We start from the raw sequence: 63,037 nt of genomic DNA, 5'->3' as shown, positions 1-63,037 counted from the left end.
AGAGCTAGTTCCAGGACAGGCTCCAAAACCACAGAGAAACCCTGTCTCGAAAAACAAAAAACAAACAAACAAAAAAAGAACAAATGAATTTGATTGGCTGGATTGAAAAACTTGCATTGTCTGTCAGCTGACCATGATGAAACACTTAAGGAAAGCCTCTAATCTTTGAATTCTGATTGGTGTAAAATTGTAACTGAAGGTTGACACTAATGTTTGTGACTTTTTGTGCTTAAATACTTGCTTCAACTGGCATTTGGGGTCATAGTTCAGCTCCTGAGTCTGTTTTGTGCCCCTGATTGATTAGTTTTCTTGTTTTGTTTTGCACTGCCCTGTATTAAATCTTTTCACTGTTGTTGTTTTGTTTTTCGAGAGAGGGTTTCTCTGTAGCTTTGGGGCCTGTCCCGGAACTAGCTCTTGTAGTCCAGGCTAGCCTCAAACTCAGAGATCTGCCTGCCTCTGTCTCCAGAGTGCTGGGATTAAAGGAGTGCGCCACCACTGCACCTGTATTAAATCTTGCCTTGAAGAAACCTTATGTGCCTACTTGTGTTAATTTGGAGCCTTGGGCCCACAACACATTATAAACTTTTATGAAAATATCTTCATGTACCCAGGCGGTGGTGGCGCACACCTTTAATCCCAGCACGAGGAGGCAGAGGCAGGCAGATCTCTGTGAGATTTAGGCCAGCCTGGTCTACAAGAGCTAGTTCCCAGACAGGCTCCAAAGCTACAGAGAAACTCTGTCTCAAAAAAACCAAAAAAAAAAAATATCTTCATGTAACCTCATCTCTTCTATAATGAATATGCAACAATGGAAATGAAATGATTTATTTGCAAGCTTTGTATCTTTTTAAATAAAATTTATTTCCAGATATTATAAATCTTTTTGCATTTTCACTCTTAATTGTGTATTATTATTATTTTAAATTAATTTATTTTTATTTCCTGTGTACTCATTTGCCTGCTTGTATATCTGAGTGAAGGTGTCAGATCATCTGAAACTGGAGTTTCAGATAAACAGTTATGAGCTGCCTTACGGGTGCTGGGAATTCAACCCAGATCCTCTTAACTGCTAAGCCATCTCTCTATTCCCAATTGTTTATTATTACATTTTGTGGCAGGGTCTCTCTGTGGTCCTGGCTGTCCTGAAACTCCCTAAGTAGTCCAAACTAGTCTCAAACTCACAGAGGTTTGCCTGCCTCTTCATAGTCCTGCTATGTTAATTTTTATCAGTTTTTTCCTTTAGAGTTGGTATTTGTGTTCCGCCATGAACTACTTTTGCTTTCTATGGCCAAGTTAGTTCGCTATTAGAGTTGTGCTTTTTTGTTTGTTTTCAAAGAGTTGTACTTTTTACATTTAGGTGTGCACTTTGTCGAGAATTCTTTTTCATGAGGTAAGAGTCAAAGTCGCTGTTCTTGATAGGTGTGATGATGTGAACCTTGTGACCCCTGCAATTAGGAGGTTGAGGCAGAAGGGTTGAGGAGGATCAGGACTGTCTGAACTACATACATATTAAAACCCTATCTAAAAAGAAAGTTCCCAACCAAAATTTAAAAAAAACCAAAAAACAAAAAACCTAAACTAAATAAACAAAAAAAACAAAACCAAATTCCATCTCCAGTCCCTAAGTCCCCAGTTGATAGACTTAGCACTATTGGTAAAATTGTAGGTTCCTAGTTGTGTTAACTGTGGTTACTAGTTGGTAGGCAGAGTAACTAGCTGTGTAGGTGTCTCTCTCTCTCTCTCTTTTTTAAATTATTTATTTATTATACATACAATATTCTGTCTGTGTGTATATCGGCAGGCCAGAAGAGGGCACCAGACCTCATTACAGATGGTTGTGAGCCACCATGTGGTTGTCGGGAATTGAACTCAGGACCTTTGGAAGAGCAGGCAATGCTCTTAAACACTGAGCCATCTCTGCAGCCCCACTTTTTCTTTTTCTTTCTTTCTTTCTTTTTTTTTTTAAAAAAAACAAACTGATAACTGCTCCCCATCATTCTCATCCTCCCTCCCTCCCTTCCTCCCTCCCTCCCTCCCTCCCTCCCTCCCTCTCTCTCTCTCTGTGTGTGTTTGAGGTTTGAGACAGGGTTTCTCTGTAGCTTTGGAGCCTGTCCTGGAAGTACATTTTGCAGACCATGCTGGCCTCGAACTCACAGAGATCCGCCTGCCTCTGCCTCTCGAGTACTGGAATTATATCAACATCACATCGCTCTTTATGATACTCTTGACAGCTGCAGCATTTATTTTTGTTTTTCGAGAAAGTGTCAAGTAGGCTACTCGAAGGTGACCTTGAATTCCTGAGCTTCCTCCCTCCACCTCCCAAGTGCTGGGATAACAGGAATATGCCAGGACACCCAGCTTTGCCGCGTAAATTAAGTTCTTCTGAAAACCAATGGAACCCAAGTCACTACTCAGAATTTCCCTCCGGAAGACTTAAGGTAAAGGACTTAAGCAGGAAGATTTCACTCAGACCTCAAAGGTTAAATTACCCTACGCCGCGGCGAATCTCCAAAGCGCATGTGCTCCCCAAGCGTTGTGATTGGGCGGAGCCAGATGCATTACGTCAATTCCGAGGCGGGAGGATGAAGTTGATTAACCATGATCTCTCCGTTCACTAGGTAAAGGCTGGGGATGTAGGAGTTCCTTGGTGAGAATGAATGAGGGCAGTGTCTCGTCTATAGCTGAGGCGCGCGGTGCATCCGTTTCGAGTGACTCTTAGTCCGGGCGAGGTGGAGCAAGCTGCGGGAGGCCGTGGGCCCCGATGGCTTCCGGTTTCCCGCGGCGCCCCACTTTGAAGGAAGCTGGGTTCTGGCGCGAGGACTGGAATGCTGGCCCCGTGTGCTCATCCCGGAGGTCGCTGGGTCTGCATGTGTGCGTGTCGGGGTCAACGAAGGGCACCTGCGCCTGAAACGTGCCTAGGTCGCGTGCGCACAGCTACTGCGGCGTGTGTGGATGCGTGACCCCGGGCTGGAGCGCTCGAGCTCGTGGCTCCCCAGCCCAGGAAGGGTTAGCATTAGCGAAGAAGATCTGGGTTTTCGGAAGGACGGACAAGATACTGACCCTGGAACATCCACGGGAATGACTTTCTTAGATTCGACACTCTTTCAGCCTTAGGTCTGCCGTTTAGCGGGTGCAACTTTGGGCAGATGTCTTAAACATTCAGCTACCGTTTCTTCAGTTAAAACTTTAGGAATAGAAGTGTAAATGGGATTTCTCTTGCAAGGGCTTAGCTAGTCGCTGCGCGTAGTAGGTAGTCAACACATGGTACACATCCACTTCTCTTCAAATCATAAACCTTCAGTATAATGATTTGAAGTTGATACACATTCCTTTCCACACGAACACGACCTTGCACTATCTCTCAGGTGGGTATCTAATTTTGTTAGTTTTGTCTTTGTGCAATATTTTATTAAATGACTTTACAGGACGACTTCTAGCCTCTAGGTGCAGCTGCCAAGACCCTGTAGGCACTGGCTGGGACATGGCAGGTGGCTCTGGCTTCCCACTCTTTTGTTCTGAGATGGGGGTGGGGTGGGGTGTGCAGGATCTCATCTTTAGGTTCTAGGATGATCAGGCAGAGGCTTCTCTGGTTGATCTTACCTCTTGGGTCCCAGGGCAGCATTATCTTTTACTTCGATGTCCCGCACAACCTGTCTGAGCAACACTTGGCGCAGGCGGTATCAGTATAGTAGTTAATAGGGTGGATCTCCACTGTGGATCTCCACAAGCTTCATGGCCTTGGCCCTCTCCCTCAGAGCTTCCCAGACACTACACACAACCTGGAAGCCCTTGGCCCCACTCTCCGTAATGAAGCCTAGCCCACCATAGCAGCCCCTTGGATCAACCAGTCTTCCCAGAAGATTCCAGGTGGGTGTCTTTGTGCCCCAAATGTACATGTCCTTGCTACTTTTGATGGAAATGCCTATAAGGTCTTTTCTGTCTTTTAACTCTGGAGGGGTGGAGGAAAACTCTAGAGAAGTAGCAGATGGGAAGGGGATCCCTTAATGATACAGTTGGAGTTGGCCATCAAGGGGAGGGGACCCTACTGGAGTGTCCGACCCGTTCATCGTGGCGGCTGTTATAGATAGATGCCTATGGTCCTCATTGAAACAGTCAAGTCAGTGGTATTGCTTTGTTTCAGAAGACATAGAAGCTAAGCTGCAGCACGCTAGTGAGGGAGGCAGGCTCTTAGACACATGCCTCTAGGCGAAAGCTGTGCCCATTCAGGGAAGAAGATGGTCTTTGGGTTGGTGATTGTAAATGAGATTGAAAGATTGTTTTTTTTTTTTTTTTTTGGTTTTTTGAGACAGGGTTTCTCTGTGGTTTTGGAGCCTGTCCTGGAACTAGCTCTTGTAGACCAGGCTGGTCTCGAACTCACAGAGATCCGCCTGCCTCTGCCTCCCGAGTGCTGGGATTAAAGGTGTGCGCCACCACCGCCCAGCGAGATTGAAAGATTGTTACAAGTGTGTATCTCAGTGCTGTGCACTGACTTAATATGGAGGCCAGATTCCTCCTCATACCCAGTGCCAGGCACGTGGGGATGCCTGACATTCCAGTTCCTCCGAGGCAGGAGATCACAAGGCCAGGACTGGAGGCCAGACCCTGGTGGAGTTACTCTTTCTGGAGACACAAAATTGGCTCTTCCCCCCCCCCCCGAAAAAAAAATGGCTCTTCATTCCAGATAGAGAGCAATGACAGACTAAGAGAATGATCCCATCCACGTCAGGCCTGGGAAACCGGTGAGCCCATGAGGGTGACTTACAGGAGCCTGGGGACCAGGAACACAAACAGTTCAAAGGCAGCATCATTACTGAAATGCCCGTCCCAGAATGGCAGGTACATTTTTGGCTTCTGTTCAGCTCGCAGGCAGCTGCACCGCTGAGCAGTCTCCTCTTCTCCCAATTGTTTGCTCAGCGCTTTCAGGACAGGCGTTGCTGAGTCCTGAAAGTTTCATGAACATTCAGACTTAGAAGTTTTTGTTTCATGAGCTGGGCAGCCCCTCTTTGCTTGCTTAGTGTTTCCTTTCCAACATTTAGAGTGTTTGGGATCATTTATTTTTATTCTAGTACTTTGATTAGGATAGGTAGGAATTTCTTTTTATTAGAGAACAGGCTCTGGAAAACTACTCGCTATATTGGAAAGGCTCTTTACGCACATTTTTTTTCTGAGTTACAGGTTGACTGGGGATTTGGTAAGAGCAGAGAAACAAAAGTTCGTGTATGCTAATAATACATCCTCTGCTTATCTAAGAGGAAAACAGCTTAGTTCCTTTTTTCCCCTCATTTGACAGTCTCATTATGGAACAACCGGATTTCTGAGAAATCCCTCTCCCTTCCTCTTTCTCTGTTCTGCCCCAGGCTTTCTACCCTCTGTTGTCCGTAGTTGTGTAAATTCTCGATGAAGCTCTGGTTTCTCATCCTTGATTAACTGGAAGAAGGAAAGAAATATGAGGCGCCTCATGTTTTGAATGGACAGAATGTAACTGGGAAAAGTATGGATCCAATTTTTATCTTTCAGCTGTCAGTGCAGGAAACACAGTGGGAATAAGAGAGAGTTTATTCTGGAGCCAGATACGATCCAGCGTGGTAACAGTTGCATGGTTTTACAGTAACAACAAAGGAAACCATAATTCCAGTGGCTTTGCAAATCCATTGGTGGAAACATCTGGTAGTTGGGTTCTATAAACGTGGGGAAATCTCAGTTCCAAGCCACAGATGCTATCTGAAGCATTCTTAGCCTTGTAGTTGGTGGAAGCTAGGAGTTTGTACATTCCAAAGCATTTATCTCATGTTCACAAAGACGTTAGGTTCTATGCCGAGATGGGGAATAAATGATTACTATGACCCAAGATAATTTAGGCTCTGGACTTGGAACATTCCAACCTTTCCACATCATTGAAGTTCTCACAGTCGGTCAGCCTTTCCAGCCACAGCTTTGTTTCAGGGAGTCTGGACTTGTAGACACTTCCTTTAGGCTTTTCAGCAAATATCACTTCCTATTCCTCTGCTGGCTTTATATTTGCCCTTAGCTGCTCAGCGTGTTATATGTGTGAATGATACATTTTATTTATCTTTTCCATCTCTCCTACTGTTGTGACATTTCTATGAGGACAGTTTGTTTCGTTCTGACACCAGGCAGCACTCGGTAGTTCTTGATGAGTATTGAATGAAGGTCAACTCTAGCAGCCTTGTCTGGGACAGATGTCCAGCAGACATCTTAGAGTTGATTTGCTTTATTTATATCCATTTCTGAAACTGATGTCTGTGTGCAGTTCCTGTCTGGATGCCTGGCCTAATTCCTAATTAAAATGTCTGTCTGTCATATTGCTTTTTTGTTTGTTTGTTTTTGTTTTTTTGATTTTTGGAGGTAGAGTTTCTCTGTGTGACAGTCCTGGCTGTCCTGGAACTCACTCTGTAGAGCAGGCTGTCCTTGAACTCTCAGAGATCCTCCTGCCTTTGCCTTCCTGAGTGCTGGGATCAGGGTGTGCACCACTACTGCCTGGCTTGTGTCGTTCTTTTAAAAGTAACTAGCCTCCAGGGGTCACAAAGCCCGGTGGCTCTGGGTCAGGCGCGTTAGTCGTTGCGACTGAGCAGTTCTGGCAGTCTGCGTCTTTGTGAGCCCGCTCCCAGTGGTTTTACACGTGGCTTCTTTAGGCCCACCCTTCATGGGTGATGACTTCTGAAACTGCATCCGAGGAGGCTGCAGGCAGCTGGACACTCAGGACATCTTTCTTTTCACAGTTTGACTAGTCAGAGTCTCGACCACAGCAATTGTCTGTGTTGGTACTGCTTGGTAGGGAGTAGCCTTCGAGAGTCATCCAAGTTTCTGTACTCTTCCTAATGCTCCCGAGTCTCCCTTTCCTTTCTGGCGGAGGAGGGAATGTTTTATTTAAAGGGAGTGTGGTAATTTCTATGTGCCATATAACACATTGAGATATCAGCTTTCACCTATGTCGAAGTGTGTAGTAGGTATAGTTTGCCCTGGATTAAAGGTGACCGACTAGCTAAGAGTTTGGACTGTAATGAATGGTCAGACTCCACGTGGCGCTCGGCCACGATGTGGCGCTCTTTCTCCTTGTGCTCTGCCTTCGCGTGGCACTGCCTACTGATCGCTGCTTGATGGCGCCTCCCAGTGGCCACATTGCAGCGGCTGGCGCCGAACCCTCTTTGGACCCTGTTTGCGGGGTTGCTGAGGGTATGTGCTTCCTGGAGAGCAGAGATGCTCAGTGTACTTGCTTTCCAGGACTGGCAAAGTACCCTCTAGCCGTGCTTCTCATGTTTGCTGTTACTGATGCGGGTCTGCATTCCTCAGATGTGGGGCCATCAGGCTGACAGCCCTAAATACAATACACTGTAGTTTGTTCCAGCGAAGTCCTGCTGACCTGAAGGTGTTCCCTGCTCCCCGATCGTAAGCACTGGCACTGGCGTGAGGAGAAGAGATGTCTTGCTGGGTACTGCTTCTCAGACATGAGCTAGGAAAGAGTGGGTGCCTTTATTCCATTTAAAAAAAAAAAGATTATACTTTGGGGGGGTGGGCCAGAGAGAGGGCTCTTCTGAGTTCAGTTTTAGCACCTTCATTGGCAGCTCACAACTGCCTTAACTGTAGCTCTGGGGATCCAGTGTTTAGTTTTTAAGCTCTTTGTATATTCTAGGCACTAATCTTCTGTCAGATGGATAGATGGCAAAGATATTCTCCCATTCTGTAGGCTGCCTCTTCACACAGTGAACAATTTCCTTTGTAGAGCAGATTTTCCATTACGTCTCGCTTGCTGCTTGTTGGCCTATTGCCTGAGTGTCTAGAATCCAAATAAGAAAGTCCTGTGTGGGGCTGGAGAGATGGCTCAGTGGTTAAGAGCATTGTCTGCTCTTCCAAAGGTCCTGAGTTCAATTCCCAGCAACCACATGGTGGCTCATAATCATCTGTAATGAGGTCTGGTGCCGTCTTCTGACCTGCAGACATACACACAGAATATTGTATCCATAATGAATAAATAAATATTTAAAAAAAAAAGAAAGTCCTGTGTGTGCCTGCCTATATCTTTAAGTGTACACACAACTTTAAATTGAGGTCTTTGATCCATTTGGAATTGATTTTTGTGCAAGGTAAGAGGTGAAGATCAAGTTTCATTTGTCTAAATGTAAACATACAATTTTTCCAGCACCATTTGTTGAAAATGCTTTCTTTTTTGGGGGGGTGGGGTGGGATAGGGTTTGAGACATGTTTTCTCTGTATAGCCGTGTGTGTCCTGGAACTTGCTTTGTAGACCAGGCTGGCCTTGAACTCAGATCTGCCTGCCTTTGCCTCCTGAGTACTAGGATTAAAGGAATGCTCTGTCACCCAGTGATGTACAGTTTTTTTTAAAAAGTATTTTATGTGTATATGTGTTGAAGAATATTATTTTAAGGTGTGTTACTTTTGTTTATGCTGCATTTGATTAACTGTTAAGCTGTGATTCTTTGCCTGTCTAAAACACCTGATGGTCCTAATAAAGAGCTGAATGACCAATAGCGAGGCCTATGGGGGGACCACAGACAGCGTCACTCTTCTGGCTCCCTGTCTGCAACATACTCCTCTCTCTCGGGCTGGTTCCCTTTCTGCTTTAGTGGGGGTGTTGGCAGGGTTCAGGAAAGGCTATTGTAGAGGCTGAGGTGATGCAAGGCACCAGGCTCTCTCCCCAGTGGTGGTCCAGCAGTAACCCATCATGAAAGTGGAGTACCAGTTGTCTATGAAACAGTCGTTCTCTCCCTTAGCGTTCTCTTAAAGAGACACCAGCAGTGTAGTATGTTTGTTGTGGTGGTTATGAGTAGAGAAAAAGAAAATAGAAATCACAGTGAGATCAGTGATCAGTATCAGGTTGCCATGTAGAGGAGGGGGCATATTCACAGGAGGAATGGTAGATGAAAAGAAAAAAGATGGGGTGGAGATGCAGGAGTTTTGGTTAAAAGGAGACTAAGAAGAGAAGGTTAAAGAAGTGCATGAAAGCAACTGGGCAGCATTTTCTCTCTGGAGCTGGAGTCACAGAGACGCTAGGGCAGCCGGGATGCTAGGATATAGAAAGAAAAGAAAGAACACTAACGCCTTTAATTCTAGTACTGGGGAAGCAGAGATAAGCGGATCTCTGAGTTCGAGGCCAGCCTAGTCTACAAAGAGAGTTCCAGGACAGCCAGGGCTGTTACACAGAGAAACCCTGTCTCAGAAACAAAACAAAACAAAAGAATATTAAGAAAAGAGGAAGAAAACCAATATCGAGGGACTATGATGGCCTGCTATATTGGCTGGGTGTATTTTATAAACAAAAAAAGAGCTGTAGAAGGAAACAAGAGTTGGGAGGAGCCTGGGTGTGGGGCCAGATACTCTACTGACTCCCTGACCTAGTAGGAGACTTGGGGTTCGGGCCAAAGTCTCAGTGTGTTCAACGCCAAAGGTGCCTGGGAGCAGAGAGCAGGCGGGCTCGCTAGCTTCAGACGGTGATGCAGGACAGGTGGGCTCTCTAATTGCCAGCGGTTCACAGAGCTGGGGCTGAAGACTGGGCAGGCTGTCGTGGTGTCTCTCCCTCCCCACTCCTCTTCTCCGCCTCAAGTCCTGTCGGCTCTGCTCTGCTCTAAGCTGGTGGCTGATCCTCCTGCTTTTGCCGTGAGCGCAGGAACTACAAGTGTGCGCCATTAACCTGCCACGGTTCAGACTTTCGGAAAATAGGTAGGAAGTTTCAATTTCTTTAGATAAATTCTTGTCTTCCGTTTGGAGCCCTGTCTGCCCTTTGGCCCTGTTTGCTTGTGATGTGGCACAGTATTGCATGGTTCCCTTCTTACAGACCTGGACCGATTCCCTCCTAAGCTCTGGAGAGTTCGTAGGTCCTGTCTTGTTTTCAGACTTACGCATTTAATTTCTGTGCGTAGTTTCTGATACAGTTGCCCGTTTTGACTGATGATTTGATGAGAGAATAAAAGGAGTCTTCCGGACAGACTCTATCCCTGACATAAAATGGTGAACTTTGGCCCAAGTGATTGAAAGTAACAATATCATCACGGGTGACATGTTTTATATCTGAGTTGGTGTTCTAGAAGCCATTGCCAAAATACCTTTTGGCAGAAGAGAAAGAGAGCAGCTGACTGTGAGAGCTGGCCCGAGGAAGACCGTAAAAGGCACGCTTACCCAGGTCATCTTGTACAAGCAGGTGGCCTTAGCCTGTGAGCCCCTTGGCTCTGTCACTTCCTTGTGCCAGTGTATGTGGCTCCTTAGTGCCTCCTGGCGGGTCAGAGTGGCGGTGACTGGAGTGCGCTCTGCCTGGTGGCCTGCACATCCTTCGGGGTGGTCTGTGTGCGGTGCTTTCTGTGGAGGAAGCCTTCCTCTTCTGATGTCTCTCCCTCTCCCTGTTTCCTGCTATGGTCAAATAGTCCTGGGAAGACTTGATCCTTTTTTCTGCCAGTTTTTATCTGGAAAACTTCAACAAAGTTGTCCCCCACAGCCTTTTGGTTTGTTTTTCTTTCTTTTTTTTTAATTAATTAATTTATTTTACGTATATGAGTGCTCTGTCTGTACGCATACCAGCACACAGAAGAGGGCATCTGATGTCACTACAAATGGTTGTGAGCCACAATGTGGTTTGCTGGGAATTGAACTCAGGACCTCTGGAAGAGCAGCCAGTGCTCTTAACCTCTGAGCTATCTCTCTAGCCCTTGTTTTTCTTTTTGATTTTTTGAAACAGGGTTTCTTTGTGTAGCCCTGGCTGTCCTGGAGCTTACTCTGTAGACCAGGCTGGCCACAAACTCATAGAGCTCCACCTGCCCCTGCGTCCCAATTGCTAGGGTTAAGGTGTACACCACCCCTGCCTGGCAGGTTTTTGTTTTGTTTTTTTCTTTGAGCAGGGTTTCATAATGTAGACTAGACTGGCCTCAAACTCACTGCCTCTGCTTCCTACTGAGATCCCACTCCTTTTTTGTTTGTTTGTATTTTGTTTTGTTTTGTTTTTTGGTTTTTTGAGATAGGTCTTTCTGTGTAGCTTTGAAACCTGTCCTGGTACTTGCTCTGTAGGCCAGACTGACCTCAAACTCACAGCGACCTGCCTGCCTCTGCCTCCCAAATGCAGGAATTAAAGGTGTGCACCACCACCCACTTCTTTTTATACTGTCACCCTTGCCTTCCTGGTTCATGATTTGGCTACATCTTGAACTAGAAGCTAATAAGCATTTGGATGTAAAATGTTCATTTTATAAATGAACTACTCGTGAGCCACTTTGAAAGGAAACAGCCTTGGTTTTGACCTTGCATTATAGAGAAGATTTATTTCTTAATCTGGAAATATGACTGCCCAAGACAAAAATTCCCTTCTACTTTTTTCAGCGAGGTTTCCCATACTCTGGGCCATCTTCGTCTAGCTATTTCAGAAAGGCCAGGTAGGCCCAAGCAGCCTGGGGACTCATCGGTGTGGTTACGTGCACTGAAGTGTAGAATAGGCTGATGGCTACTTAAATATTTGAAAAATGATCGTGTCTTAGGGTTATCATCACTGTGATGAAACACCGTGACCAAAGCCAAGTTGGGGAGGAAAAGGGTTTATTTGGCTTACCCCTCTACATCATGAAGGAAGTCAGGATGCATGTGTTTAGATGTGGGATGCAAACTTTTTTGTGTATGTGACAGATTTTGTTCTCTTTGTTCATTTATGATTTATGCAGGCAAAAAAGTTAAACTTCATTGAACCCTATTTAGTGAGTTTCTTTGATTTGGAAAGAGCGAGCGTTTCCCAGGTCTCTTTGAGACTCTGCTGTGAAGCGACTTTCTGAGGTCTGAGATTGCTCTGCCTGAGGCTGCCACCTCTCCGGGCAGCTGCACCCCATGAACGTGCAGCGGCACCATGCATGCACAAAGGTAGTTCATCACACCCTCACCACACGCGTTAACAGACCCGAGCTACAGTGGGATTGTACCCGCCGGGCTAGGTGGAAGATGGGTCTTCAGGGCCCTGTGCTGCTGTGGCTGTACCACATTTAGTGTCTGTAAGTTGCTGGAGCCTCTAGGTAATTCTTGTTGCTTTGCCCTTGTGGCTTTTGGTGTAGCTGTGGTTCAGTCCATGTTGTGGGTCTGGAATGGGGCTGAAACTCTGCTGGTTGTGGGCGTGAGGGGCCCATGAGAGGGTGTGCAGCGTGGTCTGCAGCTAACAAGCCTAGCAAGGCTCTGGTCCTTGTCCCAGAGGCTCAGCTCTGCTCTTCTTCCCTGAGTAGGGGTTCCCACTCACCCATCTTCCTGCTATCTGGGTAGTGACCAGCTCCTGGGCCATTTTGGACCAGGCAGGGCCATTCTACACTTGCTTGGTACAAGGAGCTGAGATTGTAGTGAGAAAAAAATTTCTGCGAGTTCTCAACTCCGCTGGGTTGAGCCTCGGTCTCCTCCCACCCTCGTCTATTACATGGAAAGGCTGAAGTGGGGGCTGCATAGCTTTAACTAATCCCTGGTTCTCCTGTGTTGCCCCTGATTTGGTTTGGTTTGGTTCTTCCAGGAAGAGCATGCTGAAGGAGAGGGTCATGGACTTGGTCACCCAGACGGCCATCCTGCCTCTGCTGTTTGGCTGCCTGGGGATTTTCAGCCTCTTCCGGGTGCTACAGCGGATCCGCTCAAGGGCTCACCTGAGGGATGCTGTGGTGGTGGTTACAGGTGCCACGTCAGGGCTCGGCAGAGGTAAGCCATGGACCTGTGATGCCAGGAGTGGGATCGGCAGGCTTCCTGGGCATCACAGGACGTGCGGAAGGGATCCCCCCTCTGTGGTTCAATTGGAAAAGAAGGGCAGTGGTGGTGGCGCACGCCTTTAATCCCAGCATTCTGGAGGCAGAGACAGGCGGATCTCTGTGAGTTTGAGGCCAGCCTGGTCTTCAGAGCAAGTTCCACGACAGCTAGGCCTGTTACACAGAGAAACCTTGTCTCGAAAAACAAAAAACAAAACAAAACAAAAAATTATGTCACGCCTCTGGCTGGAAGCCTCCACTGGGCCTTACCTCCAAGCTCCACACTGGTCGGCACGTACGTGTCAGTGTGTGAGAAGCAGTCCTTGTGCAGCGCTGGGTGACTGAGCTGCCTGGAGGGAAATGACACTAGATAATTTCAGCTGTCTTTCTTTTCCCTTAGAATGTGCCAGAGTCTTCCATGCTGCGGGGGCAAAGCTGGTGCTCTGTGGTCGAAACGTGGAAGCCCTTGAAGCCCTCACCAGTGAACTTGCTGGTTCTCGTACCTCCCAGGTGAGCCTATAGCAAGGGTTCTGTGGGGAAGGAAGTTTGAGACCCAACCACATTTTACACCCGACATCGCCATCCATGCCAGCCACCACTGCCTAGTCCCCTGCATACTCATCTAGTAGGGTGTTGACTAGAGAGGTGATAATTTTTTTTTCTTTTAATTATCTATGTGTTGGAGAGATGGATCAGAGGTTTAAGAGCACTGGCTGCTCTTCCAGAGGTCCCGAGTTCAATTCCTAGCAACCACATGTTAACCAAGCTGGCATCAAACTCACAAATACCTGTATGTCTCTGTCTTCCAAGTGCTGGGTTTGGAGGCCATGTGCCGCCACCACTCAGCAGTGCTGATCATTTTTAACATAATGGGTTTTATTCTTCGAGAAATTCACACATGCATACAATGTATTTCAGTCTTATTTGCCACCTACTCTCTTCCAGCTCCTCCCAAATGCCCCTACTCCATCCCTCTCCTTTTAAAAATAACCCACCAAGACGGGCGGTGGTGGCGCACGCCTTTAATACCCAGCACTCAGGAGGCAGAGTCAGGCAGATCTCAGTGAGTTCGAGGCCAGCCTGGTCTACAGAGTGATTTCCAGGACAGCCAGGACTGTTACACAGAAAAACCCTGTCTCACAAAAAAACAAATAAATAAATAAACAAATAAAACAATAACCCACCAAGTCCATTTTATGCTTCTCTTTCCTATCAACTGCATGAAGACCCCTTAGGGCTGTCCCCTGTATTCCTTGCAGGGCAAGGCTCATGGACCTGAGAATGCCTTCATCCCCCTTTCACTTTTGAAGAGCTGTTATGCTATATGCTGACTTAGTGTTTTGTTATAATTTAGATCTAGCAGCCTGCTTTCGTTAGCCTTCAGGGTTTTTGGTGAACATGGGCCGTGCTCTGTGAAAGACTTTCATGTGAGGAGTAGCTTCTGTTATTCTCAAGACTCCCTCTTGACATTTAATGACCTTTGTCCCATTGTGGATCACTGGTTCATCTGGTTGGTGGGGAACATCTTAGGTGGCGTTGAGTCATGTCTTTGGTGGGCCATTTCGTGTTTAAATACTTCTCAGAGCGCCACATTTCCTACGTTGGCTTGCTTGATAGAATACTATAGATTTCTTAGGCTCTATCTCGCTTTTTTTTTTGTTTAGATTTATTAATTTAAATGGTAATGTTTTGAGTTCATATATTTCTTCTTTGCTCGCCCGCTTTTAGATGCTAGTGTATTCACCTCTTCACTTATTGTACTTAAGCTCTAGATTTTTTTTTAATTTTTTTATTTTATTTATTTATTTTTTAATTGCTCAATGTTTTATTTGAAGTTCTACTTCAAAACCAAGAATTTTTAGATGTTTCCAAACTTGGGACTTGGTGCTAAAGCATTTTTCTGTTCCAAATTAAACACACACACACACACACGACATGGTTTCTCTCTGTAGTCCTGGCCATCCTCAAACTCACTCTGTAGACCAGGTTGTCCTCAAACTTAGAGATCTGCCTGCCTCTGCCTCCTCAGTGCTGGGATTAAAGGTGTGCACCACCACTGTGTGACTAGAATTTCTTTTTGTAATTTCCCCTTTATTGAAATATTTTTTTATTCATCTATATCCTGCTGCTGCCAGTGTCTTCCTTCATTCTTCCAGCATTGCAGAGATAGTTGTTTTAATGCCTTTGTTATTAAATCTAGCATCTCAGCCTCCCAGGGATTCTTTTTTGGAGATTTATTTATAATTTTGATGTTCCAAAGCAGTCTGCTAGCAGCTGTTTTCAGTGGTGGCTGTTGAAACAGAGCCCTCTGCACCTCAGGCACGAGCAGTAGGTCAGCTGTGAGTGGAGGCTAAGTTCCTTCTTGCCCACTCTGGGTGCCCCAAGCTGCACCAGAAATACAGTCTGCCACAGTCTCCTGCCAGGTTTTGGTGGCAAGAGCTACCTGGTGATTGCAATCTGCCCCTGGTAGCTGTGACTTGCCAGCCAGCATTCCCTTGGTAGTTACATCCAGGTAACCTGGAGCTTCAGGTCACTTCACAGGGTTTCCGCTAGGACAGCTGTCCAGAGGCAATGGGTTCCCCGAGCTTTCGCTCTTGCTGAGCTGTGCAAAACCGTGCTGAGCCCGATCCTCTAGCACCTGGGACTTACTTTGCAGCAGTTTTGTGACTGTAGAGGTGAACTGCCCTCCCCTTCAAACTGGGTCAGCAGCCATGTCTGGCCCTCTTTCTGTGTCCCAGGGCCTTCCAGGAACACATGGATAACATGTCATAAACAGATGAGTAGATATGACAGCCAGGGATGGACGGCACCTGTGACTGTTGAGTGTCATAATGTACAGTGTGGAGCAGCAGAGGCAGTTCCTGTTAATAACCCATGCGGTAACATACACACCATACATGATCCTTACCTGTGGCTCTCAGTTTGGCTGATGAAGGTAAGAGGGGCCCTTGGTCACATCTTGTAGAGCATAGCAGTCAGCTTCAATCTAGGAGAAATTTGCCTAGACAGACGTGAACACCCCAGGCTGGAACTGCATAGGCCACGTCTTTGGAAGAGGGTTGCCACAACTTTATAGCATTGTTCCAACTGGACCAGTCCCAAAACTGAAAAGCAGGAACATGGCTGCCACTCATAAAGTACATTTTGTGTTTTTTATTTGGCAGGGACAGATGTACAAACCTTACATAGTGACGTTCGACCTCGCAGATCCTGGGGCTATTGCTGCAGCAGCAACTAAGATCCTCCAGTGCTTTGGCTATGTGGACATCCTCATCAACAATGCTGGGATCAGCTACCGCGGTGCCATCAGTGACACCATAGTGGACGTGGACAGGAAGGTGATGGAGATAAACTACTTTGGCCCTGTTGCACTAACAAAAGGTAGGGGCATCTTGGGGTAGGATGTGTGAGCACCAAGTCATTAGAATGCCTGTTAATCTTGCTTGGTTTCTTTTTAACGAGACACTGTCCCTGTCCATTCTGCCCCTTGCAGTGGGTGTGGTCATTAGAGTCTGGGTTTCTATTTGCGTTGTGTTTGTTTCGCGCCCTCATGTAAGTGTTGGTCTCATTGATGCTGCTTTGCATTTCTGCTCCACGGTCCCTGCAAACCACAATGTTTTGATGTACAGATACAGACTTCAGGTCAGAGGTTAAGCTCCCAGTAGGACAGGGAACTGTGATGTTTGTATGGTTCTCTGAGAACTCTAGCGTCTCCTCCAGCAGCACCAGGCACAGTGATTAGGAGACACTGTTGAACTTTCCACCCTGTCCCCGCAGCACTCCTGCCTTCCATGGTCAAGAGGAAGCAAGGCCACATCGTCGCCATCAGCAGCGTCCAGGGCAAGATCAGCATTCCTTTTCGATCAGCGTGTAAGTGCTTTGGCCTTCCTTTCCCAGAGCATTTTATTTTAGTTTTTTCTGATTATAAAAATGATGTGTTCATTAGCTAGGCTCATACACTGTAGAAATACCCTACAACATGAGTAACTTCATCAGAATATTCTTTCTGGGTTTTTGTTTTGTTTTGGGACACAGTTTTTCTACTTAGCCTGGGCTGCCTGGTCAGGCTGTCCTTGAACTCAGAAATTTGCCTGCCTCAGCCTCCAGGGCAGTAGGACCAAAGGTATGCGCTACCACACCCACCAATGACCAGAATGTTTCAGCAGTCCAGCGAGCCAGTCTAAGTCAAAGCCTATTCCTTATCCTTTAGGTGACCTTGGGCAGGTGTCCCTCCCTAAGCTCACCCTTACTCACAGTTGGAGACAGTTCTGCCAGAAGGCTGTTAAGACCTGTAGTGGCCCTGGACTGAAACCCTCCCAGTAATTTGGGGCATATGGCTCCAATTTTTTTTCTACTTAAACTGAAACATCCAAAATGGGATCACGTTTTATATAGTATTTCTGATTTGTTCAGTCCACTAGATAAGCATATAGGTTCTTTTAAGTAGATATAATTCAGTAATGGCTATGACATTAATTAATTTAGCCATTTTTATAGACACTGGGGAATCCCCCATCCCCACCTCAGACTTTGGCCCTTAGTAGTGATTTATGACAGAATATTCTTGACTATTAATATCTCTAGTAGCTCACAGAGAGATTAAGCCCTAAGAAGTAGAAACATCAGGTAACATCCCAGCATTCAAAGCACCCAGATGGCTTAGTTCACCAGCTGACTTCTTCCTTCGAGAGTGACGTGCTCCAGTCTCGGGCATTGTTTCATTTGTCTGTCCTCTGTCACACATGCAGACAGACACACAGAATGTAGTTTCTAGTTTGGGCGGGGACGGGCTGCTTAAAAGATTTGAAAGGTAATCTCACAAACTCTGTAGTTATCTTTTCCCATGTGGCACCAACACTGACTTGGTGCCAGCCTTTGTCCGTCCACCTCCAAGGACCGGTACGATCTGGCTAGCCTGGCGAAGAAGGGGCTGGGCTGTCTCAGCACTTGGAAAGGGCGGTGACAATACTAAGTTCAATAGAGGGTAGCTGACCATGAAAAGCATTTTCTTCCTCCCAGGTCCTGGACCTCAGTTCTGCCTTTTGGCTCTCCATGTGTGTCCTCGGACCTTCACTAACTTCCGACCCTAAGCTTCCTACGCCACTCACGGTTGTCCTCGCATACACACCTCCCAGGCTGGCTCAGGGATACAGTGAGATGTGCTCTGTAATTGAAGACTGTGCAGCCGTATGTTTCTATGAGGATTTCTCTGTTGTCTCGTCTTTGTTTTAATCCTGACAGCATTGGACAGTTACCTAAGGCTGCTCAGATGACTCTGCAGAAAGCCAAAACCAAAACGCCATAATCAGGAATGACTAAGCAACTAAGGCCCAGTGTTACAATGGGTAAATTGGAGTAGCGGTTTAGAGAGTATGTAATGAGTTGTTATACTCCACGTTTTACTTTGACTTATTTCCACTAGCTTTCTCTGTTTGCCCACTGACTGCAGCAGGTATACACAGAGGTCTGGATACTATATAGTTAACCAGATTGGGTCTGGCCAGCTTCCTAGGCAAGTAGGGTTAACCCAGTGATGAATAGCCTTTTAGCAGTGGAGTGGGAGAAATGGCCTTATCCCCTTCTGCTGTTAGACTTCTGGGAAGTTCACAGCAGAGTACATACACTGGGGAGTGGCACTTTGTGTGCCACAGGAGGGGCCAGCTTGAACTGGCAGTATTGTGGGCTTGGTGTGCAGAGCATAGCTGAAAGCCCATGGCCTGGGGGCTCTGGAGTGACCCCAGCTGTCAATATGGGCCTCTGCTCAGAGTCCCTGAGCACCTGACCCTGGACTGGGGAGCAGAGGGGCGTGTCTCCTAGGCAGAACAGGATTAGTTCTTCTATTTGGAAGCAGCCTTGAGTCTGCTCAGCCCTCCACGTGGGAGGCTCCCTGGGGCCATCCTCAGCAGTGACAAAGACTGGAAACAGCTTGGAAAGGCTCCTGTGGGGTCCGGTCTGTCACTGGGGGATCCCCTCCCCACACAGGACTAGATAGACCCACTTGGCAGAGCTGAATGTGTGTGTACACAGAATAAAAAGTATATATATACACACACATACACACGCATATGGTGTGCGTATACACACATGCCTATACATACACCATATATATATATATATATATACATATACATATACATACATAATTTTTTATGAGCCATTTGAGGACGCTGAAGGGATGGTAGCACTTTATTCCAGGACAAAGTGGACTTGTCAGAATCAGGACATGAACATGGCTGTAGTGTTGTAATCACCAGCACCCTTTCTGCCTCTGTCCACACCTACAGATGCAGCCTCCAAGCATGCCACCCAGGCATTCTTTGACTGTCTGCGTGCTGAGATGGAGCAGGATGGTATCAAGGTGACTGTGATAAGCCCTGGCTACATCTATACCAATCTCTCTGTAAATGCTGTCACTGCCGATGGCTCCAGATACGGAGGTAGGTCTGTAACACTGCGCTCTGCTGGCCTGAGTGTTGGCTGCAGATGTGGACTGCTGTGGACCTGGCATCTCCCCACCCAGACCCCCTTGGCCTTATCTCAAATTCAGCTTTTAGAACAAGATCCCCCATAGGTAGAGAACTGGGACATAAAATCCCTCACCAAATTTCCACTAACTCATCTGCAGATCCCAAGGCCTAAGGAATATTGTAATTAAGACTAAGTAAATTGAACTCAGCTAGAAGGGGAGGGGGGAGGGTCAGAGGAAGAAAGGGGCACTTGGCATGATCAGCTCCTGCCCGGGGTGTTGGAGAAATGGCTAGGGAGAGTGTTCAGGTGAGGCTGGATGAGGTGGGGCAGTATCAGTCTCTAACCTACCCAGCCAGAAGCTGTGCTGAGCTGACCTCAGGTGCTGCCCATGGGTTGAACAGCCTGACCCCTGCTTATACATACAGGAGCAGACAAAGAACAGTTGCCTTCCATCTTGGGTCAACTATTAGAGCCAGCCTTACCTTCCCGAGCTTGGAGCAGGCCTGTTATCTGTCTGTCTAGCAGACTAACACTAAACCCTGCCACTAGGCTGTGGTCTGTGTTCTGTGGTCTACACTGCTGTTGTCCAGGGCCTGAGGGTCTCGCACCCATCTGAGCAGGCCTGAATCAAGACCACCCCAATCCGGTTGGCTACTTTGCCACACACAGCAGTCTCCTCATAGAAAGCCACAGTGGTAGGAGCCAGACAGCTGCAAACCTGTTCTCAATTTCCCATTCTCCTGTGGTGAGCACACAGGAGGACAGATCCCCGTGGGAGCTCGGGTTCTGGGTGGCGTGTGCTAATGGCCTCTTCTGTGTCTGTCAACGGTTCTGCTCTGCTAGTAAGATGGATGAGTCACCAGCAAAGAAGGAACATTAGATGCTGTTACCCTACACCCGCCTAACTGTCCCAGCTGTTCCTCCTCCAGCCCTTGCATGCCACTGGGAACTGGGACAGCTGTTTATTCCCGTCTCAGTGCACAGGGGTGCACATGGGGTCAGATGGGCTCTACCATCTATCTCCTCTCCTGCTGACAGCCTTGTGCACCAGCCACAGCAGAGCAGATAATATACCGTCCCCTAGTCACTGCTTTTGCCCAAATGCAGAATATCCAAGGTCAAGAAAGCTCTCAGGCCATTAAATGGCTCATGGGTAACACTGCCACCAAGCCTGATCTCTCTCTCTCTCTCTCTCTCTCTCCCTCTCTCCCTCTCTCCCTCTCTCCCTCTCTCTCTGTTTTTGTATTTATATGTATACGAATGCTCTGTCTTCATGCAGGCCAGGAATCAGATCCTGTTATAGATGTTGTGAGCCACTATGTGGTTGCTGGGAATTGAACTCAGGACCTCTGGAAGAGCAACCAGTGCTCTTAGTTGCCGAGCCATCTTTTCAGTCCTGGCTATCTTGAGATGTGGGGTGGGGTCCACTCTGAGTCCTATCTATGCTGGCTTTTGGCATCTGTCACAGACCACCAAGCAAGCACACTCTCTAGTTAGTCGGTACCACACACTAACTGGTATACCATCTGCCATCCTGTCTGTATCTCTGCAGCCCCCATTTACCTGCTTTGAACCATAAACAGTTCATTTTCTCAGTGTAATCGTCTACTTCCAGGAGGGGCTCTGGGAAGCTGGCCTCATGACTCTTACTTATCCTCATGTTCTTTCCTTCTGTTTGCTGCAGCTCTAGACAAGAACACAGCCCAGGGCAGAAGCCCTGTAGAGGTGGCCCAGGATGTCCTTGCTGCCGTGGGGAAGAAGAAAAAGGATGTGATCTTGACTGACTTACTGCCATTCTTGGCCGTCTATCTGAGAACTCTGGCTCCTGGGATTTTCTTCAGAATCATGGCCTCTAGGGCCAGAAAAGAGCGGAAATCCAAGAACTCGTGATGTTGGTCAGAGCTGCTAGCCTGGATCAGCCTGAGTACCACCCCTTCCTGGGCTGGGATTGTTCTGCAAGGGATTCATGGCTGAGACCTGAGGGGCTGTCTTGCACTCTAAGATGGACAGAAGCACTTCTGTTCTCTCTGGGGGTGGGTTAGCCTGTTAGAACTAAAATGTGGAGTTGGGCTGGGACCCTACAGATGTAAAATAAATGAACAGTAGGTCAGAGTTCTCAGTAGAAGAGCCGCATGACCTCTGAGGCCCGAACCTGCCAGATTCCAGAAGTTCTTGTGGAGGTTTGGGAACTAGGTCTCCTCACTGCACCAACTCCATATCTGTTTTTTTGGTTTGTTGTTGTTTTCTGAGACAGGATTTCTCTTGTGTAGCCCTGGCTGTCCTGGAACTCCCTCTGTAGGCAAGGCTGGCCTCAAACTCGGAGAACAGCCTGCTTCTGCCTCCAAAGTGCTGGGATTAAAGGCGTGTGCCATCACCGTCCAGCCACCTCTGACTTACTGAAAATGGATTCACTGAGCAGGTCAACTTCATTTCCAAGTTTAGAAAGAGATTTTTTCCTGTTACAGAAACTGACAGCTGAAATCATAGGAAGTCCATTGGCCATTTCCCCAAATCAAAGTAAATCTCCCACATAAAGCTGTCGTCTTCACTCAGCTCTGGGCCTGCCAAACTGCCTTTTAAGATCACTTAATAGATACAGGTCTGCCCTTAGCTCACTCCCGCTCTTACCCGCCAGCCACCTTAGGCCCCCATCCCTTTCACTTCTATTTTAATGCATATCATTTTAAGTGGCCGTATGAAATTTAGGAACCACAAACTAGGAAACATGCGATACTTATTTTCTGAGACTGGTTAATTCATGATATTGGGTCAGTTTTCCACAAATGTACAAGACTTCATTCTTTATGGCTGAAGAAAGCCTTATCTGTTTCGTGTCTGATGCTGGAGACCTAGGCTGGTGGTATAGCTTAGCTGTTGTGAACAGTGCTTCAGTGCACACTGCTGACGGGTGTCACAGTCTGACTACGTCCTTGAGGTGAACATCAAGGGGTGGTATAGTATAACAGATCTAGAGTGAGACCAGGTTTCTCTGTAGCTTTGGAGCCTATCCTGGAACTAGCTCTTCCATGCTGGCCCCAAACTCACAGAGATCCACCTGCCTCCACCTGTGCTGGAACTAAAGGCATGCACCACCACTACCTGGCCAGATCTATGTATGGTGTTATGAGAAACTTCCATACTGGTTTCTGTGAGGTCACAGTAGTTTAGATTCTATTCAGCAGTGCATGAGGGTTCCCTTTTATCTACATCCAAGTCAGCATTTGCTGGTTTTTTTCCTGGCCTTTTGAGACGGGGTCTCTATATAGCCCCTGGCTGTTCTGGAACTCCCTCTATAGACCAAGTTGGCCTTGAACCCAGAGATCCACCTGCCTCTGCCTCCTGAGTGCTGGGATTAAAGGTGTGTGCCACCACTGCCCAGTGCATTTGCTGTTCTGTCCCCCCCTCCCCTTTTCTTAACAGTTTGAGTTTCGCATCTTACATGGAAGTATCTCATTTGGAATTGACTTGTGCAGGGTGAGATGAAAATCTAGTTTCATTCTTGATCATGTGGATGCTCAGGCCTCAAAGCACCATTTTTGACTTCTTCGTAAAAAATGGTTTTTAATCTGTCTTTTATTTTGTTCCATTAATCTGTGTCTGTGTTCAATACCAATACTGTGCCATTTTTGTTACTATGACTCTAGTATAACTTGAAGTTGGGGGCCGGAGAGATGGCTCAGAGGTTAAGAGCACTGGCTGTTCTTCCAGAGGTCTTGAGTTCAATTTTCAGCAACCACATGGTGGCTCACAACCATCTGTAATGAGATCTGGCGCCCTCTTCTAGCGTGCAGGTAGAACACTATACTGAAGTCATTTATGGTGTTAACTGCCCACATTTACTTTTTTTAAAATAATTTTTAAACTTCATTTTATGTACATTGGTGTGAAGGTGTCAGATCTTGTGGAACTGAATTTTCCACAAGTTCCACTGGAAGAGCAGTCAGTGCTCTTAACTGCTGAGCCATCTCTCCAGCCCCCCACATTTACTTTTTTAAAGATTACGTTGGCTATCTGGGTTCTCTCTCTCTCTCTGTGCTTCCAAGGTTAGTTTTTCTAGTTTTTATTTTAGTGCAGTTGCATTGACTCTGTAGCTATCGTTTGATATGGTGGCCAGTTTTCTTCCTTCCCTCCCAGACTGTATCTCAGTCTGGCCTCAAACTCACTGTCTCACTGTGGTAAGGATGGCTTTTAACTCCCCCCTTTTCAGGACAAGGTTTCTCTGTAGTCTTAGACCCTGTCCTGAAACTAGCTGTTGTAGACCAGGCTGGCCTTGAACTCACAGAGATCCGCCTGCCTCTGCCTCCCAAGTGCTGGGATTAAAGGCTCACCACTGCCTGGTGGCTTTTAACTCCCAATCCTCCCACCCTTCCTTCTCTAGTTTCTATGCATGTGTCACTATGCCAATTTGGGAATGGTTAAGATCAGACCTAGGGCCTCATGCATGCTAGGCAGTCACTTACAAACTGAATTACATCCATAACCCCAAACAGTCTTTTTTTTTGTTTTGTTTTGTTTTTCGAGTCAGGGTTTCTCTGTGGTTTTGGAGCCTGTCCTGGAACTAGCTCTTGTAGTCCAGGCTGGTCTCGAACTCACAGAGATCCGCCTGCCTCTGCCTCCCGAGTGCTGGGATTAAAGGCGTGTGCCACCACCGCCCGGCCCAAACAGTCATTTTTACAACATTAATTCTCCCAGCCCATTAAGAATGGAGATCCTAGCTGGGCGGTGGTGGTGCGCACCTTTAATCCCAGCACCTGGGAGGCAGAGGCAGGCCTCGATCTCTGTGAGTTCGAGGCCAGCCTGGACTACAAGAGCTAGTGCCAGGACAGGCACCAAAACTAGAGAAACCTTGTCTTGAAAAAACAAAAACAAAAAATAAATAAAAATGGACGTCCTTTCCTCGTTTACTGTCTTCACTTTTTTTTTCAAGACAGACTGTGGGAACAGTCGATTTGTAGATCAGGTGGCCTTGGACTCTCAAAGATCCACTTGCCTCTACCTCTTTAGTGCTAGGATTAAAGGTGTTCACCACCACCCCAGTCAGTTTCTTTCTCGAATATTTTAATGTTCTTTGTAGAGGTTTTTAACCTCTCATACCGAGGATGCTTTTCAGTTACTTTTCTGGTGGTGTCTTTAGAGTCACATAGAAGCCGAATTTACAAACAAGGATACTTTCCTCCTTTCCTGTTTAATTTGCCTCTTATTGTTGAGCTGTATGGGTGTTTTGTCTGCATGTATATCTATGTACCATGTGCAATGCCTGCTGCCTGTGGCAGCCAGAGATGGTACATCAGATTTTCTGGGACTGGAGTTACTGCCGGGTTTTAAGCTGCCATGTGGTGCTAGGAATGGAATGGCTCCTCTGGAAGAACAGCCCGTACCCTTAGCTTCTCAGCCGTCTCCAGTGCCTCGTGCTGCTCTCTCACCCTGACAGGTGATTAAAGCGGCTGCAGATGGCTAGGGTCAGTGTTGGAGGCTTTCAAATTCCCCGGGAGGAGGAAGTTGAGTGGGTGATTAGATCTGTGGCTTATTTACCCTGGCTCACACATTGTCCTGAATGGCCCAAGAACTATGGGTGAAACATGGATACAGATCATAGGTGGCCTCCTATCTTCCACAGGTGCCATCCACCCTCCTGCCAGGGAGGATGCCAGCAGCCAGCTGTACCAGGGCTGCAGCCTAGTGGTTCTCTTGCCCTCAGGCCCAGGGCTTAGATCATCATCTTGCATGAGAAACAAAGGACATGGCTATTGTCCATGAATGTGCAGGTTACTCGGATCCTTGTGCCCTCACTTGTGAGGTAGCATGAAGCTACAAAGCACCCTGCATATTCCTAGTCAACTGCAGCAAGGACACGCCCCGGCATAGAAATAACACTTTCTCTGACACTTGTTGGCTGGCACTTTGAGAAGGGTCACGTCCAGCTACCATTCTTTCCATTAAATAAAGTGGTAAGCCATAGCAACAGCACACTCGGTCATCAGAGGATGGAACATCAACCTGGTTGAGGGAGGTCAGTTTAGGAGACACTGGTAGGCAGCTTAAAACCACTGAGTCCTCACAAGTGAGGGCACAAGGATCCGAGTAACCTGCACATTCATGGACAATAGTCATGTCCTTTGTTTCTCATGCAAGATGATGATCTAAGCCCTGGGCCTGAGCGCAAGAGAACCACCAGCAGCAAGGTTATGTAATACATGACTATTTCCGCCAAGCTGAGTCCCCTCTTCCTACTTGCTGTCACCCAGGAAACTGGACACTCAGAAGCCATAGCCCACCTTCAACTCGTGCTCTCTTGGACGAACTTTATTCCTGACATTCCCGCCCAGTAGCTTAATGTGAGAGCAGCTGCCACCCACGGTTGCAATGCTGCAGCTGTCCTGACTTCCTGTGCTCTGGAAAAGTGTCCCCTATCCTGAAATTCCTTAAGGTATCCTGGTAGTCAAGGTTCAGCCTTGCTCTTTAAAACTTGTGGTGTCCGGTCACTGGTGCTTCTCGACCCAGCTGCTGACCACCCTACAGGGTAAGCAACAGGGTAAGCTCATGCCTCATAGGCTCAAGGGCAGTCACTGAACCAGAGGTGTAACCAGGGTGAGATCCAGTGGAAGGAGCGCCCCACGATCTGCCGCTCCATGTTTCCTGTTAACTGCTCCTTTACAGAGCTTTTTGCTCCTGAAAGTGGATTAAGTGGGTAGACAGTTAAGACCAGACTGGTTTGTTAGATTCATTCCATGACCCATGCCTTAAAAGGGCCACACAGAACTGCACCTGGTGGGTTTCCAACAGGGTCTAAGTTGTGCAGTTTTTCTTTCTTCTCAACAGAGAAAGCTACTGCGAAAACATTGTGGCTATCACCAGAAATGAGGTTCACAGGCTGCCTCTCTCAGAGCCCAGCCCAGGCACACCCAACCCTACCCTGCTAGCTAGGGGCCAAACCAAGATGGCATTTCAGAATCTGGGTTAGTCCACTCAACAAGAGTCACTTTGTTCAGTGTAGCTTGGGAAATAGGAAGGAGCTGTTTGTACCTGGTTTCTATTTTGGGCAAGGGCATCTGCTCAGCTGAAATGAGGTCCCCAGCCCACAATCACCCCCCCACACCCCATGCAATCTGATGTGCAGAAAGAACACAGCCAGACAGGTGATGCTTGTTACAAAAAACCCCTCCCAGGCTGTGCTTGCCCAGCAGGCTCAGAGCCACCCTTCAGGCACTCGGGGCTCTCAGAGGCCCCAGAAACAGCTGGGATTGCTTGTGGCTAAGGCAGCAGCTCCCTCTTCATCCTGATCCACCACACTGCCACACAACAATACTCTGTGTAGATAACATCATCTCATCACTGAGTACTCACTGAGCCAGCAGTATTTCTACAGTACTTGGAATGAAGTCAAAGTTTTTTGTACTTCTGTGGGCTTTGGAAAATAATGCCCAAACTCTGGATCTCTTCTATCACAAATGTCCCAATCGCCCCTGGAAGTTCTCTAAAACCTCGTTTCCCTTACCTCCAGGTTAGGACCCCTTCCTGATGCTGGCTGTCAGAACTTCCTGTGGAGAAGCTAGCTTGGCTGTTTACTAAAGACCACAGAAGCGCTATGCCTCAGCCTTTGTGCGGGGTGTGTGTGTGTGTGGGGGGGGGTGTGGAATCATTTTCCACTTACTGAAAGCCTTAGGAAAAAGACACAAAGCTGGGCGTGGTGGCACATGCTTTAATTCCAGCACCCAGGAGGCAGACAAAAGATCTGAGTTCCAGGCCCAGCTGGTCTACACAGCAAGAAAGACTGCCTCAGAAAAACCAAAACCAACTAACCAAACACTGTAAGACTCACTGCTCTCAACAGAGGCATCTCCCACAGCCTGGGGCACTGGGGTGAACTCAGGAACAGCAGAGGTTTGTGCTTTCTGTGTTTTCCTAAGTCAGTCTTTGGAGAAGGGCTTTTGGGCTTGGCATCCCCAGGTGAACCAAAGGAAGACCAAGGCCATCTTATCCTACTATGTCTGACAAACAGCCAACTGAGGCCATGACTAGACCAGCAGGCCAGAAGCCATGGTAGCTAGTCCTACTATGTTGTGCATTCTTTTTGGCAGGATGTCAGCTCTAGTGCCACTGTGCTGCAACAAGTTGCAGCAGCAGGGTGTCTGCAGCATGTGCCTGTCCCATATACAGCAGCAGCTGCAGGCACAAGGCATATAAAGAGAGAACAGAAGTTGAAATTCTCATAATTTTAATGGTCAATAGCTTCCGGTTGGCTTCTGAATGGTATAGTTAAACAATATACTTAAGACACCCCCACAGCAAGTTGCGTTGGCTCCATCCATATTCCACTGCCCAGTCAGACTTCCACAGTCTGGGACCCACTCCTGGGTTATGGAAATAGACATCTTATTGTAATGAGCTGAATAAACCCTTGGCATACCCATGATCTGTTATTTTTGTTTAAAAATAACAAGTATTAAACCAAACACTTTCCCAGGTGCTGTTGCCTCGCGGAGAAAACCCAAGGTGTTGCTGAAGGGATTTGAGTCCTGTGGGCCCTGTGGTTCTGCTTCGCGTCCCACTCTCCTGCAGTCATACAGCGTAGAGCTCATAAATCTTCTTTACACAGTACACCAAGGCAGCCAGTGCTATTGTGTTGTGCAATCTCTTTCTGTGCAGGTCGTCCTTCCGAACCAGCACCACTGGTGTGGAGGAGGTGAGCGTATGCAGAGGCAGGCGGGACAGTTTATAGGCATCATACTCCACCTGGTACTTGCAGCAAGGGTCAAACTGCCAGGAGATCCCATAGAGGGTACAGCAGGTCAGGCTCAGCACACCAGCGGGCAGGGAGATGTAGTGGGAGTAATCCAGGGGCAGTGCCAATGGGGTGAAGAGGCAGGCAGTGCCAGCCAACACGGCCGTCTTGTGTAGGCAATTGCCCACAGTGATCCAACGTGCTGTCTCATCTCCAATTCGAGTGGGCTCTATCACAATGTACTTGTACTGGGCTTCCAGCGCCTGCTCCAGCTCATACTCAAACTGGTCCTGGGCATTCTCCCCACTGTAGATTTCATGCACTATGTAGCAGTCTGTGGCTGACAGGCTAACCCTTTAGTGGAGGGAAAAAGACAAGGAGGTTAGGTTCAACAGTCTAGCTTATTTGGACAAGTGTTTGCCTCAGCCTCAAGGATAGCCCACTTACGGGTTCATTTGCCTCAGAACCCAACCCACAAGACAGCAATTTTCTCCCCTTGAAAGAAATAGTGAAACAAAAAGGTCACAAAGGTGGCCTGGCGTGGTTTTTTGATCCCAATACTTGTGAGGCAGAGGTAGGCAGATGTGAGTTCAAAGCCAGTCTGGTCAACACAATGAGTTCCACACAGCCAAAACTACACAATTACAAGACTTTGTCTCAAAAATACCTCCCCCCTCAGACTGTACTCCCTGTACCGGGTGAGGGAACCCCATACCCAGACCAGCACCCCTTAATAAAAAGAGCACTGGCTTGGATTCAGGCAATACAAATGCTTTACCCCAAAACAGTGACTGTAATTAAACTGGGCTCAGGTAAGGATTAATTAAATCATATGCCCCTAGTCAGCTGAGCCCAGGGAGAAAGCTATTCTCTGGGGTGGAACTAGAAGTCTCAGCATGGGGAATGGAGATGGCTCAGAGGCAGAGCTTGCCTAGTCTTCACAGGGCCCCTGGCCTCACCTATCACCACAGCATGGGACATGGCCAAAGCAGCCCGTCCCTTGGCATGCTATGCTGCGTGCTGCCTGATACCTCCCAGGGTGCTGAAGATCCCAACTGGAGAGCAGTTATTTCCCCATTAAGGTCTTCTGTGGGATGTCTCCATTTAGAGCACATTCCAAGGGGAGGAAGGTGAGCAGGATGCCTGCAGTTTGTTCACAACAAGACACACTTATTTTCAGACACTTTTAGCCAATAAGCAAGCTTGAGGAAGAGGTCAAAGAATCGAGACCAAACAAGGTGGCACAAGCTTGCAAAACCAACACTCAGGAGCCTGAGTCAGGAGGATAAGAGGTCTAGGTCATCTTGAGCTGCACAGGGAAACCCTGCCTCAAAAACAACAACAGGTAGGGTTTTTTTGTTTTGTTTTTTTTTTAAATACAGGGTTTCTCTGTGTAACAACTGTAGCTATCTTGGAACTAGTTCCTTTTTTTGTTTTGTTTTTCGAGACAGGGTTTCTCTGTGGCTTTGGAGCCTGTCCTGGAACTAGCTCTGTAGACCAGGCTGGTCTTGAACTCACAGAGATCCGCCTGCCTCTGCCTCCTGAGTGCTGGGATTAAAGGCGTGCGCCACCACCGCCCGGCGGAACTAGTTCTTATAGACCATGCTGGCCTATAAGACAGAGATCTGCCTGCCTCTGCCTCCCTAGTGCTGGGATTTAAAAGTGTGCACCAACATCACCTGTCTGGGTAAGAGATTCTTTAAGCGGGTGCACTCCTGGTCAAGAGATTCCCTTTGTGATCTCATGGCCATAAGCCAATAAAAGTCAAAGTGCCAATTTATATGTCCATCTGTGAAACCATGACTCTAGGCAGAGCTATGTCCAAGTTATCCGCAAGTCCTGCCCGCTTTCAAAGTGGATATAGGGCACATTCCTGTGCACAAAGAATCTGAGGCAGCCCTCTCCCCTGTGGAACACTCAAGGCAAAATGTAGGTTCAAGCTGGGATTGCAGTGCCCTTACAATGCCAGCCAACTTTTAGTTTCATGGCCTTCTCTACCCCGTAGGCATGTGGACAGCCTGAATACAGGGAAACAATTTGTGTCAGTAAAGCACACTCAGCACCTCTGACAGATTGCTTGTCTTAAAAAACGTATCACTAGGCAGATAACACTTCTGACCTCAGCCTGGCCAGTCCCCAGCACCTTCTGCATGACTAGCCAGCACCCAGTCTACCCAGGCCAGGCTGAGAGAGCCCAGTTCTTGCTATTTGTCAAGGCAGATGAATGAGCATGTTCATGATTATAGACAGACATGTCTGGAAACACAAGGCCAGTGGTCCATAATATGGGATGACGCGAAGCAAATGCAGCGAGTGAAGAGCTGAGTCAGTGGATCAAGACTCTCACAGGTCCTCACTGCAGGCAGTTTTGTGAACGTCACAGCTTGCAGCAGTTATAGACATAGCTGTGTCCACCCAATTCTTATGTACTGAGCTGATTCTGTAGACATGTTCACCAATGCCCTTTCCCAGCCACTCTAGACTTGGCCCCACTATACAGCATGAAACAAAAGCAAAGCAAGTCAACAGAGGAAGCAGGAGTACCAGCAGGAGTCTCTGGAGTTACCAGAGACATCAATTCTATAGAACAGTCATTTAAGAAAAGTAGTCCTGGGCATCCCTTGGTATGACAGAATCTTTAGAAACGTTTTTCCAGGAATAAAATGGTGACGCCCAAACCAATCATTCATGAAGTTTCAGGGATCCACTTGCCTCTTCCCTTCCTAGCTGGGGTTATAGGCTGCCACATCTAGTTTTCATCTGGGTGCCCCTCCTGCAAGCAGAGCGAGCACTTTATCCACAGAACCATCTCCTCAACCTCTGTAGGGTGTTATTTTAGTTATCCACCTGTTTACATAAAAGCACCTGAGTATCTAGGAGGCAAGGAGGTCTGAGAATAGGCTATCATTAAGAGGGAACTGGGTGGCCAGGAGAAGGAAAGGGAGTCATTTTTCACTAAATGGCCTTTGATCCTACACCTGGTCCAACTTCTGGAACTTAATTAAGAACACTGGGCCGCCGGGTGGTGGAGGCGCACACCTTTAATCCCAGCACTGGGGAGGCAGAGGCAGGTGGACCTCTGTGAGTTCGAGGCCAGCCTGGTCTACAAGAGCTAGCTAGTTCTAGGGCAGGCTCCAAAGCTACAGCAAAATTTTGTCTCAGAAAGAAAGGGGGTGGGGAAGAACACTGTGCCATGTCACTCTGTCCTGAGCCTTCAGTGGAGCAAGTGGCAACCTTGCTCAGGACCTCAGGTCATGGGTCTGCCTAGGTTAACCAGCGTTGGGAAGGGAGAGGAGTCACTTGGAAATGCTGGCACTGCAGCAAGCTATAAGGAAAACTCTCTGGGATACAGGTGCCCTGAGAATGTCTGGCAGGCTGTGTGGAGGGCTCTGTAATCCCTGTCTCACCCCCACCCAAGGTCAAATCTCAAATGTCAATCTTCCCAAATCTAAAAACACCTGTTCAAGAGCTGGTGCTTGCTAAGTGAGAAAGAACTAACTGGGCTGCCCACTACCCAGGCAGAGGACAGTACAGCACCCTGTAATGGGGGTGAAAGCAGCAGGCTCCTCTCATGCGTCACTTGGTACAAAATTAATAAGCTCTGTCATTCAAGCCTGTCTTCAATTGTCAACCATGAAGAGTAAGAAAATGAGGCTTTATAAGCAAGGAGCAAGGAGGTCTCCAATTGAGGGGCTATGTAGGGCAAGGCAGTTAAGTGGTAAGTACAAGTTTTTTTTGGGGGGGGGTTCTTGTTGCTGCTGCAAACACAGTATCACTGGCTGGCCTTGAACTCACAGAGATCCGCCTGCCCCTGCCTCCCGTGTGCTGGGATTAAAGGCGCGTGCCACCACCGCCCGGTTACAGCTACATTATTAAACAACTAATCTCCATAAGGTGTAAATCCAAAGTCAAACCCACTGAACTAGTCCCTAATACCATGGCCCTGGCGCCTTTTTTTTTTTTGTAGGTTTTTCTTCTTTTGGAGACAAGGTCTCACTTTATAACCCTAGTTGTTCTGGAACTGGTTATATAGACAAGGCTGACCTTGAACTCTGCCTCTTGAATGCTGGGATTACAGGTGTACACCACCAAGTCTGGCTAATACTTCGTTGTTTTGTATAAGTGTACGTGCAGGGAAGTCACAGGGCAACTCACAGATATCGGCTCTCTCCTACCCTTATGTGGTTCTAAGGATAGACCTCTCACCATGCAAATATTTCTACCTGTTGAGCCATCTATTTGCCCACACCATTTTCTGTTTTCAACTTTTTTTAATTTATTTTTATTTTATGTGCACTGGTATTTTGCACGCACACATACACACACAAATGTGAGGGTGTCAGATCTTGGGAACTGAACCCAGGTCCTCTGGAAGAGCAGTCAGTCAGTTAGTGTTCTTAACCATTGAGCCACTTCTGTAGCCCTGTTTTCAATTCTTTTGGAAAAATACCCAGAGTTGCCAAGCACTTGTGGAACTTAAGTAAAATGTGCTGTCTTTTCTGTCAGGAGTGAATGAAACAAAGGAAGTTTCCATATTAGCTGCACCAGCAACTTTTGTGCTGGGCTTGGCTTTGCTCTCCCCCCCCACGGGGACCTGCCTGTGAGCTTACTCTTTCTAGTTCTAGAGCAGTGGGCAGACAAGCCCACACCTAACATTTGACTAAGATCAAAGTATGGGACAGAAATCTCAAGGTCCAAATCAGGAGCAGAAGGAGAGAGAGCATGAGCAAGGAACTCAGGACCGTGAGGGGTGCACCCACACACTGAGACAATGGGGATGTTCTACTGGGAACTCACCAAGGCCAGCTGGCCTGGAGCTGAAAAAGCCTGGGATAAAACCGGACTCGCTGAATATAGTGGACAATGAGGACTACTGAGAACTCAAGAACAATGGCAATGGGTTTTTGATCCTACTGCACGTACTGGCTTTGTGGGAACCTAGGCAGTTTGGATACTCACCTTACTAGACATGGATGGAGGTGGGGTTCCTTGGACTTCCCACAGGGCAGGGAACCCTGATTGCTCTTTGGGCTGATGAGGGAGGGGGGTTTGATTGGGGGAGGGGGAGGGAAATGGGAGGCGGTGGCGGGGAAGAGACAGAAATCTTTAATAAATAAATAAATAAAAAAGTATGTACTCAAAGACTGTGCGCCTCCTGTCCTCAAAAATTACACTTCCCTTATCAACAGTGTTATGTTTACATTACCAGATGCCGTAAGAATGTGAGGTTCTGCTGCCTATGCTGGCCTGCATATCTGGCTCGATATGCAGCTGGACACTTTTTTTTGTTTCACTGTATGGTCAGTTCCCTGAGACCCCAGACCCATTTCTAACACCACCAAAACAGAAGTTTGCAATGTGACTAAGCTGGTTGGCTAACAGGTCTTGAGAATCTACCTATCTCTCTGCTTGCCCCTCCAAATGCTGAGGTAACCAGGTATACACAGTCATGCCCAGTCTCTTATGTGAGTGCAAAGAATCTGAACTCAAGTACTCATGCTTGCAACACAAGCACTCTTACCCACTCAAACTAGCTCCCCAGCCCACGCTTCTTTCATAATAGAAAACAAATTTTTCTTAAAAAGAAAAATCTCAACTGGGCATGGTGGGGACATAATTGTAGTACCAGCTATCCAGAAGGCTAAGGCTAGCAGATCTCTTGAGTTTGAGGGCGGCCTAGTCTACAGAGTGAGTTTCAGGACAGCTAGGGCCACAAGGAGAAACCCTGCTTCAAAACAAAACAAAAAACCAACAAATAAAAAAAAGACGATTATGAGTTCCAAGCCAGTCTGGGATACATAGCAAGACTCCTTTCCCAAGGAAAAACTAAAGTCAAGCTGGGAATGTGGCATGGTGGAGAGAGTACTTGTGGAAGCCCAGGGTAACCTCTGCTACACACCAAGTTCAATGCAAGCCTGGTTACAGGAGACCCTGCCTCACAACAAACCAAATTCAACAATCTGTACCCCTTAGCACAGAGACCAGATACCAATGGGACTCCCACTGCAAAGGCAAGCAACAGTGGCTAACCTCCCACCCTGGTATCTGTTCTGTGCCTAAAACCACAGAAGCAAGCTCCCAGGGTCTCCTAGCTATGTTATACTGGCCTCATCCCACAATCCTGCTAAGAAGAGGACAATTTTGTATCCTGGGGGTGGGATGGGGTGGTGGGTGATATCTCTCTAGACCTAGAACTCAACCTGATGTTCCACTTCCTAGACCCCAGATTCCCAAGCAGTGTTCAAATGGAAAGGTCACACCTGCCGGGCGGTGGTGGCGCATGCCTTTAATCCCAGCACTCGGGAGGCAGAGGCAGGTGGATCTCTGTGAGTTGCAGACCAGCCTGGTCTACAGAGCTAGTTCCAGGACAGGCTCCAAAGCCACAGAGAAACCCTGTCTCAAACCCCCCCCCCAAAAAAAAAACAACACAACAACGAAAGGTCACACCTAGGCTAGCAACTGGTGCTTGTTTCTTTTTTTTTAAACAACTGAAGCCATTCCCATCAAAGCATCCCTATCTAGCTCTGCCTGAACGAAGCAGGTGCCCAAGAAATGTCTGTAATGAGGAACAGGAGAGAAAAACTATTGTGGCAATTACGGTATCTGGAGCCTGAAAACGTATAGCAGAGCCAGCGGTCAAGCTTCCTTTTGTTTGTGTTCAGATCTGGCCTCACTATGTAACAAACACTGGGATGAGGGGTATGTGCCATCACAACTATGACATCACTTTTAACCACTGAGCCAAAACCAAGTTTTAAAAATTATTGTTTATTTGTGTGTATGTGTGCAGTCTGTATATGTGCATGTATCTGAGGTTAGTGCTGTCCCCTGGAGCTGGAGTTACAAACAGTTGTAAGCTGCCTGATGTGGGTGCTAGGAATTGAACTCGGGTCCTCTGTAAGAATACATGTTTTTAAAACACTAAGCCATCTCTCCAGTTTTAAGACCGATTTTTAAAAACACGCATATATAGGAATACATTTTATCTTGTGTGTATGAAAGTTTTGCCTACATATATGTTGGCACATCATGTGTGCAGTAACCTAAGGAGGACAGAAACCATGTGATATGGGATTTCCCTCTGTATGTTGTGATTACCATTAATGAATAAAGAAACTGTCTTGGGGGCTGGAGAGATGGCTCAGTGGTTAAGAGCACTGGCTGCTCTTCCAGAAGTCCTGAGTTCAATTCCCAGCAACTACATGGTGAATCACAACCATCTGCGGTGAGATCTGGTGCCCTCTTCTGGCATGCAGGCATACACGGAGGCAGAACACTATATACATAATAAATAAAATCTAAAAACAAAAAAACCAAACAACAACAAAAAATGAACTGTCTTGGGCCTGCGTGCAGGGAATAGAGGTGGGGGTGGAGAAGGGGGACGGGATACAACGACTAAACTGAATGCTGGGAAAAAGAAGGATGGGGTCAGAGAGAAGCCACATAGCCCTGCCAGAGCCAGACAAAACTTTAGCCAGTAAGCCACAGCCACATGGCAATACACAGATTAATAGAAATGGGTTAAATCAACACGTAAGAGTTAGCCAATAAGAAGCTAGAGCTAATGAGCCAAGCAGTGCCTTAAATAATACAGTTTCTGTGTGATTATTTCAGGGGCTAAGCGACTGGGAACAAACAAGCGGCCTCCGCCAACAAACTGGCACACCAACATGGTGGACTAAAATCTACATAAAACCTGAGAAAGCTTGGAAAGGAATCCTAGACACAAAAGAACAGAGTTCTGTGTGATTATTTTGGGGCTAAGCAGCCATGAACCAACAAGCAGCCTCCCTACAATAACCGTGGATGCTCGGAATTAAACATAGGTCCTCTGAAGAGCAGCCAGTGCTCATAAATTTAGCTGAGCCATCTCTCCCCTTGGCATGTGTATCCCCAACACTGAGGCAGAAGAGCTTCTCAGTCACCAGACCATGGGGAGACCTCTCACAGGAGCAAAGTGTCAGGTTCCCTTTGAAATAGCCTCGTCTGGGTCTCCCTGTCGCCTGCTGCAAAGGGTCAATTGTTTGATCTTTCTGCATTCTTGTGGGGTGTTTTGTTTGTTTGTTTTTGAAAGGCGTGTTTCGGTACATCTGGCTGGCCTTGAAACACCTGCCTGGATTACGGAGGGCTGGGATTAAAGGCGAGCAACCACCAAGGCCTTGCTCTTTCTGCATTCTTTCATTTCCATAAAGTCACGTCTGGTTAGCCAGAAATGGGTTTTTCTGGACCTGGGGGTGGAGGTGGAATGCAATATCATAAGAAACTGCAAAAGTGACCATGTTTTCAGAGCAAAAAGTAGCACAGTTTGGGCTACCTTGAGAGACCCTGTCTCAAAAAAAAAAAAAAAAAAAAAAAAAAAAGCAAAACAAAACAGAAAAGCAACCTGACTACTGACTCTATTTTCAGGTCCTAGATACCTTAAATATCACAAGATTTTCTCTTCCTATCCCTCATTACAAACATTCTTGGGAACCTGTCACTCTCAGAGAGTGTTAGATAGGGATGCCTTGATGAAGAAGACATCCTCAGTTGTTTAGAAAAAAAAAACAAACAAATGAATATCAGTTGCTAGTTTAGATGTGGGTTCCCATCTGAACCCTGCCTGGGAATCTGGGGCCAGATTGCATTCTGGGTCTGGAGAGACTCTCTCCCCACCAAATAGCACAGTGTTTGCGTGAATAAAACAAGGAAACAGAACCATCCTCTTCTCAGCAGGACTGTAGAATGAGGAGACCCTTAACTGTCACAATAGTGCTGCCCTTGCAGAGAACACCAGTTCCCAACACCCACATGAGGTGGCTCAAAACCACCTGCAACTCCAAATTCAAGATCAAATGGTTTCTTATGGATGCCCCAGGCACCCACACACCATTAAAACAAATCTTGCCTGGCAGTGGTGCATGCTTTTAATCCCAGCACTCCGATGGTAAACTTGGTCTACAGAGTGAGTCCCAGGATGGCCAGGGCTACACAGAGAAACCCTGCCTTGAAAAACCAAACAAACAAAAACATCCAAACCAAAACCCCACAAATCTTGTGTTCTTACAAATACTATTATATGAGTATCTCCTGTCCCTCCACCTGCCCCACTTCCCCTAGCCTCCCCCTCTGTTGTCCCTCAAGTTTACTCATTTAAGCCCAAGGGCAAAACACTTTGCTATCCTGAGTCAATTTCCCTGGTCTCCCAAAGCACTGAATGATCTGGCTGGGTGCAAAAATCAAAGAGGGCAGTAGTAAAACACCCACAACTATTTAAATGTAAATTAATTACTCAATAAAGTAAAAACCTCAACTCCTCTGGCACACTTCAAGCACTGACAGGCAACCAGTGTTAACCCCAATGATCAGCAGATGCCAGACTGCACAGATTTCATCTGAAGAACTGTGGGGAAAATCTGTGGGCCACTGCCTTTTCCCAGGAACTCTGTGCCCATCACAGTTGCTGTCGGCACCCCTCTGTGTATGCTGGCTCCTAAATCACACTTCCCACCCCACCCACAGCTCTTCACACACTCAAGAACAAATCATGCCCAACCCAAGCCAGGCAAGCGCGGCCTCAGCCCTTCCTCCTCTTGGACACTATCAACTCTGCCTTTCTCAGAGGTGGGACCCACTGAGATGAGCCTGCAGAACTTGACGTCCACAGAAGCAGAAATCAAGGCAAGTGGAACCCAGACTGCTTGAGTAAAACCCAGGACATCAGAAATACAGCCCAAAGGCTGGAACCATGGCACAGTGGTTGACTTACACATTCCGATCTGTGAGCAGAACATGTGGCTCAACCATAGGTGCTGTCACCTCTCACTAGCCAACAGAGCTAGCAGGGGCTATAGAGCAAGAAACTTTGGCCTGCTTACCTCATCCAGACCAGGAGAAAAGAAAATTGCCATATACTCGAGCCAGCATGGGAACCTCTTAAAATATGAAATGCCTCAAATTCCTGGAGCCCCTAGCTCTAAAAGGGAAGATCAGAACAGGAAGGGGGGGTCTATCACCCCAGAAATGTAAACCAATCTGTTCACATGGCTTTTTAAGTGGAGTAGGCACTAACTCTATATGGCCCCTGGGACCTCACAAATGACATAGTCTTCCAAGAGGAGGAGGGAAGGATGTGGAGGGAACACCGTAATTACTGACTGCCTAACAAATGCACAGAACAGAAGAAAACTTGAATATCTCAGGCAGTCCTGTATCAGACACAGATCAAGTATCTTCATAAGATCAGCAAAAAAAAAAAAAAAAAAAAAAAAAAAGGAATTCAGAGTGCAGGGCTATACTCACATTCCAACAATCATGGAGATCTCAGGGATGAGGGGCCCTGAGAGCAGCACCAAGAAGCCCAAGAAAGGATAGGCAGGGCTGTCTGAGAGCTGGTCCAGGCTGGCACACAGGTGGCAGAATACCTGCTCTGCTTTCCTAGATGGGTAAGTGTGCCTCAAAGAGGCCAGCAGGACAAACGGCAATCTGTTTGCTGTACTCGCTGTCAGTATGCTCAATTTTGGACAAGAATTCAGGTTACAGTTCAGAGTTTGATGTTCTTCATTACAAATACTGTTGTTTCCCTAGATTTAATGGAGTGGAGAGAAAAATCAACACATAAGCAGCTCTCAGTTTGCTCCTTTCCCCCTCCAATTTCAGTCTAGATCAGCACTGTCCCTAGCTACTTACTGAGCTGATGGAAAAGTTTTCTCTATACTTAGCCATTATCCCAAAGTGAGTACCGGGCACCCAAAACATGGCCTGTGATTTAAGAGCTAAATTTTTCATTGTGTTTAATTCTAACGTCAGTGTAACCATCATATATGTGTGGCTAGCAGCTACTCAACTGCTGCAATGGCTGTCACTCAGCTCTAGTACTAGCCTGTGTTTCTGGAATTAAGAAGCAGGCAAAGCAAGAGCCACTGCACACTAAGCTGCCAACCAACATCAAGCAAGGAATTAAATACAACATATGCTCGAGTATGCAGCCACTGGCAAATACGTCTGTTCAAAGCAATGCCCACTCCAGCCCTTGCCACAAACCACACAGCAGCTCCTTCAGTTTCAGCAGAGGGCAGGCGGCAAGGTGTGTACAACTCTGAAGTTCTTTTTGTTTCTCAAGACAGGGTTTCTCTGTAGTTTTGGACCTGTCCTGGAACTAGCTCTTCTAGATCAGGCTGGCCTCGAACTCACAGAGATCTGCCTGCCTCTGCCTCCTGAGTACTGGGATTAAAGGCGTGCGCCACCACCACCGCATGGCTCTGAAGTATTCTTAACATGAAGCTGAAATTTGAGTCCGTCCAAATGCGACATGGAACAAAGTCACTTAGGAGCCATAAACAGTTTACTTGTGTCGTGAGAGCCAATAATACACCCAGTCCTCACAATCTATGGTGCTGAGCATACAATTATTCTGGTCTGTTCCACCCAGTCAGGCCACCAAGTGAGCAGGAATGGAGGTATGCCCAGAAGTCAGCTTGCTAGCCAGGGGAAGTTATGTTTCCATACACTGCTCAGAAAGGGAGGGCCTTAAGGAGATAGGATCCTGAGAATAAGTCCTTTGGCAAGGGCCTTCCCACAAAGGGGTGAGCCTCCAGTCACTACACATCACCTACCAGGAAGACAGATGGTAGTAACTCTCACATCATAAAATCTGATGCCCCATTCCTGGCAGACACACAACATCTGCATGCATGGGTAGAACCCGCAGTTCCTGGCCAAAGGTCACCACCTGTACACCTACAGGACCCATGCAGATAACCTCAATTAGTCAAGTTCTCAGGTGAGGAACTAAACAGAAGTTGTTCCGAAGAGTCAGCTACTATCTAGTTTAACAGTGAAATCTGTCCACATTTGATTTAAATCCCCTTAAAAGCTGTTGAAGCTCAATCAAGGATTGGACTCCTACTATGGGTGGCTGGCCGACAAACTGGTTAAATTAATATTTGCTTCAAGTCAAATTTTAATTGACTTGTATTATAATACTTTCATATATATATTTATAATTATATATACTTATAATTATAAATTATAATACTTTAATTGTATTTATTTTTTTTAGGTAGGCTATACAGCATAAGGCTCTTGTCCCATGCTTGAGGTATCCATTTGTGGCCCTTTCAATCTGTATCCAAGAGTAAGAGTATGGTAGGGTGTGGTGACCCACACCTTTAATCCTGCCCTCGGGAGGCAGAGGCAGATTTAGCTCTGTGAGCTCAAGGCCAACCTTGTCTAAAAAGTGAGTTGCAGGACAGCTAGAACTACACAGAGAGATCTTGACTCTAAAAGTATCTTTATCTGACACTGGGTCTTCTGGGAAGGTTCTTTCCTGTTACTGAGGGGCTGAAATTAAATATCCTGAGTGTTCCTTAGGGCTTAAGGGCATGAAAAACAACAAAAATTGTCACTTTTGATGTTCTTATCTAAGAAATAAATGAAAGTCAGAAAAACCACTCCTTGCCACTGCTTTCCCAAGGAACGGTAAATGCAGACTAGATTCTTTTTCATAAGCAAACTCAAGAATAAAACCAAGGCTATCACTACTGCCAAGCAGGAAGACTCGTGTGGGATGGGAAAGCTCTGTAGGCAACTGCAAGGAACATGGGATGCACCAGTCAAAACGAACAATGCAGATTAGTTGAGACAGAACTTTTATGTTTAACAGTATTCATCGGAAAAGAAAAAGATAGATAGCCAGGTTTACTTTTCAACTGACAATAAAATGCGAAGGCTTTTGCAAAACGAACTGGGCAGTTTAGTAGTTCCACCGATATACAGTACCCTTCTCCCCAAACTTCTAGTGTCTGAACAGTTTCTAGTAACCTATTAGCTAAAAATACTCCCCAGGAGGAAAAACCCACAAGTTCAACATGAAACACGCCAACTGCTCTCATCTTCGGGCAATCACCGGGAAGAAACAAACCCCTAGCGCCCCCAAACGCCTCCGGTAGAAAAGGTCACTTTAAAGGACTTAGGGCAGAACCGCTTGCAGAGAACCCTCAGGAGTGGCGATGACGGCCCGCTCCGAAGGCGTCCAAGCGCAGGCCCTTGGAGGCGCGCCCGGCACGCGGCTGCTCTCAGCAAACGCCCCTAGCAGCACACCGCCCGGCGAACCTCTGCCCTCCTCCCCTTCCAGGAGCCCCTCCACGCCACGTCGGGCGCCCAGGCCCAGACAGCCACGTGCGCGAGCCAGTGGCCCAAAGCCTGCACGCCGTTCCGTAGAACAGCCTAGCGGCCCTGGGAGTCGCTCAACCCCGGTTCACGGACCGCCTATCGCGAGCCGCCACCCCTCCTAGTCGAGCTCCCCGCGCTCCCCGGCCGTGGCGCCGGCCTGCTCCTCCCACACCAGGGCCCCGCGAACTGGGCCCCGAGCGCAGCAGGCACACGATTCGGAGTCGCGCGTAGCACAGAAGCTTCGCCTACTCTAAGGTCGGCGGCCGCCCGCAGTCGCGAGCCCAGCTCACCTCTCTCGGGAGCCACCGCCGCCCGGACCCAGACGCCTCCTTCCCCACGCGGCCATCTTGGAGACTCTCGGCTCGTCGGGGGCTGGCGCCGACGCGGCTCGGGGCGCGCGCAGGCCGAAGGGAAACGTAGTCCGGTGGGCTGCTCGTACGCAGTGGGAGGCTGCGAGAGGACTACAATGCCCACAGTACCGCGCGCCGGAAGTCTGCTGCAAACTGCCGCGCGCAAGAGGGCGAAAGGTGGGCTCTGCCTGAGGAAAGAGTCTCTCGGTCGCCGAGTGCGAGTTGCTGCGCCCACCGCCTGGACGTCCTTGGGTGCCCAGAGCGAGTGACCGAAGGAGAGCGGAAAGAAAGCGCCTACTATTCCCAGAGCGCTTCGCGCGGCGACCCCGCCCTCACGGTCCGAGAGGCCCAACCCTTGGCCCCAGCCTTCTTGCCCTTCACTGTGGCCTCGGGCCGCCGGGGGTCTGGGTTTACCCTATCTCACACTTTACAATGGCTTGAGCAGTTTAACCTCCTCTGTTTCTCTCTTCTTATCTGCAGAGTAGAACTCGTGCGCCCCCAGTTTGAAGGTTTCCCCTGCTTATGCAGTATCAACTGCCCCCCCCTTCCAGTCTGGCAAATTCGGAGATTTTTTTTTTTTTTTTGATTTTTTTCGAGACAGGGTTTCTCTGTAGCTTTTGGTTCCTGTCCTGGAACTAGCTCTTGTAGACCAGGCTGGCCTCGAACTCACAGAGATCCGCCTGCCTCTGCCTCCCGAGTGCTGGGATTAAAGGCGTGCGCCACCACCGCCCGGCCTCGGAGATTTTTTTGAGGATCTGTAGATGTGCTTGACCCAAAATGCCTTTTTCTCCCAGCCAGATTTTATGCTTGGATCTGTGTGGTTTCTAGCAAGTTCCTGGTTTTTAAATTGAATACTGCAACCCTGCCACCAAGTGCCAAACTCTAGCACAGCGCAGGTGTGGCTGAAGAGTAGGGATGTGGAGAGAGAGGAAGAGGGATCAGAATTAGGTATGAGGGCCTGCAGAGATGGCTCAGCGGTTAAAGACACTGCACTTCCAGGGGACTCAGGATCAGTTCCTGGCACATGGCGGCTAACAATGGTCTGCAACTCCAGTAACGCCTGAGGCCCTCTTCTGGCCTCGTGAGCACTGCACACACGTGGTGCACAAAACAGGCAAAGCACCCAGACACATTAGAAAAAGAAAAAAAGAATAAGGCATGAAAAAGCCAGTTGCTAGTTAGTACCTGGAGACCCTTCCCTGCCCGGGCTACTCAACGAACAGCACGTAGGAGAAAAACTTGGCCTAGAGAAGGCAGGTGGTGTGGAAATGGCCTTGAAAGGGTCTTTACTGCTAAAGACTGGAGTTTCTGCGTTTTCCCACTAGTCTATTCCCAACCTCCCGGGTATCTTTGCAATTTTTTTTAATAAATCGCCTCTATTGTTAGCTATGTATCTCTGATACAATTCATTGTCCTGAGAGTCAAGAACCTAGAAATCTAAGCAGGTGGCCCCTGTGACTCACCCAGCAGGTAAAATCTGTGCTATTTCGTATTTCTCCTTTCTCCCTTCCTTATCTACACTACTCTTTCCCTTTCCCAGGAACATTTGGTTTGGTTTGGTTTTTGTGTTTTGAGACAGGGTTTCTCCCTAGCTTTGGAGCCTGTCCTGGAACTAGCTCTGTAGACCAGTCTGGCCTCAAACTCATAGAGCTCCCCCTGCCTCTGCCTTCTGAGTGCTAGGGTTAAAGGCATGCGCCACCCAGTGGGAAAGCTCTCAACTCTCAAGGAATCCTGATAATAGTGCAGGGACATGCTCCTTTTCCAATCACCCTTCGCTTTTCTGTGTTTTTGCCACCTAGAGTGCCCTATACTCATGGTCTAGGGAAGCCTGGACCCTCTTCTCTGCCCTGCTGTGACATGAGCAAAAAAAAAAAAAGTGCATTGACCAGGGACTTCCACACCTACCTTTGAATGGGGAGGCAGTTGGCCAGGAAGGTCTGTATTCCCTGGGATGCCTGTGAGGTTCTAGTGTTCCAGTGCCAAGTCTGAGAAATGGTGGATCCCATTGGGGATTTACGTCCCTGTCTTAGTTTTGTTTCCCATTGCTGTGATAAAAATACCCTGACACAAGCTGCTTAAGGGAGCAAAGGGCTGATTTGGCTCACAGTCTATTCAGGTTACAGTCTGTGGTGGTTTAATGAGAATGGTCCCCATAGGCTCGTATCTTCGAATGTTTGATTCCCAGTTGTACTATTTAGGAAGAATTAGGAGGCGTGGCCCTTATTGTAGGAGATGTGCCACTGGGGGTAGGCGTTGAGGCTTCAGAAGCCCAGGCTAGGCGTGGTCTCTCTGCCTGGTAGTTGTCTCAACTTGTAAGCTCTCAGCTACGGCGGCAGTGCCGTGCCTGCCTGCCTGCCATCATGCTCCCACCATGATGCTCATAGACTCACCCTCTGAAATTATAAACAAGGCTTGGATTAAATGCTTTCTAAGTTGCGTTGGTCATGGTGTCTCTTCACAGCAATAGAACAGTAGCGAAGACACAATCCATCACGACAGGGAAGCCATAGCAGCAGGAGCTTGAGCGTGCCTTGCTCACAGCACATCCAGTCAAGAGCAGAGAACAATGTATTGATGCATGCTATGCCCAGTTCTTTCTCTGCTTGTGTATAGGATCTCTTCCCACCTGTAGTAAATAGGTCTTCCCATCATAGTTAATTAAGACAATGCCCCATAGACATGCCCACTGTCCACCCTAGTCTCTAGACAACCCTTCCCTCAAACCCTCTTTCCAGGTGAGTCCAGCTTACGTAAAGCTGACACCAGAAACTGACAACTCCACCTCCAATAAAGTTGACACATAAACATATCTCTTTTTGTAAACTTTTTAAATTTACTTTTATTTTATGTGCATTGGTGTTTTGCCTACATGTATGCCTGCGTGAGAGTGTCAGACCCTGGAGTCACGGACAGTTGTTAGCTGCCATGTGGTTGCTGGGAATTGAACTCCGGTCCTCTGGAAGAGCAGTCAGGGCTCTTAAATGCCGTGCCATCTCTCTGCCCCCCACAAACACATCTCTTAAACCTTAAGCGTTTACTCCTGCCCAAAGTCTCATATTTTAGCTCATGATATAAAATAACAATTCAGCTTTTAAAATCTCGACACTTTAAAAATCCAAAGCCTTAACTGTGAGCTCCAATAATAGTAATACTAAACCTTCCATCATATACTGGAAGAAAACAAGCATTCCCATTTCAGAATGGAAGGATCAGAGCATAGCAAGGAATGATAAGGCAAAACAAATACCCAGCAGAGGGGGCTGGAGAGATGGCTCAGAGGTTAAGAGCATTGCTTACTCTTCTAAAGGTCCTGAGTTCAATTCCCAGCAACCACATGGTGACTCACAACCATCTGTAATGAGGTCTGGTGCCCTCTTCTGGCCTGCAGGCATACACACAGACAGAATATTGTATACATAATAAATAAATATTAAAAAAAAAAACAAACACCGAATCTTGAGGCTCCATGTCCCATCTGGGACTTGTGAGAAAATTGACTGTGCTTTGAAAAGCTAGGGCAGGCCCCCACTTTTCAAGCCCTACTACTGGTAGCTCACATAGCTTAACTTTCAGGCCAGCTCCACTCCACACCTGCAGATGTCCCTTGGTCCTGGCACTGCCTTTAATTCTAGCACTCCTCGGGAGGCAGAGGCGGGCAGAACTCTGTGAGTTCGAGGCCAGCCTGGTCTACAAGAGCTAGCTCCAGGACAGGCTCCAAATCTACAGAGAAACCCTGTCTCGAGAAACAAAAACCAAAACCAAACAAACAAAAAAAGTTTTGACTTCATAGCTTCACCCAGTGGCCATTTAGGGACACTAACTCTGCCACACAGTATCTGGCTTTGTAGTTCTTCATGACCTCCTCAATCTTTGCTTTCTTTGCTTCAAAACCAGTACTGCATGGGTAGTACTGCCAAACTATGCTGCCAGCTTGAGATACAGCCCAGCCTTCTTGGACCACAGTTGCATCTGCTTCTGTGTGCTGACCCTGAAGAAATAATATTTTGTTTACACAGTGCAGAGTGCCAGGTTTCTCTTCAATGACTCCATTCAGTCTCTCTAACAGTTATGGCTACTTTGTTATCCGCTCTCTTCTCCTCTGAAACTTTAAGCCTGCCTACATACTTTCCTTCTGTCAAGGAAATTAGTCCACCATCTCTAAATTCAGCTTCACTCAGGTTCTTGGGACATGAAGCCAGATGTTTGCCCAAAATATCACAAGAATGGCCCCTAGCATAGGTCCCAGCACAGCCCTTGTTCCCCTTGAAATCTCATGGGATAGGCCTCCTCCATTGTGTTTCAGCATTGCTATAACCCCAGCTCCCACCAAAATGACTCATTAATCTCTTCTTACAGCTTCCAGCGGATTTTCTACCCTAAAGTTCCAACGTCTTCCCATCTCCTCCCCACAAAACAGTTCCAAGGCTGAAAAGCCACATGCTCAGGTTTATCACAGCAGCATCTCCACCTCCGGTACCAATTTCTGTCTTCAGTCCATTCCTTGTTGCTGTGATACCTTGACAGAAGCTCTTCTTTGGTTCACAATCCAGGTTATAATCTATCATGGCAGGGAAGTCACAGCGGAAGGAGCTTGAGAGAACCGTTCGCATGACTCCAGCCAAGAAGCAGACAGCAATGCATGCACACTTCTGCTCAGTCCCCTTTCTGCATTTGTACAGTCCAGGATCCCATGCAGGTGTCACCCGCAGTGGGTAGGCCTTCCCACCTGTGCTGACTAATTTTATGTCAACTTGACACAGGCTGGAAGTCATCTGAAAGGAGAGAATCTCAGTTGAGAAAACTCTTCCTCATGATACCGCTGTGGGGAATTTTCTTAATTAGTGATTCATGGGAGAGGGCCCAGCCCATTGTGGGTGCTACTATCCCTGGGCTGGTGGTCCTAGGGTCTATAAGAAAATAGATTGAGCAAGCCATGGGGAGCAAGCCAGTAAGCAGCACCCCTCCATGACCTCTGCATCAGCTCCTGCCTCCAGGTTCCTGCCCTGACTTCTTCCGGTGATGGACCATGATGTGGAAGTGTAAGCAACAAATCTGTTTATCTTTCCGATTCCAGCCCCCAAACAGGATTTCTCTTTGTTATAGCTCTGGCTGTCCTAGAACTCTCGGCGGATCTGAGTTCTAGGTCAGCCTGATCTACAAAGTGAATATTAGAACAGACCATTTTCAGATGAGTGTAGATTACGTGAAATTGACAATAAAAACTATCATAGCCCTCATTGAGAAATGGGCCGGTGCTGGCACACAACTGACCGCTGACCATATGGGCAATCAGATTGGCATGGCCACAACGGTTCCAGTAACAGCCATGCACACGTGGCAGTTCCAGGCCCTGCCACCCATGACATTCCTCTGATGCAGCCATTTATTTTTGCCCACTTCTATTCTTTATTTCTTCCACCCTTCCTTCTGTCTTCCTAGCTGATGACCCGGGAGTAATGGGAAAGGCAACTCTCGTGCCTTGCAAATGCTGACTGCTTCTTGCATGGTCCAACACCTGTTGGCTTCTCATGCTGACCCAGCCAGACTATTTCTGGCTGACTCTAACACTATGATTTGTTTCTCCTGCTTTATTACACTGTAAGTGCTAACTCCTCCCCGTCTAATTACAGTAGGCAGTGCTGCCCCGTGGGTATGCAGATAATGCCCCAGCTAACAAAACGAAACATCCTTTGAGCATTAGATCCAAAAAAAAAAAAAATCCCACCTATTTGGACTTTTAACCTGAAGAGTGACTTAAAACGAAAAGGTGAATGCTATTCATACAAACATGTCTCTTTTTCTGAATTTAGCAGCTTAATAATTCGATTTATTTACTTATTTATTTTAGGAGAACAATTTCATTCCACTGAGATAAAAGCCAGTCCCACAGCAGGGAACAACATTACAATTTTTGTGACTGAATCCTGTAAGAAGGACAATGTAGGTAATTGGTTTAAAGTCCATTGGGTAAAGAGTAATCCAGAAGCATTTGGGATACAAACTAGAACTTCTGATTTTCCTATGGCTATTCTCAGACATACCAGCAGATACTTAGGGGGCAAGAGACAGGATGGTTGATTCCTGTTTGGGGCTGAAGAGACAACTCTGTGGTTAAAAGCACTTGTTGCCCTTGTAGAAGACTCAGGTTCAGTTTTCAGCACCTACAATATGGAGGATTTGACATTCTTTTCTGACCTCAGAGGGCACCAGGCATATGTGTGGGGCACATATATGTACATGCATGGAAAACACCAATACAAGAAATCTTTAGAAGAAGATAGAGGAGGAGGAGGAGACAATGACAGAATGGAGAACAGCCTTTAAAGACTCAACATGGGCAAGAGAGATGCTCTCTGTACTCAAGAGTCCTTGGTACTTGTCTCTCCACTTAGCACCTTTTGAACTGCACTGCACCTTCAGGAATTGGAGTAATGTTGTTCTTTTAAAATCTTTAACTTTGTTGCCAGGTTGTGATGTTGCATGCCTTTAATCCCAGCACTCGGGAGGCAGAGGCAGGTGGATCTCTGTGAGTTCGAGGCCAGCCTGGTCTACAAGAGCTAGTTCCAGGACAGGAACCAAAAGCTATGGAAAAACATGTCTCAAAAATCCCTCCACCCCCAAAAAAGAAAAAATAAATAAAAAGAAAACAACAACAAAAATAAATACATACATACATATGTACATACATACATAAATACATAAATCAGACCAGGAACCATTTGTCACTTAGACACATGGGCTAGATGTATATAAGCCAAACCTGGGAAATAAGAGACCCAAGGGATGCTTTTCTATTAATTCAGTTACCTAACCTAGCCACACCTCTAATCCAAAGATTCTTAAAGGTGACAAAAGGATTCATATCACAGAAATTAAAGTTTTAGCTAGCCCAGTGGTAATGCACACCTTTAATTCCAGCACTTGGGGGCAGTGACAGGCAGTTCAAGGCTAGCCTGGTCTACAGAGAGAGTATCAGGACAGTATCTACACAGAGAAACCCTGTCTAGAAAAACCAAAAAACAAGAAAGAAAAAAATTATTAAAGATTTAAGACAGACTATAGAGGTTGGAACGGGGTATAAGGAAATGAATACATAGCTGGAGGATCAAAATTCAATCAGTGAACTAAAGAAGAGTGATTGCGATACACGAGTAGCCAGCAGGCCAGAAGCTCAAGTGGTCCTATTCTTACTGCACTGGACCTCAGATGCCTAGGGCATCCTTGTCCCTTCCGTTCCTGGTCACAAAGACAGAGGCAAAGTCCTCCTCAAACTTTTGATCTCTCTTGATCAGAACCAATTACATGGCCTGTTTCAAAAGATGTGGAGATAGTCGGGCAGCGATGGTGCACACCTTTAGTCCCAGCAGTTGGGAGGCAGAGGCAGGCGGATCTCTGTGAGTTTGAGACCAGTCTGATCTACAAAGTGAGTTCTAGGACATCCAGGACTGTTACATAGAGAAAACCTTGTCTCAAAAAAAAAAGTGTTGCAAGGAATTTGAATTCTTGTGCAGTGTGTCTGGATAGAAGAACCTCTGTGCCTTTGAGATGTGACATCACTGTAGCCTGAGCATTGCTATAAAAGATGTCTGGTGGCATTGTGTAGACCATTATTCAAAATCTTTCCAGCCAATTGGAGCAGGACCTGCGCTTTAGTCGACTGGCTCTCCCTTTCATTATTACATCATGAACACAACCAAGGCCAACTTCAATTATCACGTAGATAAAGAGCAAGGGAGCTCCTGACTCCAAGAGGGTCATTTGGTCCCTGTGTTTATATAGAGTCCACCAGAGTGCCCTGCTGAATTGAAGTCAAGGAACCAGATAGCACAGGCCTTAAGTCACCGTGTTGTTACCATATGATGTACCATAAATAAAATGTAGACCAGATAAATTACATACAACCGACACAGTTTTGTGAATTACACCAGGGACGCTATCAAGGGTATAGCAGATCACCAGGATGGCAGCCGTAGAATGGGGGAGGGGGGATGGACTGGTCCAAGACATGATATTACCAGGAAAGGGTGGAGTCAGGTGTGTGATGAGACATGGCCAGCACTTTCATTGTTAATAACATGGCTCGTGGTGGCAGCGTAACAAGGGCTCTTCCAGGACTATTTGTCTAATGAACTAAAAGTTCAGGAATAAATGACCCCTTTTCTAATCTTAAGGAACAGTGGTTTGCAATGCGGTAATGAGCCCAGTCCTGGCCTTCGTTGTTATGGTACTAGGAGTAACAGTTGTAGGATGTCGGATGATACTGTGCATACAAAGTCTAGTTCAACAATCAACTGACATCACTACTTGACAAAATTCCTACATCTTATCATGTATGTTACTGATGAGAACCTCAAAGCAGGAAAGTCTGGCAAAATTAATTAAACTAGAAGAAAAGAATAAAATGATATTGTAAAAAGGGGGGAGATTGTGGGAAATAGAAATGAAATGCTTTATCTTTTCTACCAAAAGGTTATATGAGACCAGGCAGCACCTGACTAAGAGTATGCACCCAAGGCTACATCCTGTTCACCAAAGTTGTCCTTTGGCGCCAGCTATGCCATTTTAAGTTTGCCAACCATATAAGAGTGTAAGGCCAAGAGCTGATCACTCAGACAGAGGCGAAGCAATAAAAATCCCAGTGGGATTCAGAGTGTGGTGACCCACAACTCTAATCCCAGCAGTCAGGAGGCAGAGGCAGGTGGATCTCTGTGAGTTTGAGACCCTGGTCTTCAGAGTGAGTTCCAGTATAGCCAGGGCTATACAATGAAACTCTGTCTCAAGAGAAAGAAAGAAAAAAAGAAAGGAAGGATGGAAGGAAGGAAGGAAGGAAGGAAGGAAGGAAGGAAGGAAAGGAAAGGCTAAGCAAGTCATGAGGAACAAGCCAATAGCAGGATAGCAGTGTTCCTGCCTTGAGTTCTGGCTGGCCCCAACTTTCCTCAGTGATGGATTGTGACACAGGATATGTAAGCAGAAATAAATTCTTTCCTCCCTGTCAGGTCCAAAAGAAACTGGGGACAAATGGCTAACTGTGGTGTCTATTGGCAAACCCAAGAGCATGCCGACATGGCTCAGCTTCTCAAGCGCCTGTTACAGAGTCTGTGCCGACTCCTCTCGTTCTCCTCACCATGCCCCTACCCTTCTTGCGGTCTCCTTTGCTCTCTCTCTTCTTGTTCACTCTCACCCTCTCTGCACCCCCCTCCTCTCATGGTCCAGTTCAGTCTGTTGGTCATGTTTAGTCTACTACTTTCTCTCCCTGCTCTAGAATCTTCTAGATGCTTCTGGCTGTACTCTCCCTCAGAGCCACAATTGAAAACCCTCTCCTCAGACATACCCTGGAGCAGCCATGTCCTTATTTCATTCACTTCCAAGTTCATTTTGGCTATGGTGTTTTATCACAGCCACAGAAACCCTAAGACAAGAGGCGAGTGTGGTGTGGGCTTCAGCCTCAGATATTCTTCAGCTGAAAGACCCATACACCATCACTGTTGAGACATTAACTGGATACGAGCCTTTGTCCACTCATCACAGTGCTAGAGCATTATTTTCCAGTGTTGGGGATGGAACCCAGGACCTCACACTTTCTAGGTAAGCACTCTGGTCTGTTTTTAAGTCCCGTTCCCTTGCTGACCACTAACCTATACTTATTTATAAGGAAAAATCAGACCACCCAAGTGGCACAGCTATACAACGGGCTGCTAATCCAGAAAGCAACAATAAGGGGAGCCAAGGCACTGTCTTACATCCTACCTCTGACAGTTCCTCTATTCTCTTGGGGCCTAGGCATTTTGGGGCTGATGAGGAGGCGGGTCTGTGGTCTGTGGCCAAACCCCTGCACTCTGTGGCTGGACTGGTTGCTCCATAGAAGGCAGGCACTTCCCGTCAAGGAAGGCCTATACTCTGGGCTTTACTCTGCTAAAGAATGTCAGCTTGAAGACAAATGGTTCTTCACAGCTCCCCGGGGATCCAGGAAACAGTATAGCATTGCAACAGTACAGGCCTGCAGGCCAACGCATCCTGTTGTGAGATGGAGACTTGCCCTCCATCTAGGAAGCCAACTATGTCCCCTCACTTGGATTACTAGAACTCGCAGGAGATTTGGGGCCTGCTTACAAGTCCCTGGAATCTTCTGGAGAGGATCCAGGCAGTCAGTGAAACACAGAGAGATGTCCAAGCTAGGGATAGGGCAAGGAGGCCTGGACTTGAGTCTTGGGTTGAGCACTAACTAGGTCATGTTATTTATATATTAAAAAAAAAATTCTACTTCTGGATGGTGGTGGCACGCGCCTTTAATCTCAGCACTCGGGAGGCAGAGCCAGACAGATATCCATGAGTTCAAGCCCAGCCTGGTCTACAAAGCAAGCTCCAGGACAGTCAAGACTATTACACAGAGAAACCCTGCCTCAGAAAAAAATTTACTGAATCTGGGGCCTAGCTCAGTATGAGAATACTTGTCTAGCATGTACAAGGCCTTGGATTTCTAGGTTCATCCCTGCTAACACACACACTCTCTCTCTTCCTCTCTCTCTCTCTCTCTCTCTCTCTCTCTCTCTCTCTCTCTCTCTCACACACACACACACACACACACACACACCGCCAGGTATGGACGGTGGAAGATGCACATTTGTTAACCCATGACTTTGGAGGTAGAGTCAGGAGGATTAGGAGTTCAAGACCATCCTCCGCTATACAGTAAGTTCTAGACCAGCCTGGGCTATGTAAGATCCTATCACAAAAACCAAATCAAACAAAAAGGATCAAGATGATGAGTAAGCAGTTAATTTGCTAAGCACTGTGCCAAGGCTGTGGGGTTTTAGCAATGACCAAGATGGCTGTGCCTCTACCCTGGAAGACTGGAAGTGCAGTGACCCAACATAGTCAACAAACAAGAAAATTCCAAGTAGTGAAATGAGATCAGAGTCATTTGATAAAGACTGCCCAGTAGTCAGTGTTAGATCAAGAAGGCATCGTTTGAAATATAAAGGTGACACTGTTAGTGTCCATAAGGGAGACAGAGTTCCACACTGTCACGCTGTCACTGCTGTGGCCTGAGTTCTTTTCAGAGACTCCCACCCAGGCTGAACTGGGATCTGTGGTTTCTACTCCAAAATAACTTTAGGATGAACTAATATGTAGCAGGACTGGAAATATTATAGACAGGGAGAAAGTGGGGACTGGAGAAATGGCTCAGCAGTTATGATATGAACACTTGCTGCTCTTCCAGAGAACCTAGATTCAGTTCTTAGTGCCCATGCTGGGCAGCTCATAACCACCTGTAACTCCAGCTCCAGGGTGTCTGATAACTCTCTTCTGGCCTCCGTGGGGTACCATACTCACACACATACATGTACATGTACATATAAGTAAGCAATAAAATAAGGAGGAAAAGATGGTTTAGTTGGTAAGGACCAGAATTTGGATATCGAGCATCTACATAAAAAGCCAAGTGAAATTCAGGCATGGTGTGGTGGCGCACACCTTTAATCCCAGCCCTCTGGAGGCAGAGGCAGGTGGATCTCTGTGAGTTCGAGGGCAGCCTGTTCTACAGAGAGAATTCCAGGACTGCCAGAGCTACATAGTGAGACTGTGCTTCAAAAACCAAAACAGTCAACGCAACAGTGTGCCTGCAATCTCAGTACTGGGAGGCAAAGATGGGGCCCTGGGGATCCATGGCCAGTCTAAGCAAGTCAGTATCTCTAGGTTCAGTGAGAGACCTTGTTTCAAAAAAATGGGGCAGAGAGCAACTGAGAAAGAAACCTGATTTCATCTCTGGTTTCTACACACATGTACACATATGCATGCATACTGCCAGACACATATACTCACACAGATGTACATACCTGTACATGAAAATACCCACACTGACACACAAAGATGAAATGAAAATTAAAAAAATAGAAGAAAAGTGTCTACAAAATGGATAAAGTACCTAACGGTGGGGCTGCAGGCTTCCCAAAGAGCAGCTTCACCCATGTCCTAAATGGGCCAAGAACCTTGAGAATCCTGGGCTTGGGCTTTGTTCTCAGAAGGCTGGCACAAGCAAGCAGGCAGCCAAACCTTAATGGCATGACTGTAAGTTGGCACCAGCAGGAGAACAGGCTAGAGAAAGTCACATCAAGGCTAACGTAGAGAAGAAACTGTGACAGAAAAACTAACCTTCTGATGGGGGAGTGTCATATATCAATCTGTTGATTTCCTTGGTTAAGCAATAAAGAAACTGCTAGGCCCATTGGATAGGCCCACCCTTAGGTGGGTGGAGTAAACAGAACAGAATGCCAGGAGGAAGAGGAAGTGAGCTCAGACTCCGCAGCTCTGCTCTCCGGAGCAGACGCAAGAGAGACGCCATGCTACCTGCTCCAGGGAAGACGCACGCTATGAAGCTCCGACCCAGGATGGACTTAGGCTAGAATCTTCCCGGTAAGACCGGTGCTACACAGATGATTAGAAATGGGCTAGTCCAGGTGTGAGAATTAGCCTAGAAGAGAATGGGCCAAGCAATGTTTAAATGAATACAGTTTGTGTGTAATTATTTGGGGCATAAGCTAGCCAGGCAGGGCAGGCGGCTGGGGTGTTTGGGGACGCAACCCTGCTGCCGCCCCATATTACTACAAATGACGCCCAGACGTGTGGCTAACTGAGTCCACAAAAAACTTGAGAAGGCTTAAAAATAAGGGAGAGAGAGTTTAACACAGATTTTTGCTGTTTGTTGGTGGCGTGCTGTAGAGAGATTTCCTGATTCAGCAGCAGCAGCAGAAAAAAAAAAGCTGCGTTATTTTAAAGCGCGGCTTCCTGGGGCTTTGCCGCCAGTGCAAACTCTGGCTTTATGTTTGTGTTCCCGCTTGGGATCGGAAGGAGAGTGCTCTGAGACCGTGACGATGACTCAGAGCTCCCCGCCTGCTCCTGGGCAGAAGGCAGAATCAGGCTTAGGCAGGCGGAAGAGCATGGCGGATTCCTGCCGCCATACAGAGACGTGTTTTCAGACTGCGCAGTGCTCTGCGTGTCAGATTTGGATGTAACTTGGATGAAAAGAATTTCTGTGCTGCGTGCTCAGTCTCAGAATTAAAGTGCTGAGTGCCGCTCCTACCTGGCGGCCCCAGAGCTAGTACAAAATGGTATGTCCTCCATTTTGAAATTTTCCTGACTCAGCAGCAGGAACAAACCTGTGTTGTTTAAAAATGCCAGCTTTCTGGGCCATCCTGCCAGGGCAAACTCTGACTGTTTGAGGCAGGAGGGCCGGCTACCGAGAGAGGACTTGAGTGTTGTCTGTTGTAGCTCGCTGGCTGGCAGGGAACTTGAAACGCCAGTTGTGGCTATAAACATGGCTACAGCCAGTACCTCAGCCGTGAGGCTGGAAAGCTAAGGATCCAGCCGGCAAAGCCACGCCTTTAGTCCTACTGATATTGCTTGGTAAATTAAAGACTCATGTGGTCAGAAAAAGAGAGATATACAGTAAAGAGAGATTCAAAGACAAAGAAAATTTCTAAATGGTTTACTGTGTGTTAAAAATATATGCAAGCTGAAAGTTAAAGTTCTTAAAGCAAAAAACAAAAAAAAGGAAGAGAGTTGTTGTGTGTCTTAGTACACACCTTTAATCCCAACACTTGGGAGGCAGAGGGAGATAGACCTCTGTGACTTCAAGGTGTGATAGCACACGCCTTTAATCCCAGTGCCTAGAAGGCAGAGACAAACAGATCTCTGTGAGTTCAAGGTGTAGTAGCAAACACCTTTAATCCCAATGCCTGGGAGGCAGAGACAGGCGGATCTCCGAGAGTTCAAAGACAGCCTGGTCTACAGATACACGCTCGAAAAGCAAAAAGTTAACGTAGGAATGTCACAGCTTAGATTCTTAAGTGCCTAGTGATTTAAAGGCGTAAATCAAAAGTGCTCCTGGATAGTAAAAAATTGCAGATTCACAATAGGACAGATTCAGACCACTGAATGAGTCACACTGTTGGATGAATGTACGTAGGCTTGGGAGAGAGAAGAAAAAGAATATAGAGAATAAAGTTAATGGTTTAAAAAGAAAAAAGTAAAAGTAAAGTCTTTAAAGAGACAGAGTACAGATAGTTATAGATATAAATAAAAATAAGCTGCGTAAAGATGGAAAATTCACAGAGAGTCTGGATTCTTTGTATTATTGTGTTTTCTTTAAAATTTTTGACTGTGAAGGAGCTAAGTACAGAGAGACATTTCATTACCTGGGCTGCCAAGCTAAACCAGAATGGATATAAGGGTATTACGATTTCAGAATTTGGGTCTAAGGATATGATGCTTTGGAGAGAGTCTTCTTTTGTTTTCACAGAGGACCAGACCCTTTGGATTTCTTCTATCCCGATTTGGTATGATAGACCACGACCTCCCGAAAGGTTCCTGTGAACGCCCTCAGAAAATTGCTTCGCTCAACTGCCAACTGAGATGAAACTAGCACACAGGTTATACCATGAAAGACCTAATTAACGACGCCCCCATTCAGCAGGAAGCAGTTTGGAGAGAAAAAACTGCGCCCATGTTCCCAAATATGGTTTATAAATGTTCTTTTACATTTAAAGGGGGATATGATATAGACATGAATAATTTGCATTAGTATAGATTTTGCTTTATTGATAGAGATTTACGGTCAATTTTGTTATATGTATAAATGTTTCTGATGTAACTTTTACTTGATAACTGTTTTGTTATATGTAATTTTGCTAGGTTGAAGTTAAAGCCTTTCTTTTTTGTTTAAACAGAAAAAGGGGAAGTGATGGGGGAGTGTCATATATCAATCTGTTGATTTCCTTGGTTAAGCAATAAAGAAACTGCTAGGCCCATTGGATAGGCCCACCCTTAGGTGGGTGGAGTAAACAGAACAGAATGCCAGGAGGAAGAGGAAGTGAGCTCAGACTCCGCAGCTCTGCTCTCCGGAGCAGACGCAAGAGAGACGCCATGCTACCTGCTCCAGGGAAGACGCACGCTATGAAGCTCCGACCCAGGATGGACTTAGGCTAGAATCTTCCCGGTAAGACCGGTGCTACACAGATGATTAGAAATGGGCTAGTCCAGGTGTGAGAATTAGCCTAGAAGAGAATGGGCCAAGCAATGTTTAAATGAATACAGTTTGTGTGTAATTATTTCGGAGCATAAGCTAGCCGAGCCAGGCGGCTGGGGATTTGGGGACGCAACCCTGCCGCCGCCCATATTACTACAACCTTCCTCATCCACACTTCCCAAAAGAGAGAAGACTGGAGAGAAGGTGGTGTCACAGAGGCAGGAGAGACAGGTCCTGTGTAAACAACCTACAAAGGGTCCTGGCCTCAGGGCGAGCGCCTTGGGACATTTGTAACTATGTGTTGTTGGTGCACTCCAGACACAAGAATCTGGAATTCGGTGCCATCCGAACTCAGATCCACACCTGTAACAAAACTCAAATGTAAGATACTAGCTTAAAAAAAAAAACAACCAACAAGGTGTCTGTTAAAATCACATGAAGTGAGCTTACCTACATTCCGCATGTGATGACTTGTTGGGATTGCATATCCTATAATTTCCATTATGAAAAATGAATAATTTGGCAAACATAAGGATAAACATACAGAAGTATTTTAAATTATGTAGCCTTGGTTGTCCTGGAACTAGCTCTGTAGACCAGGCTAGCCTCAAATTCACAGAGACCCACCTGCCTCTGCCTCCTGAGGACTGGGACTAGAGACATGTGCCACCACCACCTGGCCGTGTATGGGTGTTTTGCCTGCATATAAGTCTATGCACCACTTGCGTGCCTGGTGCTGGGAGGAGCTTAGAAGAGGACATCAGATTCTCTGGGTGTAGTTGCAGGTGGTTGTGAGCTAACATGTGGGTTCTGGGACCCAAATCCAGGTCCTCTGCAAGAGCAGCTGGTGCTCTTAACTACTGATTCGTCTTTCTGGCCCCAAGATGTGTGTGTGTGTGTGTGTGTGTGTGTGTGTGTGTGTGTGTGGTCCTAGCTAGTCTGGAATTGACTATGTAGAATAGGCTGGCCTCAAACTCAGAGATCCACCTGCCTCTGCCTCCTGGGTGCTGGGATTAAAGGTGTGCACCACTACTGCCCAGCTAGGATTTTTAAAATGTAAAAATGAAGTGGCCAGAGGTTTTGTTAACATGTTTATTATTACCATTGTTCAAAATTCCATATTGTTTCCAGACATAAAACAGTGACCACGAACACACATGACACAGCTTCATGAAACCTGCGTGCACCCAGTGTAAGCACCAGACCGTCTCCTAGAGATGAGCACAGGTTCAGTGACATGGAAGATACAGAGCAGCCTGACATGAAGAGTTAGCACATGCAACCCAGGGGCATGCCCTCGCAGACGGAAAGAAATTTCTTCATGGATGTCATTGGAAGGCAAAGGTTTTTTGTTTGTTTGTTTTTGTTTTTCGAGACAGAGTTTATGTATTACTGACTGTACCAGAATTCACTCCATAGACCAGGCTGGCCTTGAACTCATAGAGATCCACCTGCCTCTGCCTCTGAGTGCTGGGCTTAAAGGTGTGTGACATGGAACTCCGCTCTGTATGCTGTGAATACCATTGGTTAATAAAGAAGCTGTTTTGGGCCTGTGATAGGATAGACAGAGTTAGGCGGGGGTGGAGGGGAGTGGTAACTAAACTGAATGCTGGGAGAAAGAGGTTTGAGTAAGAAGAAGCCATGGGGCCACCGGAGACAGACATGTTGGAACCTTGCCAGTAGGCCACAACCCTTGTGGTAAAATATAAAATAATGGAAATGGGTTAAATTAAGATGTAAAAGCTAGCCAATACGAAGTTAGAGCTGATAGGCTAAGCAGTGACTTAGTCAATACAGTTTCTATGTGGTTACTTCAGGAGTGGGGGTGGCCGGGAAATGAACAAGCAGCCTCATACAACAGGCATGCACCACCAATGTCCAGTTTAAGCCAAAAGTTTTTGGGTTTTTTTTTGATTTTTTTTTTTTGAGACAGGGTTTCTCCATAGCTTTTTTGGTTCCTCTCCTGGAACTAGCTCTTGTAGTCCAGGCTGGCCTCGAACCCACAGAGATCCACCTGCCTCTGCCTCCCGAGTGTAAGCCAAAAGTGTTAATTAAATTTTTTTTTATTGTTTTATTTTGTGTGTATGTGTGTTTTGCCTGCATCTATGTCTATGAACCATGATCAAGTAATTCTCCCAGAGCAGCCGGGCGGTGGTGGCGCACGCCTTTAATCCCAGCACTCGGGAGGCAGAGGCAGGCAGATCTCTGTGAGTTCGAGACCAGCCTGGTCTACAGAGCTAGTTCCAGGACAGGCTCCAAAGCCACAGAGAAACCCTGTCTCGGAAAAAAAAAAAAAAAAGTAATTCTCCCAGAGACCAGAAGAGGGCTCCCTGGAACTGGAGCTTCAGACAGTTGTGAACCAGCACGCGGGTCCTGGAATGGTACCTCTGAAGGAGCAGTCCTTGCTCTGCACTGCTGAGCCATCATTGCTCCATTCCTCCAGCTGTTAAATCGATTGTTTTGAGGATAGAATCTTACTATAAAGCTGTCGTTTTTTTTTTTTTTTTTTGATGTTTGAGACAGGGTTTCTCTGTAGCTTTGGAGCCTGTTCTGGAACTAGCTCTTGTAGACCAGGCTGACCTCGAACTCACAAAGATCCCCCTGCCTCTGCCTCCTGAGTGCTGGAAATAAAGGCGTGAGCCACCACTGTCTGACTGTGATTTTTTTTTTTTTAATTTGTAGCAAAACCAGCCTGGTCTTCAGAGTGAGGTCCAGGACAGCCAGGACTACACAGCAAAACCCTGTCTCAAAAAAACTGAGAGAGAGAGAGAGAGAGAGAGAGAGAGAGAGAGAGAGAGAGAGAGAGAGAGAGAGAGAGAGAAGAAAACAGTCAAAGATACCCCCCCCCCCTCCCAATACATACACACTTGGATGAGGCAGCACTAACCTGACTTGAGTTCCCTGAACTAGATAGACATCACAGGCCTCTTCAACATAGCCATTTTCCTGCCATCTGAGTGTCCCCAAAGTCAGGGTAGCTAATTTCCTTCCAGGTGGCTTTCCTTCCCAACCTGGATCAGACATCATCAGGCAATTCAGTGTGGTTGAGTGTAAAGACATACGCACAAAGAGGCTGGGCTTCCAAGCACTTATGAAATAAGATCCCCTGAGTTTACATTTACTCCTTTTGGCCTTGAAAGTAATATAAGTAACGTCAGAATTAGAGAGGGGGAAACCAGAGCCCCACAAGGAGACAACAAGCTGGTACAGAACTGGGAAGAGGCCAGCAAAACATCCTTTGAGGCTGTTTGCTTCAGGAAGGGCAGTTTGAGTAACAGCTAGTGTGTCCCTATGTAGCAGATGGGAAAGCAGAGAGGTGGGAACAGCAGAGATCACCTATCAAGGGGGAGCATGAGGGTGGGGAACTGGAGAGATGGCTCAGTGCTTGAGAGTACATACTTCTCCTGCTGAGGACCTGAGTTCTGTTCCCAGTACCCAACTGTCTGTAACCGCAGCTGCAGATGGGGCAGGGATCTGGCCCCTCTGTAGGCACTTGTATTCATGGGCATATACACACATCCATGCACATAATTAAAATAATAAAAACAAATCTTTAAGAAGAGCTAGAGCATAGAAATGCCCATGCCATGTGTTTCTTGGGTCCAGGGAATGCTGCTTGGGGCAACTTCTTCAGCTTTAACCCCAAGCAAGGTTGGTCTTTCCCTGGCAAATCATATATTTCAATCAGAAACAAGGTATGGAGTTCTACCTTTGGTGTCTGTGACTATCATCAGGGGGGTAAGTGGATCCTTGGCTAGAAAATGAAAGCAAAGAAACCAAGCAGGCAGATCTCTGAGTTTGAGGCCAGCCTGGTCTACAGAGCTAGTTCCAGGACAGCTAGGGAGGGTTGTTGCACAGAGAAACCCTGTCTCGAAAAAGAAAACAAAACAAACATAAAAAACAACAAAAAGGAAGCTTTTCCTTTATTAATCTCTAAGTGTGCAGAGTGATTTCTTACAGTGAAGGTGTGTGAATTCTAAACCAATTGCTCTACAGATCTTCAGCACAGGGGCTACTAGAGAGGTGGTCTGGGGAAGCATGAGGCATGTGGGCATGGGCTCCGCTGAGATGGCTTTACTTACAGGATCCTGGTGGCTTTCAAGTTAGACCTCTAAAAGTTGCTAAGAATGCACCGCCCCTTAAACATTGCTCAGAGTGTAACTCACAAGGTTAAAAGGTTACGAGGGAGTTATGGAAAATGACAGATGAGAGGTTACAGGTCATTTGAGCCCTAAGTAAACACAGGAGGCTTTAGTCCTCTTCTTTGTGTCTGGAGGCAACCTTCCCTGTCACAGTATTTGAAGGTTCCTGCTCTGTGATAGCCCCAAGGAAAGGCAAGCACATTCCAGAGGAAGGGCGCCCTTCCCTCAGCGCTGTCCCTACCGTCTTACTGTAGGTTTTCCAGCCTCAGTATCTGGAGATCTGCCTTGTGACCGTGAGGTAGAAAGCACAGAGACAAAGGACAGCACAGCAAGGCTGACGCCGGGCTTTGGTACAATGCAGGAAATGCACTGTAGGATCGATTGGTTTTGAAAATTTATGTGTATGAGTGCTTTTGTCTGCATATATGTATGTGCACCACACGCATGTCTGGAAGTTTGTGTGAACTGAGCTTGGGACAAGCACTGTTTGTGTGTGTGTGTGTGTGTATTTGTTTGTTTTTTGTTTTTGTTTTTCAAGACATGTTTTTTCTGTTTAGCCCTGGCTGTCAGGCTGTGCCTGCTTCTGGGGGCAAGGAAAGGGGCAAGAATCTGAATCTGGGGACAGGACTGTGCTCCGGGGATGGGAAAGGCCGTGTGCTGCCATTGGTCGGCTGCTGATGCACTGGAGTCAGCAGCCTGAACCTGTAAACGTCCTTAAAGACGTGAGAAGGGCACCTGCCACCCTCCTGGGACCTGGGCACCTGAAGAGTATTTGTTAAAGGGCCACAGACAGACAGGCTTTTGGTGGGAGTTGGAATTTCCATCACAGTGACTCAGAGAGAGGTGGGCGTGGCTTACGTAGCCCCTAGCTCCAAACCTAACACTGAGGATGGGAACACAGGTCTTGATGCTTATGTTGCCTGCATCTTAACCACTGACCCATTATCCCAGTTCCATAAAGAGATTTCTAAAACCTCAAGCAGATCACGTTTTCCCTGCTCAGAAATCCTTGGTGCACGTCTGCACTAGGGCTGAAATTCAAGGAAGTCAGCACAGCCCTTGCTCACCTGTCTCTCCGTGCACCAAGTGTTCTGTTCTTCCCATCACACCGGCGTGTTGCCGCAGGGCTTTGTACTTCCTGCTCTACCTCCGGGCCATGCCACTTTTCTAGATCATTTCAGTTTCTTCCTCCATTCCATCCTGTGTTCTCTAGTAAAAACCAAGCTCTTTCCCCAATCCAAAGAAAGGGTGAAGCATGAATGGAATGCTCACCATTACATTCATATTAGGAGAAAGGGAGGACATGCAACAGCGGAGGCCTCAGCAATGATGCAATCCCAAGAGCATGCATTTCCGAGGCCCCTTCCCTGCCCCTTCCCTGCCCCTTCCCTGCCCCTTCCCTGCCCCTTCCCAATGGAACTGGATCTGCCTTCCAGGAAGACGCTCCCCCATTCGGTTTTCCTCAGGATCAAATCTGCTGAGAGAGCACAGGTTTTTGGAGTTCCTCTGCCCAAACAGGTTTGGAACTCACAGCCATAGGCTCTGGAGTCCTTAGCGACAAAGTCCCCTCAGGAATTTGAGGAGTGTTCTTTCCAGTAAGTTCTGCTTGTGACCAAGCCTTTCCTAATTTGGATTGTAGCAGTGAAGTCCTGTCTCTGTCTCAGTGGACTACACTGAGAGAGGGGCTGTGGACTGCATTTGATCCCTGCTAGTGTGGGGGTGGGGTGGAAGCATCTGTCCACAGCCCCTGGGAACTGTCCTGGGGTCTTTGCAGCCGAATCCTTTGCAATCTTACTGAGTGTTCTTCGAAGTTTGCTGAGGTTGGATTGGAATATGGAGTATCTCCCAAAGGCTGTGGTATGGAAGACATGATCTCCAGTTGATGGTGCTCTTGGGAGTGGTAGGTCCTTTAAGTGGTAGAGCCTAGTGGAAGTTAGGTCACCGATGCTGTGACATTGAAAGCAATGTCTCCAACCATTCCATATTGTTATTTTCTGGCCTTGAAGAGAATGCCACATTAACATGTTCCCTGCCATTGCCACGCAGGACCCCAGCAGAGGCCTGAAAGCAACGAGTCTACATCATGATTTTGGACTTCTAAAACCATGAGCTAAAATAAGCCATGATTTACAAGTTAATTTATCTCAGTGGAAATCAAACACGGAGGCTGTTAGTGATTCGCTTTTCCAACACTGGAGGCCAAACACTCCCTACCCTCTTTTCTTGTTTACACACTGTAACTTGTACACACCCACTCACTCATCCATCTACTCATTTCCCGCCTCTCTATCCATCCTTTTGTCCATTTATCTACCTGTCCATTCCCTCACCCATCCATTTACCCCTCTGTTCATCACCCAGCTATTCCCCATCTGTCAACCTATCTACTCACTTGTCCATCCATCCATTCATCTGTCTGTCCAGCCATCTATCCATCACTTGATCCAACAGGTATT

At 47.0% G+C, this 63,037-nt stretch overlaps 2 protein-coding genes and 1 pseudogene across 4 annotated transcripts; 1 reads left to right on the top strand and 2 right to left on the bottom strand.

The window, feature by feature from the left end:
* The first annotated feature begins 2,488 nt into the window (after positions 1-2,488).
* Positions 2,489-21,842, top strand: Dhrs7b (dehydrogenase/reductase 7B). Of its 3 annotated transcripts, XM_075992306.1 has the most exons (8): positions 2,642-3,365; positions 3,756-3,867; positions 12,497-12,675; positions 13,120-13,229; positions 15,884-16,100; positions 16,497-16,589; positions 19,004-19,156; positions 20,872-21,842. In XM_075992306.1, the coding sequence occupies exons 3-8, from the start codon at positions 12,504-12,506 to the stop codon at positions 21,075-21,077; spliced, it is 951 nt and encodes a 316-aa protein (XP_075848421.1). In that variant the 5' UTR covers positions 2,642-3,365; positions 3,756-3,867; positions 12,497-12,503; the 3' UTR covers positions 21,078-21,842. The 3 variants fall into 3 exon arrangements, with proteins under 3 accessions (XP_075848420.1, XP_075848422.1, XP_075848421.1); XM_075992305.1 differs by lacking the exons at positions 2,642-3,365; positions 3,756-3,867 and adding an exon at positions 2,489-2,618; XM_075992307.1 differs by lacking the exon at positions 3,756-3,867 and having other exon boundaries at positions 2,610-3,365.
* Positions 2,716-3,896, bottom strand: LOC142859575 (small ribosomal subunit protein uS3-like; annotated as a pseudogene).
* A 5,543-nt stretch (positions 21,843-27,385) lies between the features above and the next one.
* Positions 27,386-41,456, bottom strand: Tmem11 (transmembrane protein 11). The gene is made up of 3 exons (XM_075992304.1): positions 41,355-41,456; positions 38,194-38,474; positions 27,386-28,263 (listed from the first exon to the last, which is right to left on the bottom strand). The coding sequence occupies exons 2-3, from the start codon at positions 38,205-38,207 to the stop codon at positions 27,747-27,749; spliced, it is 531 nt and encodes a 176-aa protein (XP_075848419.1). The 5' UTR covers positions 38,208-38,474; positions 41,355-41,456; the 3' UTR covers positions 27,386-27,746.
* Positions 41,457-63,037: the final 21,581 nt, after the last annotated feature.

Source organism: Microtus pennsylvanicus, chromosome 11 (assembly GCF_037038515.1).
Source record: "Microtus pennsylvanicus isolate mMicPen1 chromosome 11, mMicPen1.hap1, whole genome shotgun sequence".
Taxonomy (NCBI): Eukaryota; Metazoa; Chordata; class Mammalia; order Rodentia; family Cricetidae; genus Microtus; species Microtus pennsylvanicus.
This window is presented reverse-complemented; position numbering and strand designations above follow the sequence as displayed.

Excerpts from the sequence above, each read along its gene's own strand:
- Dhrs7b (XM_075992305.1), top strand. The coding sequence starts at position 2,599 with ATGATCTCTCCGTTCACTAG. Across the intron at positions 12,676-13,119 it reads CACGTCAGGGCTCGGCAGAG|AATGTGCCAGAGTCTTCCAT; the intron begins GTAAGCCATGGA and ends CTTTTCCCTTAG. Across the intron at positions 16,101-16,496 it reads CCCTGTTGCACTAACAAAAG|CACTCCTGCCTTCCATGGTC; the intron begins GTAGGGGCATCT and ends CTGTCCCCGCAG.